We start from the raw sequence: 71,259 nt of genomic DNA, 5'->3' as shown, positions 1-71,259 counted from the left end.
GGTCCCTTAGCCTGGCTTGGCCGTGGGGGTGGAAGAAGCAGGCCTGTGTGTGATTTCCTGGGGCAGAACCACGCGGAGAAAGGCTGTGGTGGGCTCTCCGCTCCCACAGGGAAAGGCGCCGTGGACCACACTCCAGTAGCCATCACCGCTCACAGCGGAACCGCAGGCTCCTAACCATGGGCCCTCAGTGGTGGGGCCCAGTCTGGGGCACACAGTCACCCGGACACCAGCCCGCACCCGGTCCCTGGGTTCCAGGCCACAGGCCCGGCACTTCCCAAGAGGCTGGGCCATGGGGGGTTGGGGGGGGGCAGGGTGAGGAGGAGGAGGCAGCAGAAGCGGGGCTCCTGTGTTGATCATTCTCATGGGTGTTCTGATTTCCCCTTCCCTGAAGTGTGTTTTTCTGACAATTGTTAGGTTGTACGATCAATTAATGGGTTGGACTAGTATTTGTGTAATGAGATAAAAGAGAATAGAAAATATCAAAGAGCATAATCAGTAGTAAGGGAAAATGCTATTTTATTTTAAAGTTTTATTTCTTTGCGTCTGTGTGTATTTGCTGCCATTGTCGTCAGAAAATTTGAGAAGCATTGCTGTGAAATAGGATAGAAATTTGAAATACATGTTTATATTGATGACCATCCAAAAGCTGTTCTAACATTGTATTCTCTTCCGGTCTTTGATTCAAGATGACGAAGGCTTTTCATTGTTTCCAGAAATAATAGCACCTTTACAAAACGAGACCCGGGACGTGGAAGTCGGTAAGAAAACTCGGTAACTGTAGCCTGGAACCCCCCCACCCCCCACCCGCTGGCCTGAGACCCCCAGGTGGGCCGGCGCGCCCCGTCCTGAGGGTTACATGAGGTGTCGGTGGCAGCCCTGCCCCGGGCACTGGCTAGGAGAGGGGCCATGTGGTCACCGCCATTCATGGCACCTACTCTGGAGTCAACTTTGTAACTCCTGTGCCCTTGTCACTCCTGTCCGGGCGGAAACTGTCCCCCTTATGCTTGTAAAGGGGACCAATGATGTGCCCGAGGGTCTGAATATTCAGTGATAGGCCAGAACCAGGCTCTCCTTCTCCGCCTTTCCTGGTCCCCCCAGAGGTGGGAGAGAGGATGCAAAGGTTTTGCATGTAGACGTCCCGCCCGACTGGTCCTCACCCACAGGCTGGCTCATCTGCAGCCATTTTCCCATGCCAGTCCCATCGCCCCGACCACCCCTGGCTGTGACCCGGCCATGGCATTTCCACCTCGGTGCCTGCTTCTGCCCATTGTTTCACTTCTCACCTCTCAACACGAAGCTCAAATGCAAGCCTCTGCGAAGACCCATTTCCCTCCCCCCTCACTTCAGCAGGAGCACAGCTGCCAGGGGGCCCAGGGCCACGGCGACTGCAGCAGGCAGCCTCTCCCTTCAGGGACTTCTCCCTGGGTCCCACGTCCCGCAACCGCTAGGGAACACCTGTGTTCGCATTGTTCGCCTACGCCCTTGTCCCCGTGCAGAGACCGGAGCCCCTCTTCTCTCTTCAGACACCGAGTTCCAGAGGCCGCAGCCGGGAGGGGGCTGGAGCATGCCCTCAGGCCCGAGGGAGGGAGCCTCCACTGAAGGGTTGGAGGGAGAGGGCTCTTGGGCGATGACTACTGGGATGGCAGCCAGGTCGGGGAAAGCAGTTTCCGCGCCTGGAGCGAGATGAGGACTCAAACGGAAGAGAACTGCGTGGGGAGGCAGCTACGCAGAAAAGCCAGCTCCCAGTGAAGGGAAACACGGCAGGCAGCGTGGGGCCGAGGCTGGAGGCACTGTCCCTCCGGTTTCCTCTCCGGGCGAGTGGAGGGGCTGAGCTCGCAGCCTAATTGGGAGGGACGTGGGGACGCCGGGAGGGGGCGGCGGGCGGCGGGTGGGAACAGGCTCCAGCCATTTCTCTCACATGAAACAAACACTGTTTGCAGCAGTTAATGTCCCTGGCGACTTCCTTCTCCTGCAGGGAGAGCGGTGAACATCACTTGCTCCGCTTGCTTTGGGAAAGGCTCGCAGATCTTGACCGTCGTCGTGTGGCAGGTGAACGGGACCAACGTTAGGAACTTTGGAGAAGCAAGAATGTGGCAGGAGCAAGAGCAAAATCAAAGGTATTCTCACAGTGACGCTGAAACGCCCCTGGGCCTCCCGCACATGGCGACTGCCAAACAGCCTGGAGGTGACAGCGGCCTTCTCAGTTCCAGCGGCGCGCTGACCTGCCGGAGCGCCGTCCTGCGGATCGCGGAGGTGAGAGAGGAGGACCTGCTGCAGAGGTTCGACTGCAAGGCCATGAACCTCCACGGCGTGAGGCGGCGCTCGCTGCGACTCGGGAGGAAAAGGCCAAGTAAGGAGTGTTTCCGAGGCACTGGCCGCGCGCCCGCGGTGCCGCTGCGAGCTGAGAGCCGTCCTTAGGCGCAGGGCCCGCCGGACCGCGCCTCCCAGCCAGGCGCGTCTCCTCGGAGCACCTGACCCTGCGGGCGCCTCCCTCCCACTTCGCTTCCTTCTCCTACCTCCCCTCCCCTGCCCTCTTCTCCCCCTCCCCCTCCCCCCTCCGCCCCGCCCCCATTCCGCCTTCCCTGGGCCTCCCGCCTCCGCAGCCGCCCTGCGCACTGTGTGTGGAAGGAGACAGCAGTCTGTGAACATATATCATGCCATAAGCATCGTCCCTTTTATAATGTATTTTTGCCATAAAAAGCACACATTTTGTTAGTGAAGCTGGCAAAGTGAACGCAATGGTGAAGCATTTAATTTCTGTCCGTTCAGTGAGGAAACCTTATTCCTGTGCATTGCTTTTGTTGCCATTTTCGGAACGTTCTCTGGCACCTGGGCTGGGACCGCTTTCATGTTCCCTGTACCTGGTGTTTTGTTCCTTCTAGTTTATCTGTATTTGGTACCTTTCACCTGTTTTTCTTCAAATCAACGTGGTTATGTTCTGTCTCAACAACTGTGTAAATTAAACAAAAATGGTTGCTACTGTTGTACTGTCATGATGAATTTCTTTATTTCTAATCATAGAATAAAAGAAATTACAGCATTATCTTTAATTTTAAAAACAAAAACTTAAAAGGCCTATTTCCCCATATTATTAAATATTATTTGATAAATATGTGATACTCATAATAATAATATTATTACACATGTTTATTGTTTCCTCTGTACCAGGACCTAATTATTTTCCGTTTGATTTCCCCTTAGTTAAAAGTCAATATCCGTAAGAAGGGCTGCTACTACCCTCTAATTGTAAAGATGCGGAAACTGGGGCGCAGGGAGGCCAATAGCTTGCCCAGTTCTGGGGTTCCAGGGCCACGACCACACGCAGGCAGCGCTCCCTTTGTAAGCACTTTCAGTGTGCTCAGTCGTCTCATAAAAACAGGCCTTTACTCACTGACTAGAGGCCGGATGCAGGACATTCGTGCAAGAGCAGGCCTTCGCCCCTCACCCCCCATCCCCGCTGCTGGCACCGGCTTCCCTCTGGCACCTGGGACCCACCCCAGTGTCCCTCGCAGCCCCAGCTTCATCCGGAAGGACATCCGGTCTAATTAACATATTGCACTTTATTAACATTAACGGGTAGATGAGGCCCTGACACCTGGGAAGGCACAGAGCCACTTGCTCTGATGTCCTGGTTAACTTCTCTCCTTCCTTGGAAGTGGCAGCTGTGCCCAGGGTGGGAGCTGCAGGAGAGGGAGCTGGAGGCCTATGCCAGGCGCCTGTGCGAGGGAGCGCTGGCTTACACCGCTGGCGGCACAGTGAGCTCTCTGCCAGCGTCCTGGCCATTCTCTTATTTATTTATTTATTTATTTATTTATTTATTTATTTATTTGCCTATTTTAGGTGCCTCATGTAAGTGGACTCGTACAATATTTGCCCTTTTATATGTGGTTTATTTCACTCAGCATCATTCCTGCCACCTGAGCCAGGATTTCATTTCTTTCTAAGACTGACAGGCCCAGCCTTTAAAGTCAGGCTCAGATGGAAGTGTTTTAACCAGATACTTCACACATGGTGCTGTGGCTTTCATGTCACACGAAGGCACGAGGCGCAGGTCTGGCTGCCCTGGCGGTGCCCTCAGCCTGCCGGTCAGTCCTGTACACCGTCCTCCCTCCTCCCTCCTCCCTCCTCCCGCCGCGGCCGAGCTTTCCTGCCGGCGAAGCCGTCATTTTAGCGGGAGTTGCGGAAATGGTCAGTGTGTAACTCCGCTCACCTTCACACTCATTAGCTGGGACGCTGTGAAATGGAGCTTCCCCTCGTCCCCCGGCTGCTTGCTGACCCTAACTGGTCCAGTGCCTGCAGGAGAGGCAGGGTAAGCGCCAGTCCGCCTGTCTGCTGACTTGCAGAGTAAGGAGTGGGTGCCCTGCTTACTTCTAACAGAGTTCAAAGTGTCACTTCTTCCGTTGGTGGTGCAGGAAGGCTCTCTCTAGGATGCATCGCGATATACTTCTGGTGTGTTTTGGGGGCGGATGGCAATGGTTCACAAAACCATGCAGGTTGAAGGTGCATCATTCCCCAGCACATCTGTACACTGTGCAGTGTGTTCACCACCCCAGTCAAGTCTCCGTCCACCACCATTTATCCCCTTCACCCTCCTCCCCCTCCTCAGCCCCCTCCCCCGGCAATTGCCACACTGTTGTCCATGTCCATGAATTTTCTCTTCTTTTTTCCCTTTTGCTCAATCTCTCCCCTCCACACACTCTGTCCCACCCCATCCCAGCAGCTGTCACCTGCTCTCCATGAGTCTGTCTCTATTTTGCTTGTTAGTTCATTTTGTTCATTAGATCCCACATCTGAGTGACGTCCACGGTGCTTGTCTTCCTCAGTCTGTCTTGGCCATTCCTGGTCTCATGGTGCTGGGCGCGCAGGAAGTGGTGGGCAAGTGGAGGGAATTTTGAATATGGGCCCGTGCTTTTCCATGTCAAACCTGGGAGCCCATGCTTTGAGGTTTAAGGTGAAAATCAAAGGAGAACTATATAACCAACTCTCATTTGAGATTCTTCTCATGCGCATCACTAAGTGGGGTTACTTGCAAAACATGGCAGTTAGCAGTTCCAAAGGGGGAAGTAAACCTGGAACAGCCACCAAGACCGTTAATGGTCACAGCTCTTATGTTCAGTTTGCACATACCTGTCACAAGTCCTTGAAGATGGGGACCATCAAGCAAATGTATTTTGTGGGGCAATGAGTGCAGGCTACAGTTCAGTGATGGCTATAATGCTCACCGTAAGAGAGGTAAGGGGTCTGTGTGGGACCTAGAGCCTGGAGCTTTGACTGCTCTACCAGAGAGCTTTAAGGCTTAAGTGGCTCTGGCTTCTTCCCCACTCCTCCAGCTACCAACTCCAGATTCAGAAATCTCCAGGACCTGTTGACGCGTTCTCCTTAGTGCCCCAACACTGGGCTCGTCCACTCCTTTCTCATTATTGCTCTCCTTTCTCTTACTCCAAGCTGCAGAAACTTGCCGCCCACTCTACTCCAAGTTTCTTTCCACAGAAACAAGCCTTCCACCGCCATCAAATTAATCCTGCTTGAAAGTCACGTTCATTGTTAACACTCACACAACGCTCTTCGTTGGCTCCCATGACCTTCAGAACAAAGGCGAAATGCCTTGGCGGTAGCCTTGATTCTTAACAGATCTTCATTCCCAAATTGAATTACTCGGTTCCTCAGAAAACATGCTCCCACCCCTGCCCTTGTGCTCACAGCGCTGTCTCCTGCCAGGAGTAACACAGTTCTCTCTGCAGCAATCTCAATTTGCCTTTTCAGGGACCGCCTCCTGTAGGAAGTCTTCATTCCCAGCCCAGCATGGAGTGAGCACTCCTTCTAAAAACCTGACATATGCTTTTATTTCCTACCTGAGTTAAGTTTACGTGTCTCTATGCCTCGTATGCTCGTTTTCACAGTAATAATTTTTGTCCTCCCACATCTTTTGAATAGTTGATCGTCAAAGCACCTACTACATGCTCGCTGGATTTGGCATATTGTTAATGCTAATTAATATCATGATGATAATGCTGAAGGTGTTCTGGATTGAGGTTATTCTTCTCTGGAGGGACGTAGCGAGGCCTTACAAAGCCAGGAACGGTAAGTGCACGTTTCGAGTTCTTCAAAAGAAAAGGTACCATAATACCTTTGTTACTTGTCGCCTTCTCCCTTAATGGCTATGCTACAAAACCCGGCTTCCTTTTGCTTACCAGCGTGTGCTCCGCAAACCTTTCTGGGTCCACTCAGAAGTCATGCTTCATCCTGCCTGTCGCTCCTTGTGACTCTAAGATGCAACTTAACAATTCGAACTTCCTCCCCGATAGATGGCTTTTCCTACTAAAGCCCCGGTAACAGACTCTGCCCAAGTCCCAGAAAGGTTTACACTTTTTGGAATTTAAACTTAACTAAATTGTTCCTGTTCCCAGACGTGCAGAGGTCAGACAGGTCCAGCAGCGCGCAGGGGCCCTGCTGCACAGTCTGACCCAGGCCTGGGGCGCGCACATGGAAGAAGACAGCTCTGCCTCCGCCTCCGCCTCCGCCTGCGGATACCTCGCTCAGAGGCAGATGGGCTTCAGCTGGTCCACAGGGTCCACTCCACTCGGGCCACTTGTTGGATCTTTTGGAAACTCAGTTCCCTGAAACATTTTACTGCCTTGCCACTGTCAGCCTTCAGCAATGTTACCTCCCCAGGGGAAGCATCAGGCAAACAAAAGACAAGCTCGAGATCTTACAGCACAGCGTACCTTATCCATCACTATGCATACCTGTTGATAGAGTATTGATGAAATGTGACAATATGGTCTGAACTAAACTGCCAGCCTCTTGCCCCTTCTCTCTCATTCCGTCTGGGACAGTAAAAAGGAGGAGGTTTTGGAATTAAGATTGATTTTCTGATGACATTTGTGGCAGCATACTATTGTCATCTGGAATCTACAATATTTTGGGGTGTTGGATACATTCATCAATAACCATAAAACTTGATGGCGAATACTGATTTCGTAGAATCAAATACTAAAGTTGTACTTTCTGCTCTCCCTTTCAGATGGGAAGATCTACGACGCTTATGTGATCTACCCACGGACCCACAAGGACAGTCCGGAGGGGACCTGTTCTGTGGAGTACTTTGTTCACCAGGTTCTGCCTGACGTTCTTGAAAATAAATGTGGCTACAGCTTATGCATTTATGGGCGAGACCTGCTACCTGGAGAAGGTAACACTATCAGCATACATCAAGGACAAAATACACTTCCTCAGAAGGCTCAGGGAGGGTGGTCTCATCGTTGTGATGGATAAAGTGTCATTATTCCAGGCCCAACAACGGTGACTTTCACTATTTCTCCAGAGGAAGGAGATGCTTATTCTCGCTCCTCCTGCCCCTCGGTCGCCCTGATCGAGAGGTCTGCACCAGGGAGGTGAGGACAGGGGAAGGCACCCTTAGCATGTGGACTTGGCAGGGCACTCTCCTACTTCCCATGTCCACCACTAAGATCACTCAACATCTCTTACTTCTCTCTAGAAGATGTGAAGGGGGACTCTAAAACCATGAAATTTTGTTCTACTATCCAGAGTCATTGCCTAAAATATTTATGATTTTCCTTATGATGGTGAAACATTTGCAAATTTATCTTCTCACAAGAACAACTAAGACTGTGTCTTTTGTTTCTTGATATTCCTAGTCGATTTCATGCACTTTGGGAAGCAGCGTCGCAGTCCCAGCAGCTCAGTAGTTGCTCTTATCTTTCTCTGTATTTGCATCACATGAGCCCTCCTTGCCCTTCCTGAATTCCTCAGAGGCCAGGAAGTATTTGAGAGCGATGAGGCAGGGACACAGTGAGCAGGAGTCCAATCAAATTGATGGCATTTCTACTGGAAAGAGGAGCTCACATGCTTACAGATTAAAGGACACACAGCAGGTGAATCTGGTGGCCCTGGCATGCTGGAGTGATGTTAACCGCCTAGGCAGGGCTTGGGAGACGTGTACGACGCACACCTGAGGAAACGGAAAGCGAAGCCTTCTCTTGGGGCGCTCTTCTTCCTCCAGCTCTCCCACTGGCTGTCCACGGAGGCAGGGAGCGCAGACGGTCTCTTCATATGACACGTCCGCCCAAGAAGGCAGGGACTGCAGCCGGCAGTGATGTCACACCATGTGCACATCTGGCCGCAAGCTCTTCATCTCTTCTTTCCCAGGCTCATCCACCTCACTTCTAGTTACAACTCTTCCCAGTCGAGTGTAAATGCCAGCTCACTGGTGCTCACTGTTTTTCATTTGGAAAAGTTTCCTACTTCCCCTTCAAGCATGTCCTCAGTCCTTACTGCAGCCAAAGCAAAATGAAATCCAACAAAATAACACCAAACTTGACTCTCTCCTTAGAAAATGGCAATGACTGACCGATGCAGTATATTTCTTCCCTGCTAGAGACCTTCCATTTGCTCCTGCAACCCCGTTCAGCGGCCCTGGGTGGCTGATCATTACAGACCCACCACTCCCTCACCCTCGGCTCCACGTTGGTTTTGGCCAAAGGGAGCTGCCCCTGGGTGATGTTGCCAGGGCAGCTGCCCTTCTCTCTGCTGGAGCAGGGCTCCTGTCGCCGGCCTTCCTCAGGCCTTTCCACTCCTTGGCTTCATAGCTGCTTCCTTCCTCGCACACTGGAGAGTGCATTTGCTCCCTGATATTGCCAGGGTTGGGGTCTGCCCCGCCTCTCATCGATTTCCCTGGCTCTGCCCACATAAACTCTCTTTCATCTGTCCTTCTGAGTGTGCCCTGTTTTCTGTTAGGATCCTGACTGGCCCAAGGTCTCTGTCCAGCTCTGTTTAACATTCCCTTTTATCTCAGGCTCAGCACATTGGCAGTCTTCAGCCCCTCTCGGGAATATGTGGGCTGTTCTGCCGCGCGCCCGCGCGGGGTTTTCTTAACCATGCGTCACTCTGCAGTGAGCACTGGGTTTTAATGTTTATCTAAGTCCACCCCGATGTTAGTTGAAATCTCTTTGGAGCTGATGCTTCATAAACATCGACTTGCCAAGGGGCTCTGTCTTCCTAAAGGTTTTTCTAGTCTGGGTCACATCCAGCTCTCAAACAGGGGTCCTGGGGTTGCAGGGGATCCAGGACTCCCTGGAGACTTAGTCCTTCAGAGGAACAAGGGTTCCCGGGTTTGCACTCTTTTTCTTTTAATCCTCACCAGAGGATGTTTCCACTGATTTTTTTTTTTTTTTTGAGAGAGAGAGAGAGAGAGAGAGAGAGAGAGAGAGAGAGAGAAACATTGACCGACTGATCAGTTGCCTCCCCTATATGCCCCGACTGGGTGTAGCACCAGCAGCCTAGGCATGCGCCCTGATGGGAAACCTCACCGCAGCCTCTTGGTGCAAGGATGGCACTCCAAGCCACTGAGCCAGGCCAGGACCTGAGTGTGCACTCCTTAATGAGAGTTAAAGTTCTAATCTCTTCTAAAACATGTAAATGGATACTCTAGAGCAGTGGTTCTCAACCTTCCTGATGCCGCGCCCCTTTAATACAGCTCCTCATGTGGTGGTGACCCCCAACCATACAATTATTTTCGTTGCTACTTCATAACTGTCATGTTGCTACTGTTATGATTCGTCATGTAAATACCTGATAGGCAGGATGTATTTTCATTGTTACAAATTGAACATAATGAAAGCATAGTGATTCATCACAAAAACAATATGTAATTACAGATGTGTTTCCGATGGTCTTAGGCGACCCCCAAAGGGGTTGGGAACCGCTGCTCTAGAAAGACACTGTGCAGCCAATGAGCCTGGATTCTGCCTGCGGGCTGACCTACCTGGCGGAGGGGGATGGAGGCTCAGTGGAAGGGGTAGACTCCCCGGGGCTCTGGATCCAAGCCTTTTCCGAACAGGGGAACTGATGGGGCCAGAACCTCACACCAGATAGCAATGTTTTAAGTTCAGAGCGTGGACGAAAGCATGAGACTGAACACGCAGCTCAGGCCACCTCCTCCGTGTCTTTCATTCCCAGACGTGGCCACGGCGGTGGAGACCAACATCCGGAAGAGCCGGCGGCACATTTTCGTCCTGGCGCCCGCGGCGGCGCACAGCGAGGAGCTGGCCTACGAGCAGGAGGTGGCGCTGCACAGCGCCCTGGTGCAGGGCGACGCCAAGGCCATCCTCATCGAGGTGCCGGCTCCCGGCGGCCTGCAGCTCGAGGGGCTCCCGCGGTCCCTGCAGCACCTGGTGCAAGTCCAGGGCACCATCAAGTGGCGGGAGGACCACGTGGCCAACAAGCGGTCCCTGAATTCCAAGTTCTGGAAGCGCGTGCGGTACCACATGCCTGTGCCCAGCAAGCCTCCCTGCAAGACGGCCCCCTCGGCTCCCTGAATGGCCGCCCGGATGTGCGCATGCGCCAGAGTTGCGCCTGGGACCGCCTAGGGCCGGCCCTAGGGAGTGGGGGTGGGGGTGGGAGTGGGGGTGGGGGTGGGGGGGAGAGGGTGGGGGGTGGGAGGGGAGAGAGGTAGGGGCTGAGGGTGGGGGATGAGGGAGAGGGGGTCGGGGGGAGGGCTGGGAGTGGGGCGTGGGGGCCCAGAGGGGAAGGGCAAAGGTGCTCAGCCCCAGCTCTTGTCTAGAATCCCGACCTCCTTCCCCTGACTCTGGGTGGTTACAAAATGCTTCCACATGTTATTCCCCCCACCCCACCTCCGCCCCTCCCTGCGGCCCTCGCTCCTTCCTTTGCTGGTCTTTCTCCGTCCAGGCCTGGGGTCTTCTCACTGTGCCCTTCCTCTTCATCTCTCTTTGTTTGCCCTCTCCTTCATCCTTGTCAGTTTCCTGCATTTGAACATCAAACTCAGTTTTAGAGTTAAATTTTTATAGAAGCTGGAAGAACACTCAGATTCCCTTGTGCAGAATGTTGGTAGTAAATCTTGTTCCCATATGCCAGAATTTATTATATTTTACTTGATCAAAGCTTAGTTTTATCATTGGCTAATGTATTGTAGTATCTTACCCAATTGCTATTATAATCAAATTATTTTCAGTTCTAAAATTTCTTTCATAGCCCTGGCTGATTTGTCTCAGTGGATAGAGCGTCTGCCTGTGGACTGAAGGGTCCCGGGTTCGATTCCAGTCAAGGGCACATGCCTGGGTTGTGGGCTCGATCCGCAGTAGGGGCCGTGCAGGAAGCAACCAATCAATGATTCTCTCTCATTGATGTTTCTATCTCTCTTGCCCTCTCCCTTCTTCTCTGAAATCAATAAAAATATATTAAATAAATAAATATAATTTCTTTCATATATTGCTGTTGTCTATAGAAATACTTTTCTCACTGTAAAAATTATAGAACAGTAAGTATAAAAGAAGAAAATAAATAAAAATAATCCATACATCTATCATCCTAAAATTATGTATTTGCTTTTAAAAATGAATTCATACTTAAACGTACCATTTATATAGCTAAGATTTCATAGTGTGAAGTTTTATCTGATGGGGTTTAGCACCCACTGTGGGAACTTGCGAGGGAGAGGGAAACACTTCAGAGAGGCCAGGCAGCCTGGTCTCAGGGAAACTGCACTCTTCTCCCCGTCGTTCCTTTCCCTGCACCTACACACCATCCCCAGGCCACCTGGGCGCTCTGGGCCCAGTGCCCGCGACGGAAGCCTGAGAGGGTGGAGAAGAGCCCGAGGGCTCTCTCGGCTCCAGCGGCTCGTGGTCAAGCTGCGCACACACACACACACACAGACGTCAGAGAACCTCATACCAGCACACAGCCCTGTCCTCACCTGCACTGCCAGGAGCAGGTGCTGCCCCGCCCACACCAGGGAGTGTGCATCCCGTGGATCCAGCCTCACCTGTGAGTGTCTCCCATAGGGTGAGGCTGAAAATTCCCGTGAATAGAAACAGAAGTATTTCTAATTCAGTTAAATTTGCATACAATGAAATGTAGATCCTAAGCTATATGAGTTTGACGATTACGCATACCTGTGTAGTTATCACCCAAAGCAAGAGAGAAATGTCTTCATTGCTGTACACACTCCCCTCCTGCCTCGGAGACAAGCACTGTTCTGATTCCTATCTCCATGGATTAGATTGGTCAGATCTTGATATTCACATCAATAAAGTCAGACACCATTGTGACTCCTGACTTCCACACAATGACCGTCATGTCTCCCGGGTTCCTCCATGCTTTGCATGTGTGTGCAGTTTGTTCCTTCGTGTGACTGAGTCGGTTTCCACTGTACGGCTGCACAGCAGTTTCCTAACCATTTCCCTGCTCACGGACATGCAGGCCTTTTCCCTTTATAGCTATTATAAATATGGTTACTGTGAACATTCTTGTGGACAAATTTTTTTGGTTCAATTCCTAAGAGAGATCATAGGTATATATTTAACATTTAAAAAAACTGACAAATTGTTTTGCAAACTAATTGTAAGTTTTCCATCCCCTGCAGTTACATCGGAGACTTCTGTGGCTCCACTCCTCACCAGTGACTGGCATTGTCCGGCTTCCGTTGTCTTATATAGTGGGTGCTAAGGAATCTCGTGGTTTAATTTGCAGTTCTCTGAGCCTTTTCCATGCTCCTGTTGGTCATTCATATGTCATTTTGGGAAGGTGGATATTTATTTTTTGAATTTATCTTTATTATCAAAGTATTACTGATGTCCCTCTCTTATTCCCCATTGACCCCCTCCACCCAGCACCTGCCCCTTCCAGGTCTTCACTACACTATTGTCAGTGTCCATGGGCCATGAATATACACATACTAGGGGCCCAGTGCACGAATTCATGTACCTTGAAAGGAACTGTGGGCCACGAGACTGCAGTGGGCACAGGGGCAAGTCTCAGCCCACCCTCCACACCCCACCTGGCCCCTCCCTCCACAGCCCTGAGTCCTCTGTCTGCCAGCAGCCCCACTCCCACTGCCACCGCTCCCATGCGTTGACAGCACTGACCCTGCTCGCATCTGCTGAACACGCAGCCATTAGGGGCAGTGCCACAGCGGGTGTGAGCCAGGCAGGTGCTGTCAGTGGGTGTGAGCAGTGGCTGCTGCCCTGATCACCCCTCAGGAGCAGAGGGAGGTGGAGAAGCCCTCAGGGGTGATCACAGCTGGCAGCCACGGCTCACATCCACTGATGGCACCAAGCGATTGGGGCTGGTGCCAGGCGCCAGCAGCAGATGCAAGCACAGGGTGGGACCACGGCGTGCAGGAGCAAAGAATTTTCAGTAACCACCAGAGGTTTTCCCCGAGGACAACGACTGTTGCCCCACGGCTGCCAATGCCTGTCATATTCAGTGCACACCCCCTGGTGGCCAGCGCATGTCATAGTGACCCATTGTTGGGTTGTTTGGTTGTTCTGCCATTTGGTCTATTTGCATAGTAGCCTTTTATTATCTACACTAATAAAAGAGAAAAATGGTAATTGGAGTACGGCGATACCGTTTTCATTGGCTAATCAGGGCTATATGCAAATTAACTGCCAACTAAGATTGGCAGTTAACTGCCAACAAGATGGCGGCTAATTTGCATATGTAGGCACAATGCAGGGAGGCGAAAGGGAAAGCAGGAAGAAGCCCCCTGCCACTGACAGTGATCTGAAACCCAGGGGGGAGCTAAGAGCTGGGGGGCAGGGCAAAGGCGGCCCTGGGGCCGCCTTTGCCCTGCCCCCCAGCCATGATCGGAGAATCAGGTGCCTTTGCCACCCTGGCCAGTGATAGCAGGAAGTAGGGGTGGAGCCAGCGATGGGAGCTGGGCAAGGTCGAAGCTGGCAGTCCCAGGAGCTAGGGGTCCCTTGCCTGGGCCTAAAGCGAAGCCCAGGATCGCGGCGCCCCCCGCTGCCACTGCAGGTCCCCGCTGTCCGGGCCAGACGCCTAGGCCAGAGGCGTTAGGCCTGGGCAGGGGCGGAGCCTGCAACCGCAGGGAGCTGGGGGTCCCCTGCCCAGGCCTGACACCTCTGCTGGAGGCCTCAGGCCTGGTCAAGGGGCCTATCCGGTGATTGGTGATCGGAGGGTGATGAGGGTCAACTCCTCTGGCTGAGGCATCAGGCCTGGGTGGGGGGCGGAGCCAGGGATTGGGGGGATATGATGGTCCCCTTGCCCAGGCCTGAAGCCTGGGTCAGACGCGTCAGGCTTGGGCGGGGGGTGGAGCAAGCGATCAGAGGGAGATGGGGGTCCCCTGCCCAGGCATGATTCCTGGGCCAGAGGCCTCAGGCCTGGGCGGGGGCCAGAGCCAGTGATTGGGGGGAGATGGGGGTCCCCTGTCCAAGCCTGACACCTCTGGCGGAGGCATCAGGCCTGGGCAAGGGTCCGATCAGGCGATCGGAGGGTGATGGGGGTCAACGCCTGAGGGCTCCCAGTATGTGAGAGGGGGCAGGCTGGGCTGAGGGACACTCTTCGCCCCCCCTAACACCCAGTGCACGAATTTCGTGCACCGGGCCCCTAGTATAGGATAAATCCCAGGTTAAAATTGTCCCATCACCCCCCCCTTTCCCTTTGAGATTCATCAGTCTATTCCATGTTTCTATGTCTTTGCGTCTATTTTGTTCAACAATTTATTTTGTTCATTAGATTCAGATTATGAGTGAGATCATGTGGTACTTGTCTTTCTCTGACTGGTTTATTTTGCTTAGCATAATCCTCTCCAGTTCCATCCATGCTGTCTCAAAGGGTAAGAGATCCCTCTTTTTTACAGCTGCATAGTATTCCATGGTGTAGCTGTGCCACAGCTTCTTTATCCACTCATCTGCTGATGGGCACTTAGGCTGTTTCCAGATCTTAGCTATTGTAAATTGTGCTGCTATGAACATAGGGATGCATACATTCTTTCTGATTGGTGCTTCAGATTTCTTAGGATATATTCCTAGAAGTGGGATCACTGGGTCAAATGGCAGTTCCATTTTTAAAATTTTGAGAAAAATATAATGTTTTCCAAAATGGCTGCCCCAGTCTGCATTCCCACCAGCAGTGTACTAGGTTCCCTTTTCTCCACATCCTCACCAGCACTTGTCATTTGTTGATGGTAGCCATTCTGACAGGTGTGAGGTGATACCTCGCTGTCATTTTAATCTGCATCTCTCTGATGACTTAGTGACTGAACATTTTTTGATATGTCATTTGGCCATCTGTATGTCCACTTTAGAGAACTGTCAATTTAGGTCCTTTGCCCAATTTTTAATTGGATTGTTTGTCTTCCTTTGTTAAGTTGTATAAATTCCTTATATATTTTGGAAATTAACCCATTATGAGATGTATCATTGCCAAATATGTTCTTCCATGCCGTGGACTCTCTTCATTTTATTGATTTTTTTTTTTCTTTCTGTGAAGATGCTTTTTATTTTGATACTAGTGGCCCGGTGCACAAAATTCATGCACGGGGGGGCAGAGGGAATGTCCCTCAGCCTGATCTGCACCCTCTCCAATCTTGGACCCCTCGGGGGATGTCTGACTGCTGTTTTAGGCCTGATCCAGGGCAGTCAGACATCCCTCTCACAATCCGGGACTGCTGGCTCCTAACCGCTTGCCTGCCTGCCAGCTTGATCTCCCCCAACCACTCCCCTGTCAGCCCAATCACCCCAACTGCCCTCCCCTGCTAGCCTGATTGCCTCCAACTGCCCTCTCCTGCTGGCCCGGTTGCCCCCAACTACACTCCCCTGACACAATCTGCCTCCTACACAGGGACCTGCCTCCTCTGCACAAGGCAACAGAGACACTGGGACCGGCCTACTCGATGCTGTGTGGAGCTGCGGGACCCCGGGCCTCATCGCATGGAGTGGCCACTGGGCCCCGCCTTCACTGTGTGCATGGCCATCTTGTGGTGGCCATCTCGTGGCAGCCATCTTGTGGTGATGTCGTGTGCAAGGGCTACCTAGGCTTTTATTAATATAGATAACCCCATTAATTTCTCTTTAGGTTCCCTTGTCCTAGGAGAAGTATAGTCAAACATATTGCTACAAGAGATGTCTGAGATTTAGCTGCCTATAGTTTCTTCCAAAATTTTTATAGTTTCATGGCTTACATTTAAATCTTTTACTCATTTTGAGTTTATTCTTGTGTATCATGTAAGTTGGTGGTCTAGTTTCATTTTTTTGCATGTATCTATCCAATTTTTCCAACACCATTTATTGAAGAGACTGTCTGAACTCCATTGTATGCTCTTGCCTCCTTTGTCAAATATTAATTGAGTGTAATGGCTTGGGTGGATTTCTGGGTTCTCTGTTCTGTTCCATTGTCTATATGTCTGTTCTTGTGCCCGTACCAGTCTGTTTTGATTACAGTGGCTTTGTAGTATAACCTGATATCTGGTATTATGATCCCTCCAACTTTGTTCTTCCTTCTCAAGATTGCTTCAGCTATTCAGGGTCTTTTTGGGTTCCATATAAATTTTTGGAATGTTTTCTCTAGGTCTGTGAAATATGCCATTGGTATTGAAACAGGGATTGCATCAAATCTGTAGATTGCATTGGGTAGTATGGACATTTTAATGATGTTGATTTTACCAATCCAATGATACGGTTTATTCTTCCATTTATTTATATCTTCCTCTATCTTTTTTTTCAACATCCTGTAGTTTTCTGAGTACAGGTGTTTTACCTCCTGGGTTAAGTTTTTCCTAAGTATCTTAATTTTGTTGTTGCAATGGTAAATGGGATTATTTTTATTTTAGTTTCTCTTTCTCAGAGCTCATTATTGGTGCATAAAAATGCCATCGATTTCTGGGTGTTAATTTTGTATCCTGCAACATTACTGAGTTCATTTATTGAATCTAGTAGTTTTTTGGTGGGGTCTTTAGGGTTTTCTATGTACAGTATCATGTCATCTGTGAATAATAAGAGTTTCACTTCCTTCTTTCCAATTTGAATGCCTTTTTTTCTTGTCTGATGGTTGTGGCTAAGACTTCTAGCACTATGTTGAAGAAGAGGGGTGAAACAGAGATTCCTGTCTTGTTCCTATTCTTAGGGAAAATGGTTTTAGCATTTGCCCATTGAGTATGATGTTGGCTATAGGATTGTCCTATATGGCCTTTATTATGTTGAATTATGATCTCTCTTTTCCCACTTTGCTGAGAGTTTTTATCAAAAAAGGGTGTTGGATTTTGTCAAATGTTTTTTCTGTATCAATTGATATGATCACTTGATGTTTGTCTTTCAATTTGTTTATGTGATTATCACATTTATAGATTTGTGAATATTGTACCAACCTGGCATCCATAGAATAAATCCCACTTTATCATTTTGTATGATCTTTGTAATATATTGCTGGATCTGATTTGCTAATATTTTGTCTTGGATTTTAGCATCTATTTTCATCAGGGATATTGGCCTGTAATTCTCTTTCTTTGTAGTGTTTTTATCTGGTTTTTGAATTAGGGTAATACTGACCTCATAGAAAGAGCTTGGGAGTGTCCCTGCCTCTTGGATTTTTTTTTTTTTTGGAATAATTTGAGGAGGATTGTTGTTAGTTTTTATTTGAATGTTTGGTGAAATTCCCCTGTGAAGCCGTCTGGACCAGGGCTTTTGATTGCTGTGAGTTTTTGAAAAATATATTTTTATTGATTTCAGAAAGGAAGGGAGAGGGAGAGAGAGATAGAAACATCAATATGAGAGAGAATCATTGATTGGCTGCCTCCTACATGGGTACCGGGGATCGAGCCTGCAACCCAGGATGTGCCCTTACTGGGAATTGAACTGTGACCTCCTGGTTCATAGGTCAACTCTCAACTACTGAGCCATGTAGGCCTGCTGCAAGTTTTGATTGCTGCTTCAATCTCATCAGTACATAGTTATAGGCCTATTCAGGTTTTTTGATTGTTTCCAATTTAATTTTGGAAGATTGTATTTTTTTAGGAATTTGTCCATTTTATCTTGGTTGTCCAGCTTGTTGGAATATAGTTGTTCATAGTACTTTCTTTATGATCTTTTGTATTTCTGTGGTGTCAGTTGTTACTTCACTTCTTTCATTTCTAATATTATTTATTTGGGTCCTCTCTCTTTGTTCCTTGGTGAATCTGGCTAAAGGTTTATCAACCTTGTTTATCTTTTCAACAAACCAGCTCTTGCTTTCCTTCATCTTTTGTATGTTTTTTTTTTTTTGTCTCTATGTCATTTACTTCCACTCTGGTCTTTATTATTTCCTTCCTTCTACTTTCTCTGGGCTTTTCCTGTTGTTGTTTTTTTTCTAATTCTTTAAGTTGTAGGTTAAGATAGTTTATCAGAAGTTTTTCTTGTCTTTTTTTTGTTTGTTTGTTTGTTTGTTTTGTTTTGTTTTTTGAGGTAGGCCTGCAATGCAATGACCTTCCCTCTTAGGACTGCTTTCACTGCATCCCATAGATTTGGGGTTGTTGTGTTTTCATTTTCATTTGTTTCCAGGAAGTTTTCTAGTTCTTCCTTGATCTCTTTAGTAACCCATTCATTGTTCATAAACATGTTATTTAGCCTTCATGTGTTTGAATTTTTTTGAGTATTTTTACTAAAGTTGATTTCTAATTTCATGCCAGTGTGATCTGAGAAGATGCTTGATATGATTTCAATCTTCTTGAACTTGTAGAGATTTAATTTGTCCTAATATGTGGTCTATCTTTGATAATGTCCCATGTGCACTTGAGAAGAATGCATATTCTGTAGCTTTGGGGTGAAATGTTCTGTAAATGTCAATTAATCTGATCCAGTGTGTCATTTAGAGTCCCTGTTTCCTTGTTAGGTTTTTTGTCTAGGAGATTTATCCAGTAATGTCAGTAGGGTGTTAATGTTCCCTACTATGTATGACTGTGTTGTTTTCGATCTCTTCCTTAAAATCCTCCAGAAGTGTTTTTATCTATTTGGGTGCTCCTGTATTGGGTGCATATATGTTTACCAGAGTTATATCCTCTTGCTGTATTGATCCTTTAAGTATTGTGAAGTGGCCTTCATTGTCTCTTGTTATGGCCTTCATTTTGAAATTTATTTTGTCAAATGTGTACTGCTACTTTTTCATTTCCATTTAAATGGAAAATTTTTTCCCAAACCTCACTTCATTCTGTGTGAGTCTTTTGTTCTGAGGTAGGTCTCTTGTAGACAGCATATATGTGGGTCATATTTTATTATCAATTCAGCTACCCTATGCCCTTTGATTGGATCATTTAAGCTATTAACATTTAAGGCTATTATTGATAGGTACTTGTTTGTTGCCATTTTTATTCTTTTATTTGTTGCCTGTGTTCTTCACTCTCTCTCTTTTTGCTTCTTACAACAGACTCTTTAAGATTTCTTGCAATGCTGGTTTTGTGGTAATAAAGTCCTTTAGCCTCTTTTGTCTTGGAAGGTCTTTTATTTTACCTTCAATTTTGAATGATAATCTTATTGGATAGAGTAATCTTGGATTCAGTCCCTTGTTTTTCATTACTTTGTATACTTCATGACACTCCCTCCTGGCATGAAGTATTTCTTTTCTTTTTTTTAAATATATTTTATTGATTTTTTACAGAGAGGAAAGGAGAGGGATAGAGAGTTAGAAACATCGATGAGAGAGAAACATTGATCAGCTGCCTCCTGCACACCCTCTACTGGGAATGTGCCTGCAACCAAGATACATGCCCTTGACCAGAATCGAACCTGGGACTCTTCAGTCCCCAGGCTGATGCTCTATCCAGTGAGCCAAACTGGCCAGGGCTGGCATGAAGTATTTCTATTTGAGCAATCAGCTGACAGACTAATGGGAGCTCCGTTGTAGGTAACTTTCTGTCTGTCTCTCTCTTGCAGCCTTAAGATTCTTTATTGGCCTTTAATGTTTGCCATTTTAATTATGATGTGTTAGGTGTGGGTCTTTTGGGATTCATCTTGATTGGGACTCTGTGTGTCTTGAACTTATATAGTGACTTTTTCCTACACCAGGTTAGGGAAATTTTCTGCCATTATTTCTTCAAACAGGTTTCCTATTCCTTGCCTGGATTCTTCTCCTTCTGGTTCCCCTATGATGGGAATGTTGCTGTGTTTCGTGTTGTCCTAAAGCTCCCCAAGACTCTCCTGCTTTTTAATTTTTTTTTTCCAAAAAATTAATGGGTGCTTTTTACTACCTTGTCTTCTGATTTGCTGATTCAGTCCTCTGCTTTTACTAGTCTATTTTGATTTCTTCCAGGGTATTTTTTTTATTTCAGCTATGTCATTCTTCATTTATGTTTGATTCTTATTGATGGTTTCTACCGCTTATTTATGCTTATTTATACCTTGAATTTTTTATCTGATAAATTGTTTGCCTCCATTTCATTTAATTCCTTTTCTGGTGATTCCTTCTTTTCTTTCATTTGGGAGTTGTTTCTTTGTCTCCCCATTTTTTCTGTCCCTTTGCATTTGTTTCTATGTATTAGATCAAACTGCTATACCTCCATGACTTTGTGGGGTGGTCTTATGTAGTAGGTGCTTTGTGGGACCCAGTGATGCAGTCTCTTAGATCACCTGAACTTGGCACTCCAGGAAAGCCCCTTGTTTGAATCATTTGGGTTTTCCTGTTTTAATTGGTCTTGAATGTTGTTGTCCCATTTATGGATGAAATCTCCTCTCGGACTGGCTGATTGTGAGCCTCACTCTGACCATGTTGTGCCAGCTGTTGTGCAGATACTGACAGAACAGAACAAAATACAACACAAGAAAACATGAAAGAAAAGAAACAAAACAAAAACGTTAACAAGAACCTTACTACAACAACAAAAGCACCATTATAAAATTAGGAGAGAGAAAAGAGAGTAAGACTGATAGAAGAAAAGAAAGAAAAAATATGAGGAGAAAAAAAAAGGGCTGGAATATGAGGTATGAAGGGGCAGAAATGAGATAACAATAAAGAATAGGGGGATAGGGGAAGGAAAATGGTTTAAAGTGAAAAAGAAGAAGAACATTTTAAAGGGAAATAGAGGAGAAAGTACATAGACCAAAATAAGAAAAAGATAAAAGATGAGAAAGCAGGATGAAAAGAAAAATAATTGAGTAGAAAAGGGGAAGAGAAAAAATGAATATATAAATGAATCAATAGAAACCAAAAGTATAACAAATCAATAAAGCATATAGATAAAAAAAGATATAAAGAAGAAAGAAAAAGAAGAGAAAAAAGAAAAGAAAAAATGAAGTGGCATTCATCTCAGCCAAGTGTAGTGCCCCCTGGGAGCTCTCTTTGGACCCTGCCCTTCTGGTGACTGAGGCTGACTGTCCTGTCTGCCAATTTGGGCTTCCCAGGAGGTACTTAGGTGCCAATCCCTGTCAGCAACTGCCCTTTTTTGGTTCTCAGCACCTGCTAGAAGCTCCAAGCGACCCACAGTTTGTGTCTGTCTCCACAGGACTTGGCTGCACGCAGGAGGGGCCAAGCTTCCCCCTAAGGCAGGTTTGTTAACAGCACGGGGCCCAGGGCTGGGGCAGTAAGCTTCTCCAGGCTCCCTGGGCCCTGCTTCTGCCAGCTTTCACTTGCCAGCCAGCTGTCAATCTTAATCACTCAAAAGTCTGTTTCTGAAAGGGCATTAGGTGGGATCCGGAGTCTGGACCTCTGGGTCTCCCATGAGGTGAGGTGCTGTTCAGATTTCTGGGAAAGTGGTGGTTGTGTTTCCCTGCCCCAGAGCTCCTCCTTTGCGAGTGGTCCAGAATATTATTCTGCCCTCGGCTGGGTGGAGGTCCTCGTATGCAGTCCAGTGGGATCAGCTGGAAACCTGGGGTTTCTATCAGCTGTCCTGTGGGGAGGAAGCACCACTCAGGTTCCCGGGAGAGCAGGGTGGATGGCCGCACCCCATCCCAGTCACAGACCTTTTCTGAGACTGTTCAAACCCCTAGGCTTGGCCTCCGTGGCTGTCTCCTCTGCAAAGGCTGAGATGCAGGTATGCCAGCAGGGCTCCTGAGGGTGGGGAGGGCTGCATCACCCAGGACAGGGCTGTGCGTTTGATCCCCAGAGTGGGGTGTGCAGTAGGCAGCTGGTCGATGGTTCCCTCTCATCTTTGATGTTTCTCTCTCTCCCTCCCCTTCCTCTCTGAAATCAATAAAAATATATTTAAAAAACAGAAACTGAGGCCTTGCCTCTGACCGGCTCTGGTCTACCAGCTCCCGACTCCCCTGCGGGCAGCCCCGCCGCCTCTCCGGGCAGGTGCTCCGTGGCCACAGGTGGGCTCTGGCGCGCAGGGCTGTGAGCTCAGCCTGGTCCCTGGCCTCGACCTTCTGAGGGAACAGCTCCTTCACTAGCCAGGCTTCCTCCTCTCCCTCCCGGCCCCCTGCTGCCCCTGGGAGCTGGGTCCGCTCCACCCTGACCTCCCCCTTCCTGCACATCTGCAGGGCTTTCTGTCCTCCTGGACACGCCTCCTCAGCTGGACCGCTGTTGGTAATTCTGGGTGACTGTTCCCCACTTTAGGTTTATTTCCAGCCTGGCCCTGGGAGGAGGTGCATGACAGGTCGGCCTATTCCGCCACCATTTTTTCTCCCTTTTGCACATTTTAAAATTGTGTAGTTTCTCTTCATATTGTGGATGTGTAGAAATTATTTTATATTCTGGATACAAGTTCCTTTACAGATAAGAATTTTTCTAGACTTACCTATTAATTTTTTTGATGGTGTCATTGATTAGCAGACATTTTCAATGTTGACGGCATCTAATTTATCCATTTTTCCATCATGGCTATTGCTTTCTGCATCACAGCAAAGAATGTTTTTCATTTACCTATCCCAAGATCACAGAGATAGTCTCTTATGTATTTTTTTATTTATTTTTTAAAATTAATCTTTATTGTTCAGATTATTACAGAGGTCTCTCTTTTTTCCCCCCTTGGTTCCCCTCCACCCGGTTCCCACCCCACCCCAGGCCTTTGCACCCTATTGTCTGTCCATAGGTAATACATACATGCATATAAGATCTTTGTCTAATCTCTTCCTGCATTCCCCACACCTGCTTTCCTCTGAGAATTGTCAGTCTGTCCCATTTCCATGCCCCTCATTCTATTCTATTCATCAGTTTATTCTGTTCATCAGACTTTTTATTTATTTGATTTTTAGATTCAATTGTTTTTTTAATTTAATTTAATTTTATTTTTTATTTATTTTTTTTTTAATATATTTTATTGATTTTCTACAGAGAGGAAGGGAGAGAGATAGAGAGTCAGAAACATCGATGAGAGAGAAACATCGATCAGCTGCCTCCTGCACATCTCCCACTGGGGATGTGCCCACAACCCAGGTACATGCCCTTGACTGGAATCGAACCTGGGACCCTCCAGTCCGCAGGCTGACGCTCTATCCACTGAGACAAACCGGTTTCGGCTAATTTTATTTTTTTAATTAAATCTTTATTGTTCAGATTATTACATTTGTTCCTCTTTTTTCCTCCCATAACTCCCCTCCACCCAGTTCCCACCCTACCCTCTGCCCTCACTCCCCACCTACTGTCCTCATCCATAGATGCACGATTTTAGTCCAGTCTCTACCTGCATCCCCCACACCCTTTTTCCCTCCAAGAATAGTCAGTCCATTCCCATTCTATGCCCCTGATTCTATTATAATCACCAGTTCATTCTGTTCATCATATTATTTATTCACTTGATTTTTAGATTCACTTGTTGATAGATGTGTATTTGTTGTTCGTAATTTGTATCTTTACCTTTTTTCTTCTTCCTCTTCTTAAAGGATACCTTTCAGCATGTCATATAATACTGGTTTGGTGGTAATGAACTCCTTTAGCTTTTTCTTATCTGTGAAGCTCTTTATCTGATCTTCAATTCTGAATGATAGCTTTGCTGGATAAAGTAATCTTGGTTGTAGGTTCTTGGCATTCATCACTTGGAATATTTCTTGCCACTCCCTTCTGGCCTGCAAAGTTTCTGTTGAGAAATCAGCTGACAGTCGTATGGGTACTCCCTTGTAGGTAACTGACTGTTTTTCTCTTGCTGCTTTTAAGATTCTCTCTTTGTCTTTTGCTCTTGGCATTTTAATTATGGGGTGTCTTGGTGTGGTCCTCTTTGGGTTCCTTTTGTTTGGGGTTCTCTGCGCTTCCTGGACTTGCAAGTCTATTTCTTTCACCAGGTAGGGGAAGTTTTCTGTCATTATTTCTTCAAATAGGTTTTCAATATCTTGCTCTCTCTCTTCTTCTGGCATCCCTATAATTCGGATGTTGGTACGCTTGAAGCTGTCCCAGAGGCTCCTTACACTATCTTCGTATTTTTGGAATCTTTTTTCATTTTGCTTTTCTGGTTTGGTGTTTTTTGCTTCTTCATATTTCAAATCTTTGACTTGATTGTTGTGATCCTCTGGTCTGCTGTTGGGAGTCTGTATAATGTTCTTTATTTCAGTCAGTGTATGCTTAATTTCCAGTTGGTCCTTTATCATAACCTCGAGGGTCTGACTAGATTTCTTGAGGATCTCACTACATTTATTAGTGGTCTCACCAGTCTTTTCAAGGGTCTTAATAAATTTATCGCCGGCTTCTAAAAAGTTCTTGAAAAAGCTTAATAGTGTGGTTTTGAACTCTATATCCAGCAGTTTGCTTTCCTCCATTTCTGTCATTTGTGTCCAGTTTCTTTGTCTCCACATTTTTTATGCTTCCCTGTGTTGATAAAGTGGTTTTCTGTGCTAAGTGTCCTCTAAGGCCCAGTGGTTCAGCCTCCCCAATTACCTGAGGAGGACACTCTTGGTGCACCCCCTTGTGGTCTTTGTGCACAGTCTTGTTGTAGTTAAGCCTTGATTGTTGTAGGTATCTGTCGAGTAAGACTCCCTCCACGTTCTGCGTGGAGTAGGGTTCGGTATCTGAAAGAGGAGCCGCACAACAAATGAGAGAAAAAGACACGAGATAATTTTGCAATATTGGGGGACCAGGCGGCAAGTCCCGAAGGACTTCCTCTGTGCTCAGGCCTCACCAAGCTTTTATTGATCTGGGATGCACCCATAGCATAGCCCTTAGGCAGGTGACCCCCTAGTAACAAGCAGACTAGCCCATCAGCAAGGATTTACATAATAATAAATGAGGGAGTAGTTTCAGCTACCACTGTCTGGACAAACAGAGGTGGCGCCTAGCTCCAACCTTTGCTAGGGCTTCAAAGGCACCCAGCCTTCGGGGAGTTCTCTGTCTATGCTTATCAGATAGTGAAGGCAATAAACAGTTTCCCACAGGTATCACTGGGAGGAATTGACCTCCAGGCCAATTGGCTGTGAGAATCAGCTCTGTCTGCAGTGGGAGAACTTCTGTGCTGGACACACCCCTCCAGGGCAAGACTTGCTTCAATGGGGTTTTGGTGCTCACTGAGTCCGCACCCTGAGTGTGTCCTTAAAGGGTCCCAGGAGGTGCAAACTGGATGGTCCCACTCTGACCACTGTGCACACTCGCTCCTGGTTCTCTAGGGAGGTGCTAATCTAGCCTTTGCCTGAGGCTACCCAGCAAAAGCCTCCCTGCAGGGCTTGGGAGGGGTGGGTCTCATGGGATCAACAGGGTGGGGCTAGCAGTTATGGTTGCTCTCAGTCCTGCCCTCAGACGCTCCGCTTCTCAATGTCCCAGTAATCGCTGCAAGCACCTCTGAGAGAAAGCTGCCCTCCAGTTCTGACCAATGCCAGAGAGTCCTGCTTCTCCCATATGAGTCTGGGTCCCCAAAGACTCATCCAGAACTGGAGCTCAGAGCCTGAGACTCCCTCCCGATTGAAAAAGACAACCGCGTCCTCAGCCGCCAGCCCGCTCCACGTGCGCCTCTGTACCTTAGTATTTTACTTCCGCACCACTCCTCCTCTGAGTCTCGGTAAGCTTTTTTCTTTCCTTCTAGTTGTAGACTTTCCACTCAGCCAGCCTTCCTGTGGTTCTGGATGATGTCTGTTCCATCTTTTAGTTGTATTTTTGAAGTTGTTGTGCGAGGCAGCAAACTCTGGTGTTTACCTATGCTGCCATCTTGGTTTCTCCCCTCAATTGTTGATAGATATGTATTTGTTGCCACTTTGTTTTTCAAATTTTTTATCTTTACCTTTTTCTTCTTCCTCCTCTTCTTAAAGAATATCCTTCAGCATTTCATGTAATACTGGTTTGGTGGTGACAAACTCCTTTAGCTTTTCCTTGTCTGGGAAGCTCTTTATCTGACCTTCAATTCTAAATGATAGCTTTGCTGGGCAGAGTAATCTTGGTTGTAGGTTCTTGCTATTCATCATTACTTTTAATATTTCTTGCCACTCTCTTCTGGCCTGCATACTTTCTGTTGAAAATCAGCTGACAGTCATATGGGCACTCCCTTGTAGGTAACTAACTGCTTTTCTCTTACTGTTTTTAAGATTCTCTCTTTGTCCTTAGCCCTTGGCACTTTAATTATGATGTGTCTTGTGGTCCTCTTTGGGTTCCTCTTGTTTGGGGTTCTCTGTGCTTCCTGAACTTGTAAGTCTATTTCTTTCACCAGGTAGGGGAAGTTTTCTGGCATTATTTCTTCAATTATGTTTTCAATATCTTGCTCTCTCTCTCTTCTTCTGGCACCCCCATAATTCGGATGTTGGTACACTCAAAGTTGTCCCAGAGGCTCCTTACACTATCTTCATATTTTTGGATTCTTTTTCTTTTTGCTCTTCTGGTCAGGTGTTTTTTGATTCCTAATATTTCAAATCATTGATTTGATTCTTCAGATCCTCTACTCTACTGTTGTATCCCTGTATATTATTCTTTATTTCAGTCAGTGTATGCTTAATTTCTGACTGGTCCTTTTCCATTTTTTTTTTTTTTTGGCATTTTTACTAAGATCTTTGAAAGTCTCACTAAGTCCCTTGGAGGTTTCTAGAAGATTCTTGAGTAACCTTATAACCTTGGTTTTGAACTCTATATCCAGTAGTTTGCTTGCTTCTTCCATTTCTTTCTTTTGTGACATGTTTCTTTGTCTCTGCATTTTGGCTGATTCCCTGTGTTTGTTTCTATATGTTGGGGTAGAGCTGCTAAGTCTCCTTGAGTTGATAGAGTGGCCTTGTGTAGTAGGTGTCCTATAGGGCCCAGTGGCTCAGCCTGCCCAGTCACCTGAGCTGGGAGCTCTAGGTGTACCCATTTGTGGGCTATGAGCACAGTCTTGTTGTAGTTGAGCCTTAATTGTCATCAGTGGGAGAATTAGCCTCACTGTGAGGATTTGACCTCTAGGCCAATTGGCTTTGAGGACCAGCTGCATCTATAATGGAAGAGCTGCTGTGCAGGAGACACCCCTATGGAGCAGGCCTCACTTCAGTGGGGCTTTGGTGCTCACTGAATCTTCCCCTTGAATGTGTCACTTATGGATGTGTAGGGTTGTAATCTGGTATGGTCTGACACTGATCACTGGGTACACTGGCTCTTGGGTCTCCAGGGAGGTGCAAAGTCAGCCACTGCCTGGGGCCACCCAGCAGGAGCTACAGAGAAATCTGCAGATTCCTCCTCTTAGAAGTGCCCAGACAAGGCCCAGCTGTGAAGTAAGGCAGGTTGGTGCTGGTGCCAGGTCTTGGGCCTTTTATTGATAGTTTGGGGCTCCCTGACCCAGCTGCAGCTTGTTTGACAGGTTGTTAGCCTGAGCAAGGACAGGCCATTTATATGCAAAAGCCGCTGCCCACAGCTTGGGTGGGGTTGTAAATTGGGTGGAGTGGTGTCTCAGGGAATCACCAGAATGGAGCAAACAGAAATGGCTGCCAGTCAGCCCTGTGACTGGGGAGGTCCTAGCACAGGAACAATGACCACTGTGAGCACCACCATTTGGAAGAAAGCAGCCCCCGAGTTCCTGCCCTGATGCCAGACAGTCCAGTTCATCCTCATATGTGTCTGGGTCCCCCAGAGCCTCACCTGGCACTGGAGCTCAGAGGAAGAGGTAGCTTGTAAGTTCAGTTTATGCACAGGCCTTTTAAGAGGAGCAGCTGGGTCTCCAGCAGCCTCTATGTCACTGAGCCCCAATCTGCACTTGTTTTTACAGCCCGTAGTTCTTACTGCCCATAGGGACTTCTTTTCCCAGCCCTGGGACCCTGGAATAGGCGTCTGGTGTGGGGATGGGATCCCTGCTCCTCCTGGCAGCCTCTGCAGAGGCGATCTCCCTCCTGATTAAAGAAGTGGCTGACACAGTTGCTGGACCAGCCCATTCCACGCCTCCGCACCTCCTTCCAGTCTCAGTGTGCTTTCTTCTTCAATTCTCTAGTTGTGGTACTTCCATTCAGCCAGATTTCCAGTGGTTCTGGGTGATGGTTGCTCTGTATTTTAGTTGTAATTTTGATGTGGTTGTGGGAGGCAGCAAGTACAGGCATTTGCCTATGCCGCCATCTTGGTTCTCCTTCTCCTATGTATTTTTTTCCCTATGTATGTTTTCTTAAAATATATTGGATTGATTTTTTACAGAGAGGAAGGGAGAGGGATAGAGAGTTAGAAACATTGATGAGAGAGAAACATCAACCAGCTGCCTCCTGTACACTCCCTACTGGGGATGTGCCTGCAACTAAGGTACATGCCCTTGACCAGAATCAAACCTGGGACCTTTCAGTCCACAGGCCGATGCACTATCCACTGAGCCAAACCAGTTAGGGCTCTCCAATGTATTTTTATGAAATATATATTTTTTTGATTAATCCTCACCTGAGGTTATTCCTTCCATTGCTTCTGAGAAGAAGGGAGGGAGGAAGAGGGAGAGAAAGAGAGGGAAATGTCAATGTAAGAGAATAAACCCCCAACCCAGGTACACACCCTTGACTGGGAATTGAACCTGAAACCCTTCAGTGTGCAGGCCATAGCTCTATCCACTGAACAACACTGGCCAGGGCTATGAAATATTTCTGATTCCAACTTTTCTGTTTAGGTCTATTATCCCTGGTGAATTAATATTTGTATATAGAATGAGATAAGGGTGAAGGTTCTTTTCTCTCTCTCTCTCCCTCTAGAGAGATATCCAGTGGTTCCAAGAACATATGTCAAAGACTTTTCTTTCTCCATTGAATTGAAATAGTGTTTTGGTAAAAAAATCAAGGGACTACATATGTGTGGATTTATTATTCTAGTCTATTATTTTCCATTTATATGCTCATGCAAAAGAGCATATAAATGGAAATAGGAATCCTCACACGGAAAGATTTCTATTGCTTTATTGTAAAACTTCAAGTCACTTTGTTTTCTTTTCTCAAGATTGCTCTGACTATTCTAGATTGTTTGTGTTTTTACATTAATTTTAGAAATAGCTTCTCAAATTATTTGAAAATCCCTAATGAAACTTGGATTGGGATTACATGAAATATATGAACTCTATAACCTATTGAGTCTAAAAATATATAGACTATAAACTCTATAGTTTGTGGAGAATAGATATCAATCAATGAGTCTTCCAATCCATAAACATAGTATATCCCTTTGTTTATTTAACAGTGTTTTGTAGATTTTGTAGTAGATATCTTGTACATTTTTCAAAGAATTTATACTTTGGTATTTGATTTTATGCTATTGCAAATCATATTTCTAACAAATTTTATTTTCCAAATTTCCATTAGGACTGTGTAGAATTACAATTGATTTTTGTATGTTGACATTGTATCCCATGATCTTGTTAAACTCATTTATTATTTCCAGTAGATTTTTGTAGATTTCAAAGGGTGATTTAATAAAAATATGCTCTCTGTCAAAAAGAGGAGTTTTTTCCTTCCTTCTTTAGACCTCTTATTTTCATTATTTTATCTGATACAAATCGATTGTCCTAGTTGAGAGCTGTCTTTATATTGTTTCTCATCTTAGCAAAAGCAAAGCGTTTCCCTATTAACTATAAAACTGCCTCCTGCCGAAACCGGTTTGGCTCAGTGGATAGAGCGTCAGCCTGCGGACTGAGAGGTCCCGGGTTCGATTCCGGTCAAGGGCATGTACCTGGGTTGCGGGCACATCCCCGGTGGGGGATGTGCAGGAGGCAGCTGATCAATGTTTCTCTCTCATCGATGTTTCTAACTCTCTCTATCTCTCTCCCTTCCTCTCTGTGAAAAATCAATAAAATATATTTTTAAAAACAAACAAACAAAAAAAACAAACAAAAAAAAACTGCCTCTAGGTTTCTTACAGATGTTCCCTCCTGGTTGCAGTTTTCTGAGCATTAGTAATCAAGAAAGGGTGTTGACTTTTGTCAGCTCTTTAAATTGTATTTATCAAGTTAATCATATGATTTTCCTTTTATTATATTTATCATATATAATGTTATATTGGCACTATGTGTTATATTTATCATATGATGACTTATTATCCTATATATTATCCTAATATGCTAAGTGTCCGGTCATCCGTTCAACCAATCAAAGCGTAATATGTTAATGATATGCTAAGGCTGCTCAACAGCTCGCTATGATGTGCACTGACCACCGGGGGGCAGATGCTTGGACCAGTAAGTTAGCTTGCTACTGGGGTCTGTCAGATTAGTACTGAGCGAGTGGGGCCAGACATGCCCTGGAGCCCTCCCGGCTGGCCAACCTCCTGCGTCCCTCCCCAGCCGCGATCATGCACCGGGGGTCCCTTGGCCTGGCCTGTGCCCTCTCACAATCCAGGACCCTTTGGGGGATGTCAGACAACCGGTTTTGACGCGATCCCGTTCAATGCAGGAGCTGCCCCCTGGTGGTCAATGAGCTCCCACAACCGGGAATGCCGCTCAGCCAGAAGCCAGGCTCACAGCTGGCTAGCATAGCTGCCATGGTGGGGGCCTCTCCCAACGCGTGGCAACTGAGAATGTCCAACTGACGACTTAGGCCCGCTCCCCTAAACCATCAGTCGGACATACCCCAAGGGCTCCTGGACTGGGAGAGGGCGCAGGTTGGGCTAAGTGGACCCCTCTCCCCAGTGCGTGAATTTTGTATACCAGGCCTCTAATCTCTCTCTCTATATATAAAAGCCTAAGTGATCATTACGACAGGTCGACCAAACACTATGATGCGCACTGACCACCAGGGGGCAGACGCTCAATGCAGGAGCTGCCCCCTGGTGGTCGGTGGGCTCCCAAAGACAACCTCCCACAGCTGGCTAACTTCCCACAGTCCCTCACCCCCGACAGCCCCAGTTGGGTCCTATGGGGTCTGGGCCAGGCTGAGGGACCCCACCCGTGCATGAATTCGTGGACCAGGCCTCTAGTAATTGTATATAAAAAAAAATGAAAATCAGTCTCATTAAATCCTTTCCCTGTAAGCCAGGGTTTCATTCTTCATTTTTGCTTGAGAGATTCAACCGCAGACCCGTCTGAAACATGCCCCTCAGTGCCGCCATGCAGCTCTCCTGCAGCCTGACCTCTAAGCAGTTTCACCTCATTTCCACACGCGGGCCTCTCCATGGCTTCCCAACTGCAAGCCCCCCGCCCGCCGCCCCCCGCCAGGCTAAGCAGGGAACGTGGGTGCTGGACACGGACCTCCTCTGACCTTTGGCTCACCTCAGGACCCTGCCCCAGCCCGCTCCCCGCCCCTGCCATCCGTGCAGATGCCCGCACCCCCGGGCTGGGCACAGGTGGCTCCCTCATCTAGGTGCTCCCAGCCCTGCGGCCGGAGGATGCGCAACAGCTGCCCGGCTCTCCCAGCCCCACAGCCACTCGGCTCCACCCACACCCAGAGCTCCAGGGACCCGCCACCTGTCGCCGCCCCGGAGCTCCCCGCCGGCACCGGCCAGCGCTGGACCCGGAGCAGCACCGCCGCCCGCCTGCGCCCCCACCCCGCGCCGCCGCCCGCCCACTCAGCGGCGGCTTTTCTTTCTTCCAGTTTTCTGTCCCTTCTCTCCGCTGGACTCTCCAGTTGCCTCTCCCCTTTCCCCGCACTCGGGGCTCCGCTGCCCTGCTCCTTGCTTCTGGAGCTGGGGCAGCCGCGCTCCCCGCTGCCGCCTGAGCCCGCCCCCTGCCCGCGTGGAGGGGACGCTGCCCCGCCGCCTCCAGCTCCTGGAGGTAAGGACGCGCCCGCGGCTGTGCCCTCCCCAGCGCCCTCCGTCCCCGCTGGGCAGGTTTTCTGAAAACAAAATTCCCTTTAAGAAGGGATCGGGGAAGCGTGTCCCTCTGCGGCGGCTGCCAACCCTGGCCTTTCTGATAACCGGGGTGCGGCCTGCGGGAGGTCTCCTCCCGGACCGGACCGGCGATGGAAGGGAAGGGTGGGAAGCGGGAATCGGATGCGGACCTGGGTCTGTAGCTGACGCCCTGGGGTGAGCCGCGCCCCGCTCTGTGCCTTGGGCAGCGCCTCCTGCCTTCGGCCTGTGGGAGAGCGGGTAAGAGAACCACCTGCATGTTTTCACGCGGCGGACACAAATGAGCGCTTAATGAACGGAAACTCTCACCTACTTTAGCTGTTTTCACTTTTCAGAAAAAAAGTGGGAATGCTTTAACCTCGAAAACAATACTGTTACATAATATGCATTATAGTATATAGTAACTCTATACATTACATGTGAAGATTCGGATATAAGCATATGTGTATGTGTGTATGCACACACTCACACACGCATGAATGGTAAGTGGTGGAGCCGGGAGCATAGGGTAGTAATGGGCATGCATGTGGAGCCCAGGCATATTTTTTTCTCACTCTGAGTGAGAGTGAGAGCGCTAGATCTCATGCAAAACACACGTTTCAAGGTGTCAGGGTTAAGAAGCATTTCACAGGCAGCTGCAACCATGGGTCAGATGCTCAGCTATGGGTAGACTCCCCAAAGCGATATTCTGCCTTCATTAATTCAATGCCTTCATTAATTCAGCAAACAAGCGAGCAGACATAAGATGATGATATGTCAGTTAGTGAACAGTGCTATAAATAAAAAAACAGGCGAGGTGGGAGGGGGGAGGGAGGCCCAGGGAGCAGAGTGCCGAGCTGGCTGTGCATGGGTGTCTGGGGGAGCCTGCGCAGCCCGGCGGCCGCTTTAAGGGACGACTGGACTGCGAATCCCAGACAGAAGTCCTGAGTAGATACTTGGGAAAAATAAGTGAAGTTGACCCCATCTGCATACCAAATAAAGAAAATACAGGTAAGTACATATTTGACCCCTGAGGGGAAAGGAATGTTCTAAATGGTAAAGTAGCAATGGAAAACTCACAAAGCAAAGGCAGGACAGGTGGGCTGCACAAATATAAACGCTTCCAGATGTTAAAGCATCGAAAGCGGCATTAAAAGGTAAACCGAACAACAGGTTGTAGAAAACACTAAACATCTAAAAATGGACAAAAGGCATAAAAAGACAGTTCAAAAACATAGAAAACTAGCTACAAAAGGCATGACTAATATTTTACTTTCTTTATACCAATAGAAATGCATATAAAAAACATGAGATACTTTGTACTAATTTGAGTACCTAATTGAAGATGAGAATGTTCAGTGCTTACTTGGGTGTGGTAGGCGAATAATGAATTATTACTGCATTTCTGGAATGCTGTATGCATTTACCATGTTTAAAATGTATTCTTTGTACTGCCATACAGTGACACCAAGAAAGTAAGAACTGTAGATAAATAATAATAGCTAACCTGTAGGTGATATTTATTATTCACCAGATATTTTGTAATAGCAATTTATGTAACCTTCTCACCAGCCCTAGGCAGTGGTATTGCTGTTCCCTTTCATGGCTAGATAAGTGAAGAGCCGAGAGGGTAACTTGTTCGGCACCATTCAGCTAAAAACGAGGAGAGCGAGGATGTAAAGCCAGCCCGTCTGGCAGCACAGGCCATGCTTCAGAACCTGGTCCAGCTGCCTTACATGGGAACATGGCTCTGGGCCACTTTGTCATAGAACACAGGCTGTGAAGCATAACTCATCCATATGAAAGACTACGGTGTGCCAATTAAAACGGTGCTGGCGAAGATTTCTGCACGCAGGAAAATGCAAGATAGGAAATTACTTAAAGGTCATCTTAATTATGTGAAAATATATAAAGCACAAGAAAACATGCTAAATACAGTATTAGACATGTTGATATTATTTTCTGCTTTTCAATCTTCATTTTATACATGTACTTTTATTGGCATATATTACTTTAGAAATTAGAAACATTTTTAAAAAGAAAGAAAAGAAGGAAGAAATTTTAAAATTATGTAAAGGCAATAAATAATATCAATATCAAACATAGCACTAAAAAAACTCCAGAATTTCCACATGCAAGAAATTTAATACTTATATCCTCTTACATATATTTTATAACTTTTATCTATGATATTTTTCAGAATAACTTTTCTTTTAGAAGTTAAATTTTATAATTTAATATCTTAATCTTTTAAATCCGCAATAAGTACATTAGTAATTTTATATATACACAGACATAGAGCAGGGAAAATACCAACTAATTTATATACTGGAATCTTAACATGTTTCAAATCGAAACTGAGCGAAGTCATCAGAATGATGAGTTATCTCATAATAACTTCATCTCTTAGTAGACCTTGAAAATTTAAAAAACCACAAACCAAGAAAACAGCAGTGCTCTTCATAGGCAGTGTCAACCTTAACCAGAGGAAACAGCACTTTTCATTCTACCCTAGATAAGAGAATAGATAATGACAAAACATGTGCGTGTGTGGGGGGAGGGGCTTATTTCAAGCCATAGAAATATTCTAATTTCATTATGAACAGTTGGTACTTTCCATACATCCTTATCCCTTTTGTCTTTACATTATTGATTATTATCTCTTGGAAATGACATCAAATGCTTGGTGATTTATTCATAAAGATTGATGTAAATGGTTTGGCAGCTTAGCCATTACATTTTATACAGGATTTGGGCATTAGCGGGTGTTGTTGTTGGTGGTGGTGGTGTGTGTTTTAGTTTTGTGTTGTTTAGTGTGCGAGGCGAGTTGTAGCTGGTGAGAGAATTACTTTGGGCTGAGAGGCTTCATGCACCCAACCCAGGAAGTCTTCGTAAACATTAGCTCTTTGATTGCTCAGTAATTTTGGAGATAGGCATTCTTACCATCTCCATTTTGGAATGAGCAAACAGACTCAGAATTTTAAGTAACTTGCCCAAGGTTGCACTGTTTGTCATATGCCCAGAGACCAAGCCCTTTCCAGGATGCTGCGCTTCCTCAATGAGTAAAGCAAGGTGTCTGGTATAAAGGAAACATGGGATTGCTGGCTGGTGTGGCTCAGTGGTTGAGCATCAACCTATGAACCAGGAGGTCATGGTTCGATGCCCAGTCAGGGCACATGCTGGGGTTGTGGGCTTGATCCCATTAGGGGGTGTGGAGGAGACAGCAAATCAATGATTCCCATCATTGATGTTTCTATCTCTCTTTCCTTCCCCCTTTCTCTCTGAAATCAATAAAAAATACATTTTTTAAAATAAAAGAAACATGGGATTGTTTATGAAAAACTCAGACCTGGTATAGGAGCCCCAACGCACCCTTCCTACCTATTCTACCTCTAAATTTGTAGTTAGTAGGACAAAACTTGGGTTAGAGTAAGAGCAAAAGTCAACTCAGATTTGAGTTCTTTGAGTCTGTTTCTGTCTGGAATGTATGCAGTTCCCACTTTGTCTCTCCATTTCCCTAAAATAAACACATATGGGCATATGAGTGCAGAAACAGGCTCATACATCCATACACCTATTTCTCATTAATGACTATTGATGAGCGCTTACTATGTGCTAAGCATTGTGCTGGACTTCAGGGAGACAGTTATGTAAAGTAGACTTAGTTCCTAACTTCTGCAACTTGTGTTCTGAAGCAAGAAGATAGATGAGAGAGAAAAACAACTGGAACACACACACACACACACACACACACACACTCCTACAGGGGCAGGATGTCAAACGTATTTCAGTAATCACAGACTGCGTTCATAGAATAGCAGATTTTCCCATAAATACAGTTGTTCTCAACTTTGTTCTTGGGGGCAGGATTTAGCAGACCAAGCCCAAAACACACGAGGCTTTCTGTATTAGAAAATTGTATTACCAGGGCTTTCTTCAGGATGCCAAACATCATTGCACTAAAATTTCATTAATTCTACTTCCTGAAAGTTCCAAGAAGACTTGGTGACTAGATGAAGGTCTATGAAAATTTTCTGGATCCATTTTTAAAATTTTGTGTGCCAGAAGGTGTTTTAAAACCTTCTTCGTAAGACAGGTACGTTTCTATGTGAAAGTTCTAACTGAACCTGACTTACTGTTTTCCAGGAAAACTTTTTGAAGCAGAACCCTGAAACATGCATCTGGGACAACTGCCCTTGACGATTTTGGTGCTTATGCTTAGGGGCACGTCAGGTAAGTCATAGCAAAGTTTTGCTGCTGGTTTTAGGAGGCGGCTATAGAAGATGCTGAATTTATTAAAATTAGCCAGTGATTTTAAATTTAGATAGTTGCCTAATGTTTTGGTGTCTCTGGCACAGAAACTAAAAAGCCACAGGAGTGGGATCAAATAAAGAACTATATGGGTTTATTGGAAAGAGGAAAAGGTGGTCCCCGAGTTTATGTAGAGAGAGCAGGTGTGGAACCTTGCATCCTGAAATAAATTCCATTTGTCTGGATGAAAATCTGCTTCATGTTGTTTGAAACTGAATGTCACAGACGACTTTCTTACTGATTTTTAGAACATTTTACACAAGTTATCTCCTTCCCAAAATGAAGGCAAAGATCCATATCATAATTAGAGAACACAGGATGTTTATGGGAATACCTTACAAATGTTAAGGAAAATATTCGAGTCAGAGCAACTACTAGTATATATGAAAGACACATCTTAGCCCAGGGAACTCAAGGAAGCATTATGGCAGGTGTCGAATACCAATTTTAATTTATTAGCAGTGACTGCTTATTGACTTTAAAAAAAGATTTTAAATTGATTTTTAGAAAGAGAGGAAAGGAGAGGGAGAGAGAATCATCCACATGAGAAGGAAACTTCTATGGGCTGCCTCCTTCACGCCCCCTACTGGGAATTGAGCCTGCAACCTGGGCATGTGCCTGACCAGGAATCAAACCAGCCACCTCTCAGGATGTGGGATGCAGCATCTGTACCCACCTCCGCGCCTACCGGGCAGTGGCTGGCTGAGTGGACTGGCTGCGTGCAGAAGCCCCTCTGAAGCCTGGTTTCTGGCGTCTTCTCCATGGAGGCCCCTCACTAAGATGTTTTCGGGAAGGTGTGGCAACCCTGTGTCTTCTGTGGCTTCCGTGTGAGAAAGCTGTCCTGTGCAACACCTTCTTTTACAAGATTGCTCTGCATGTGCCTGCCTCCGGGGGTGGGGGCCAGGCGCTGCCCTCCTCTTTGGGAGGACCCATTGGAAGTTCTGCCCTCACTTATGTTCTGGAAATGCCTCTGTGTTGGGAAATTAGCTATGTCATCATGTGTTTGATTTTTTCCTTTTATTTTGCTAATTTTTTGAAGAAACCTGTACTTCACGTCCTCATATTAATGCCGTTGAAGGAGAACCTTTCTTTTTGAAATATTGCCCACTTTCTCCTGTACATGAACCAAGCACCACAAAATGGTTCAAAACCAATGAGTCAGATGAAAAGGTTGAGCTACGCTCGAGCAGTTCACCCAGAATTACTTTGCACGATTATGTCCTGGAGTTTTGGCCAGTTGAGCTGGATGACAGTGGATCTTACGTTTTCCAGAGGGGGTGAGTATCCTTTCTCTCTGTTAGTGTGTACGCGGCGCTCCAGGACTTGGTTCAGCAAATCAAATGCACTGTAATCTGAAAGGTCAGGCAAGCCAAGCATTTAGTCTCCCCTGCTCTTCCTACAATAAGAAACAAATGCTTCATTATTGAAAAAGTAAACTAAATGTTGCCCCTGGTTTATGTTCCTAGTGGTCTTAATGAAATGAAGACGATGAAAGATTCCCTTAGAATGGTTCCCTTTTAGGGTATTCTTGCCAACAGTAAGTGAAGGCTGGGTGGCATTTGTTCTCAGATTCAGCCGGGCTGCTGGCTAGAGCTGCTGGTCAGGGGAACGCGTGGCTGGGCGCGGATGTTGTGAGAGGGAACAGGGGCAGTGCCCGCTCCTGGCAGTGTGCGCAGGCTGCGGGGTGACAGGCGTAGATGCACCCTGGTCTAGTTCTCAGGTGTTTGCTGAGGGCTGGCGGCGGCAGTGCGTGGAGGAGGTGTGCATGGCAGCCGATGGCACAGCTCTGCCCAGGGCCAGGGGAGGGGCGCACCGAAGGGCCCGGCACAGCCTTCTCCTGGCACCAAGTGCGGACGCCCTGAGTCAGAACGTGTCTAGGAAAGGAGGGAACCGGCTGAGCGTGCCAACTGCTGAGCTCGCTCTCTTTGTCCTTTGTTTGGTGAGGTGGGAGGGCTGGGCCTGGAGAAGGCATGCTCTGTGGTGGGCGCTGGTGAGGACATGGAGGTGCGTGGGTCTCAGTTGCGGTGGCGACCTTATGCGTGTACTGAGGAATCTATGTGTGCATGTACCTTATAGAGCTCTGAGACCGGCCTAGAGGAGACAGCTCAGCCTGGGGTGGGGAGGGTGCCACTGCCACCAGCACCGGAGTGAGTCCTGATCGCAAGCGCATGGTGAAGGCAGAGTGAGATGTCCCAGTGCAACCTAGCGCCACGCCTGCGGTTTTCTGGAAGTGAGGTCATTGGGTTTGTTTTTACTTACAGAGTCAGAAAGAAGTTCAAGAACTCTTGTTTTTTAACCAGTGAATTGTATGTGACCTTTTAGGAGAGATGATTCCAGAAATGAGTCACAGCTGGTCTTTTCACAGTAACTAGAGTGAACACTGGCCATCAGGGTGAGAAGCACTGCTCCTGAGCCTGGGGAATGAAGGCAGCATGGAAATGAACAGGGCAGAGACAGCACGCGGAGGGGCCCGCCTCCCCCAGCGCCACTCGCAGACAGACAGGGACAGAGGGCATGACCTGTCCCCGGCACGGAAGGTGGAACACAGCCTGCATTAGGGAGGGAAGTGGGATCATCAGAGGTCGGATGGCAGAGAGGGGACCAGGAGGCCAGGCGACGGGAGCCCAGGCAGGCGCTCCACGGGCGTGGAGCCTGGTGAGTGAGATGAGACTAAGCGATGGTGGAAAGAGCAGGCTTGACAATGGCTTTGAAAGTCAGTGGGAACCTTGAAGATACAGACTTTCTGAAGGTGGTACAACTGACGTGTGTGCACACGGGCAGTGGGCGCCTTGTAGTGAGTGAGGCCTTGGGTCTCCTGTGGGACTTGTCCGAGCAGACCTTACTCCTGGATTGTCCCCTTAGAACTGCAGCCCTGGAATTTTCAGGAAACGATGGCTAGTGATCACATTCCTTTGGAGATGGATACTCCACTCCTGCAGCGACAATCACTGGGTCAGATCAGGTTTTAAGGAGGAAATCCACTGAGAAGGGAGGGATGCAGGAGCGTCCTTGATCTTAGAGGTGAAGGCGTGAAGGCGGAGGGAACAGCACCTGCAGGTCAGGTGCAGGCCGAGCAGCGGGGGCTGGTCTCTCCCGGGGCTTCTGTGTCGCCAGGGGTGGTTCTCGCACCAGGATGGCCAGCCCTGACAGGGCTCAGCTCCACGCCCCCCTGGGAGCTCCTTGAGGCGCAGGGCGCCCCTTGTTTCAGCACTGGGCACCAGGGCGCGGGGCAGCGGTTAGGGGGTGGTGCTTGCTGAGTGATAGCGACCAAGGCTGCAGAGCAGGAAACAGCCTGACCGGAGAGCGTGGGGAGGCGTCATCAGCTTCCCAGAGAGATCCTTTAAACAGGCCTGCCCAGGGCCAGCCCAGCAGGGAGCACGCGGCCATGCCTGGGGAGAGGCGCAGCTGCTCCACACTGTGTCATGGCCGCTGACCCCCCTGTACCCCGAGGGTGAGGAAGGCCTGCCCCGCGCCCTGGCTCCCAGCCCAGCCAATCCTGTATAAATTCACACTGATTGTCATAACATAGTCTTTTCCAAAACACCCCTGGCCGTTAGGACCACAATAGATGGGTGTGCATCCTGGCGATGGCTCCCAGGCCTGTGACCCGGGAGTTGTTTATCTTCCCCTGAAGGTCAGCTTTCTCACTCACCTAAGGCAACAGTCATCCCGCCGGTGCCAGTGCAGCCGCTGGACCCAGGGGTGCCAGTGGTTCCGTTCATGGAGACTTCCGTTCATGGGAGCTGGGAGCGCCTCCTCGGGCAGACTGTCTGTGTTCACACACACAGGGCACCTGCTGGGTCTGGTATAGGACTGTACATACTGCTTGCGCAGTTTAAGCAAACATTACATTGCAAACCTTTGTCTTTTAAAAACATTGCAAAATTTCTTTCTTTTAGATTTCTAATTTCTAATCAGAAGGAACAACAATATCTATTCAAATAAACTCTGCTCAGTGAGGCAAAAAAGTGCTAATAGGACACGCAAGGGCAACTGACAGTAAGAGAAAAGCATTGGCTAAGCGGCCCGAGAAATGCAGACATTCAGGAAGCACGTCCGGCCCCGTGAGGCCAGCGCCGCCCTCCTGCCTTGGGTTAAGAATTTCTGAACTTGTTTATCGCCAAAATCCTTGATGTTTTAAACATTTCTGGTCTGCAGTGGGCTTTGTGTGTGTGTGTCTGTGTGTGTGCATGTGTGTGTGTGCACGCATGTGTGTGCACACGTGTGTGTGCTTTAGGGCCTGCTCAGGTTTATCTTTTCCCCACCGTCGACCCCCATCCCATGGCAGTTAAATTTCTTGCTACGCTGAACCTGAAAGAGGCAGAGCAGAGTTTGGGCAATAGTAAATGAGTCTCTTTATACAAAAATAGGGAAAAAATGTTGTTGCATTGATTACTCAATGATGGTATTTGCAAAGTCCCTGTACTAATTATAAAATATCTTTAAACCTTTATTTCATAGAAATCATACTTATGATTGGAAACTGAATGTCATCAGAAGAAGTAAACACAGCTGTTTCACTGAAAAACAAGTAACTAGTCAAACTGTGGAAGTTGGAAAGGCTTTGCAGGTGGACTGTAGCCATAGTTACTATCAAGACCTGGTCCGCAGAACGGCGCTGTATAAGGTAACGCATTCAGCATGTTCTAACTTCAGGCTTGTTAGGAAAGACAGAGCTCCAAAAGGAGGGTCTGGCGGCTGTGGAGCACGCTGTCTCAGGACATGTGAGCCGTGTGACCACAGGCCCCAGGGTGGGGGGCCCAGGGCTGCTGTGATGAGTGCCTACACATGAGGCAGGGGCACCGCTCCTGCCTGCGACTAAGGGTCAGTAAATGACGAGGCTTCCTCTCTCTTGTCCTTTACCAGTTGGTCTTCTTTTTCAATAAATTACTTTTTAGAAATATTAGTTTAAAGATTTTTATTTTCCTCTGCCACATATACTTAAAATTTTAAATTCTATTATATACACATTTTTCTGATTATATAATTTCATTTTATAAAATTGAAAGGTAGAGAAATGAATAGGAAGGTAGCAGAAATAACTCATAATCCCATCAGCCAGAGACATATTTTCCTGTGTAAACATCTTTTTTTAAAATTGGTATTTTTAATGGCTTGTATTTTTTCTTTATTCACTAAAAATTATATTATGATTATTCTTCCATGTCTTTAAACATTCTTCCAACGTGAGATTCCATATGCATGTCCTTGTACCTGACTAATCCCCTGTTATGGACATTTGCTAGTTTCTACTTTGCACTATTATTACTAAGACTAAAACAAATATTATTCCTATAAGTCTCCGAGTGTCTATATGACTTTATCCTCTGGCCGAAAACCGTGGAGTTTTTGGATCAGAGGCTAAGAGCAGGTGTGTGCCTTTCGACACATCAAACTCCGCGCCAGGGGCCAGGCCGCCACCCTGATGGGCTGCTCAGGGATCTTTAAACCCTGGCATGCCAGCCTTCTGCAGCTCTGAGTAGCCCCCCACTCTTCTTAATGACAAATTAAATTTGTGTATTAAATGCATCTATGTATTATTTCTTTTGTGGATTGTCTACTTTCTTTGTCTATTTTCTTCAGTTAGTGTACCTTTTACCTGTTAAGTTATAAGAGCTCTTTTAGACAATACTATAGAGATTACTATATAGAGAGATTTGTATACACTCACATGTATATTACATATACACGTGCACTTGTACACTCACATGTATGCAAATACAACATGCACACATACATAAATAACATGCATGCACACACACAACACAAATTATATCATTTCTGTAGAAGCACAAGCCTGAAGGCCGCGGTTGCGTAGCAGAGCTGAGAGAGGGTGGTCTGAACAGAGGACCCTGGGAAAGATGAAACCGATTTCCTAGGAACGTTTGTTTGTTCCTTTTGCGTGAACACTGTTTACTTGTGTTTTTCAAGGGCAGCTCTTATGCAAAGTGTTTTCTAAATGTCGGAGCCATTTCCTGTCAAACGTGCAGATGTTTGCAGCCCATGACACGTGAGGCTCGGCATGCGGGCCTAAGCAAGCCCCACACGCAGACAGTCCACTTAGAGGGTGGAGCTGGAGGGTGCTCTTAGCTGGACGCTGACCTCAGGCTCAGTTCACAGCCTGTTTACAGATCCTGACCTACTTGAGGGAGGGGAGCGAGGACGCTGAATCAGTAAACAACTGATTGGGAAAATGAGGAGTCTGATTGTTCAACATGGCTGGGGTAAATCAGTCTGAGTTTAAGCATTCGGTGTCTATAGAAGCAACCCCTGCAGTGAGGCCATGGGGGTGCCGCCCAAGCCCATGCTGAGCCCTCTGCCAGGTGCCACCAGCTTGGCCGCTTTGAGAGAGGAGCGTGCGGGGACGGGCACACAGTCGGAATTAGCAGTTTAGTTCCTGTTTTCCCATCTGGTTCTGAGATCGCTTCATAACCTACCTATGAGTGAAGAGGACTGCAAAGGCGGCGTTCTAGTTAATCCCTCTGCCGCAGATGGAAGTGTGCGATGCAGAGGTGTGCGTGTGCGTGTGTGCGTGTGCGTGTGTGTGTGTGTGTGTCCTTGGACTTGAATACTCTCCATGCATTTCTAATCAGGCCACTGTCTCCTGGCGCAGGACCTCAAAGGGGTCCCTGCTGGGTGCTCAGCCCTCAGAGTCACCCGCTCCCGTGCCCCTCCCCCTGTCGTGAAATAGAATTAGGTAAAATTTTGAATTCTTATAATATAACGTTGCTTTTACCTAAAATATTTTAACTTGCTTTTTAAAAACAGAACTGTGAAAAGATAGAGAACAATAAAAACCCATCTTTAAAGAAGAATGCAGAGTTTAAAGACCAGGGATATTACACCTGCATGTTTTTCCTTCATCACAATGGAAAACTATTTAATGTCACCAGCACCTACAATATAACAATAGTTGAAGGTAAGAGAAATTTTAGATTGGGGAGAAACAAGTGTATCTTAGCAAAATAAAATATTTTTTCTTCTGAAGCAGTACAGGAATCCAGAAGCAACCTAGTGGGCGTGGGGGCCACACCACTCATTCAAATAGAAGGCCCGCAGCCCCAGGGCTTTGCTCACTGTGTCTGAGATTCTGGGGGTGGTAGTTAAAGTTCATTAAGGCGACCCTCCCTGAGTCAGCTCCCTTATTTGGTATTTGAATAAATTGTGGGGTCTTTTATTGTTAAGCACATGTTTTCCCTTAACAAATGTTTATTGAGGATGCTGGATTTAGTAACCGCTGAGCACTGGGAGGGGCGGGGGCAGGGAAATAGGAAATGAAGTAACATACTCTCCTCAAGAAACCGATTGCCATCAGGAAAGGTGATGAGCCACACAGAGCTGCGCGCAGGGGTGAAGGGTGCCGATCCGCCCGACAGTCAGAAACCTGGGTAGAACCTTTGATTTCCCCAAAACTCAACTACTCACAGGTCTTGGTGAGAAGCCTTACTTATCACACACATTTTGTTTGTTATGTGCATTATGTTCTGTGTTCTTACACCTAATTAAGCTAGAGGAAAATGTTATTAAGAAAGTCTTAAGGAGGAGGAAGTACATTTGCTGTATTCAGTGAAAAGGTCTGCATATAAGTGACTTTTCCATGCAGTTCAGACCTGCATTGCTCAGGGCCACCTGCTCATGGGCCTGGAGTCACCTGGGAGGTGGGGGGAGTGCAGAGTGGAGACAGGCGAAGGGGACTGTGTCCTGTCCAGGCGCTGGCGACGGGCGGCAGGAGGCATGTGGGCCAGGAGCTTGAGGAGAGGATGCCAGGAGCCAGGCCTGGGGCGGGAGGGGCACTTCTGCTTTACCATGGACCCGGATTGTATATCCTGGAAAAACTAAGGCCTGGGTTTTGAGGGATGGAGGCCTCAGAGGTAACTTCACTGAACCTTCCCCAGGGGAGCTATCCTCCCCGTGGCCCGGGTCGGCTCATCCAGTTGTATCTGGGGAATGACCATGGGCATCTCCAGGTCACAGAGGCCCAGGTTTTACTCTTTGGTTGTTGAGAGTCATTTTCCCCCCTGAGTCCAACATGCCTCCTGAAGCCTCTCCTCAGTGACACAGATGCTCTGGCCCCTACCGTGTTTCCCCGGCGCTCTTCCCGCGTCTGCAGACTCCTGTGACGCCCGCTCAGCAGACAGGGCTCACTCCACCCAGAGCTGCAGGGCTCCTGCCACATTTTCCTCGTCCTGTTAACTATCCACTGACATAGCGGGACTCCCTACGTTGCTCACCGCTAAACTGCCACACGCTCACTGTCCTCTAACAACAGAGATTACTTACCTAATGGTTCTGAAGGTCAGGAGTCTACCATGGTTTGACTGGGATAAAATCAAGGTCTGAGCAGGACCTCGCTCCTGCTGGAGGTCCTGGGAGAAGTAGGTTTCCTTGCATTTTCCAGTTTATAAAAGCACCTGTGCCCTCACCTCCTGCCTCCTCCATCTCCCACCTGTGCCCTCACCTCCTGCCTCCTCCATCTTCCACCTGTGCCCTCACCTCCTGCCTCCTCCATCTCCCACCTGTGCCCTCACCTCCTGCCTCCTCCATCTCCCACCTGTGCCCTCACCTCCTGCCTCCTCCATCTCCCATCTGTGCCCTCACCTCCTGCCTCCTCCATCGCCCACCTGTGCCCTCACCTCCTGCCTCCTCCATCGCCCACCTGTGCCCTCACCTCCTGCCTCCTCCATCTCCCATCTGTGCCCTCACCTCCTGCCCTTCTCCATCTCCCACCTGTGCCCTCACCTCCTGCATCTCCCACCTGTGCCCTCACCTCCTGCCTCCTCCATCTCCCACCTGTGCCCTCACCTCCTGCATCTCCCACCTGTGCCCTCACCTCCTGCCTCCTCCATCGCCCACCTGTGCCCTCACCTCCTGCCTCCTCCATCTCCCACCTGTGCCCTCACCTCCTGCCTCCTCCATCTCCCACCTGTGCCCTCACCTCCTGCATCTCCCACCTGTGCCCTCACCTCCTGCCTCCTCCATCTCCCACCTGTGCCCTCACCTCCTGTCCTCTCTCCATCTTCAAAGCCAAAAATGGACCATCTTCAAATCTCTCCCTAACCTTTGCTCCCAACTATCACACTTCCTTTCCTGACACACTTCTTTGTTATGAGGCCCCTGTAATAACACCGGGCTCACCTGGAGGACCCAGGACACTGTCCTCAGGTGAAATTCCTCAATTTAGTCACAGTGCAGGTCACTTTGCCATGTGAGGTCTAATATTCACAGGATCTGGGGAGTAGGGTGTGAACAGCTCTTTGGAGGGGCATTATTCTGCCTGCCACACCCTATAACTGGGAATCCCATAACTAAATTCTGAAACTCAGATATCTTAAATTCTCTATGTGTCCCCTAAATCCTTCAGTTTTGCTTTCCCATATATATTCTTTAATCTCATATACATCTCTGGTACTTTGACACTTCCACCACCAACACTCTCACCCACACATCCCGCGTCTCACCCACCAGCTCCTCTCTTATTCTGCCCTGGGAGGACTAAGGCTATTCATGATCAAAAGAGCACTTACTGCCGGCCAGACACTGTACCGGATGCTTTAATGGAGTCATCCCACGGACGCCTCCCAGCAGCCCTGCGAGCTGTGGCCTTGGTGAATTAAATTAGTAGTTTGTGCCTCAGATGCCTCATAGTCAACAGGGTGGTGCGGGTCCCTCCCTCTGGGCTGCTCCGAGGACGGAGGGATGGGAGTGGGGCAGTGAGAATGGTGCCACGCACAGGGGACGCTGTTGTCATTACCACCTCCGGCGCCCCACTCCCCACCCACCACTGCACATGCTGCTCTCCTGCCTGAACTACCCTTGGCATTGACTGTGTCTCTTGGGGCTGCCGCTGTGTCTCTCAGGACTCAATGCCTCCCGCCTCTGTGTCCCTGTGGCCTCTTATTCATATTTCGGGTTGCTGCCAGAGTTGGGGTCATGTGTCTGTCCCTGAGAAGGTCTTGGAAAGAAGGGATCAAACTGAGTTCTCTCCTCATCTTGCATCTCCCACACGGACGCCTGGCACTTGGTGCGTAGTAGGTGCTCAGTACGTGCCTGCGGGGTGAATTATTGAGCCTCATTTCACAAGTCTAGACTCTTATCCATCCTGGCCATTTTTCTTTGGATCGGTGAGGTGTGCCATCATTCTTCTAAAAAGCAGAGCTTAGAGCTGAACAGCTGGGAGGTGTCTTGACCTCCACGGAGGACACTGGGAGGCTGAGCTCCGGCCTGGTCTCTGATGCCGCGACTGCGCTGCACCCGGTTACTCTGAGGCTCTCTCAGCGACCATGTGCTGAGCACAGTTGTCTTGAATCAGTTCTCTCGACTCCCACCCGGCATCTATGTCTTTGTCTGCTGCCTGGTTGAGCGGTGATGTGCCCTCCTGCTGGCAGCCTTGCCATTTTGATTACAGTCAGACTGGGCTTCCAGGGCAAGTCCCAGGCTGTTTTCTTCCTTCTGCACCTTAAAGAGGGCCTCGCCCTTCACTTGACACCAGTCCCACTAACCCAGTGCTGCTCTGGCTCCCAGTCACTCACTTCATGTGTTAGAGACTGGTCCAGAGGAAGAGAATCCGTAGCGTTTTCCCACAGCCCAGAGCTGCCCGCCCTGTGTCCTTGCGTGGACTCCTGCTCCTCACACTCCCAGCCCAGGCAGCAGTTCTTTGGAGCCATTTCGGCTCCCCGTGCCCACGGAGATTCCAGACCTGCCCAGCGAGCCCGAATCTCAGAGGAGCCAGACCTGCTGGGGTTTCCCTGCCCTAGTTTCACTCTCCAGTTCCTGCCCACATACTGCTCCACCCCTTCTTCACCTCCGCCCTGCCCTGCCCCTGTGAGGGCCATGCTGCGGGAGCCTCCACAGCATTGGGCGCCTGGAGGCCGGGAAGGCTGCCCTGACTTGGTGTAAATGCCCCCAAACACCAGAGGGGCACCAGGGTCCAGCCTGGCGAGGCAGGCAGTGCTGTCACAGGAGCAGCAAGGACTTGACCCTGTAGCCGGTCAGCGTGTGACAGTGGCTCTCAGGGCTCTGCAGTGACTGGCAGCTTCAGGTTGTCCCAGGCATGCTTATCAGGCTGCCGGTGTCCTTCCTGAGGATAGCTAGATGGGAGCACCTGGAGGGTGGGGGCAGAGGTCACTGAGGGGGAGAAGTAGAGCTGAGCCTGGGGGAGGCACCCTAACAGGGCTGGGGCCCTGGGCGAGGCACCGGGCACGAGGCTGAGGGAGTGCCTGCTGCCCCCCCTCTCCCAGTGGACCTGGCCCCAAGTGGAGGAGGCCCCTGGGCGGGGGGAGGGGGAGGCGGAGCAGTGGCCTGGCCTCTCTGCCTGCAGCTCCATCTCCCCAATGAGCTGCTTCCTCCCGCACTGAGCGCAGCGGCAGAGGCCGGGACCTGACTTGAGGGGAAGCTAAAGCCTGTGTGCTGCCTCCAGCCCAGTGAGCTCTGGAGCCTGAGGAAGTGAAGAGACAGGCCGCAGTCACTGCCCATCACGTCATGCGAACATGGCTGGAATGGAAGTCCGCGGTCGGTGACTGAGAGTCTGCTGCGTGGAAGACGCAGGTGATAACCATCGTTGGCGGCAGAGAGCGCGGCAGCAGCACTAACACACTTTTCTTTTCTTCACCTTTAGATCGCAGTACTATAATCCCAGCTATTCTTGGACCAAAGATTAACCATGTTGAAGTGGAATTAGGTATATTTTCACGTACTTATCTACTCTGCATTTATGAATGGGGCAAGTGGAGTCTTCCAAGGCTACACCTGATGCGTTACTGATCGATGCTATGTGCATAACACATTGCGTATCTGGGGAAGAGCATTACGAAAGCAGCAAAGCCTGTCATGGCTTGAGTGTTGCCATTGTTAGCGGATTGAAATGAACAGCCTGGGAAGGCCTGTGGTTTCCAAATGAGGGCTTTGGCCACCATGTTTGTGGCTGTTCTCTAATAGTCTCTATGGCCGTTTTTAAGTATGAAAACTCCGTAAGAATGCTCAGAGACATTATTCAGACTCGTATGATTAGCATATTTGATTCATGAATTTGAACCCTGAATTGACTGCACAATCAGAAACTGTCTAGAGAAGGCTGGAGGAATCAACATCTCCCTCCAAAAGAAAAGAAAGGAAGGAAGGGAGATATTTACAGTGTAAACCAAGTTTTCTGTGAGGTGATTGAAATACCTTAATGAGTTAAGTTCTCCAGCAACTCCGAGAGTCTTTCCATTTCAGGAAGAAAGGACTGAAGCTCTGAAAGGTTAAGTGTTTGTCCCGGGGAAGCCAGTGGACAGTGGTGCAGGCGGTTCCGGGCTGCTGGCTGCTTCTGCAGCCCACACCTCTGGCCACAGCTGGTCCTGGCTGTTTACCACACACACAGTCTATGTTGCTCGGATACTTGGCCATTTATATTTGTGGTTTTCCTGCTTTCTGTTTTTTACAACTTTTTTGAACTTGTCTATTATTTTTCTCCTTATTTTGGGCTTTATTTGCACCTCTTTTTTCGTTTGTCTGCATGGAGAGTTAGGGAGTTATTTCCAGTTACTTTCTCTTGCACTGTGTGCAATTTCAGCTCTAAATTCCCTTATCATGCCTTTAACTGCTTGTTCCATACCAGATTTTCATTGCTGTTCCTTCAAAACATTTTAAAAGCTTTCTCTTACGATTTCTTCTTTCATCTATGGATTATTTGTGTTTTTTACTGTCCAAATATTTGGACAATTTTGTACTTATTTTTCTGTAATTGATGTCCAATTTAGTTCTATTATGATCCAAGATTATATACCATATTATTTCAGTCTTTTAAAACTTGTAGTAACCTACTTAAGGACCAGAATATAGTGTATTTTTAAATATTTTTAAAATTGATTTCAGAGAGAACGGGAGGGGGAGAGAGAGAGAAAAAAAAAATCAGTGATGAGAGAGAATCATTGATGGCTGCCTCCGGCATACCCTCTACTGGGGATTGAGCCCACAGCCCAGGCAGGTGCCCCGACCAGAATTGAACTGTGACCTCCTGGTTTTTGGCTTGACGTTCAATCACTGAGCCACACCAGCTGGGCAGAATATAGTGTATTTTGATGTATGTTCAAGTGCATTTGAAATAAATGTGCATCTGCAAGTTTTGGTTTTACCATTCTGTTAATGTCAAGTAAGTGAAGTTGGAAGTCATTTATATTCTTATTAATCTTTTGTGTGCTTTCTTTAACTATTGCTGAGAGAGATGTTAATGTCTCTATGAGAGCCAATTTTTCTATATATCCTTTAGTTATGTTAATTTTGGCTTTATGTATATAATTTTTTAATCCTTGCCCGAGGATATGCTTATTGACTTTTAGAGAGAGGGGGAAGAAGAGAGGGAGAGAGGGGAACATTGATATGAAAGAGAAACATTGATCAGTTGCCTTCTGTACATGCCCCAACCAGGAATCGAACACACAACCTTTCAGTGCACGGGATGATGCTCCAACCAACGGAGCCATCCGGCCAGGGCTGTGCTGTGCATGTGTTGAGGTTATCTTATGGCAGGGGTGGGAAACTGTATTTCTGCCGAGGGCCACCTATGTTTTAATCATTTATTTAACATAACTTTGAAGAGAAGCCAATTCGTATTTTGGTGATGAGTTATAACTGATACCTAATGTCTATGCTTTATATACTTTTTCATATTTAAAACAAAGCATGTCTGTTTTCTTTCTGGAAGTAGCACTATATTAGCATTATATATCCATTAGCATATATTGATTATCCTAAGTTAAAACTGGGAAATCCGAGTCTCTAAAATCAGAACGTGGGCCCTGTCCAGTGTTGCTCAGTGGCCAGAGCACGAGCCCACACATGGAAGGGTCGCGGGTTCCATTACCGGTTGCAGGTTCGATCCCCAGCCCCGGGCAGGGTGCTTATGGGAGGCAACTGATAAATATTGCTCTCTCACATGGATCTCTCTCTCTCTCTTCCTTCCTCTCTCGAAAATCAATAAAAAACATATGAAAAATAAAATAAAATCAGAACTTTGTCAACTTCTCCTAGGAACAGATGTGCAGCTCAACTGCTCTGCTTGGCTGAATGAAAAGGATTACATCTATTGGAACTTGCAGAGAAAAGATGGGCAGGACCCAAATGAGCATCAAGGGGAGGAAATAAGGATCAGGTATGCTGATGTGATGTGCGATGGACAGCATCGTATATGTCAGTGTTCCTGTATCATGTAGGCCTGATTTAAAGACTCCAGACTCCTGAAGAGCTACTGGAACGTTTGGCATAAGTTATAATTTATGTATTATAATTCCCACACTCTGTGCTGGTAGATTGTTCAGAAACTCATTGCTGAGATCTAAACTGAAGAAAGAAAGTCAAGGAGGCCTTTTAGCATCGCCTCGCAAAGGCAGCCCCAGTCCGCCAGGTTCTGATAGGGATAGAGGTTGTACCTGCGCCTCTTATAAAGGAGTGGCAACCGAGCCCACAGGTGTTCGGATTTTGAAAATTCTGTTAGGTGCTTTGTTTTTACGAATGTGCCCGAGTAAAGGCCAGGTCCAGAGCCTGCGACATGTGTAAGTTAACGTGGGCCCTGTGAACAGTGGGTGTGAACAGCGGGTGTGAACAGCGGGTGTGAACAGCGGGTGTGCCCTGCGTGTCCCCGTGCCACCATGCGAGCAGCAGGTCTGCATGCACAGCGGCTCTGAGTCCAGTCCCGCAGGCCGGCCTCCAGCCTGTCCTTACACGCAGGCCTTTCTTTTGTCTGGTGGTTGAAAATTATCCGTTATGAGAAACTTGAGAAATCCTGAGCATCACCAAGAAGGCGATGGCCACGCACACGCAGTGACGTGTGTGCGGGGAATTACTTTACGGGCAAGAGATACGCCCACATAGCCGCCGGCTCCGGCCCTTTGGGGACGGTTGTCGCTTCTACCAGAACGCCCCTTGCAGGGGTCGCCTCCTTAAAGCAGTGAACAGAGCAGTGAGGGTGGCACCAAGTATGGAAGGTTCCAGAGATTGTCTCAGCAAACACGAATGTAAACCACCATCACCTGGATCCACATTGAACATACTAATTATTTTCTAGTCAGAGTCCATTCACGGAAATTGGAAACACAGTAAGAACGGGAAGAAGAAGCAGACAGGACAGTGATGAGATATAAATATTAGGAGGCACTGTGGGTGCAAAACGTTCCAAGTGCCATGTATTGATCCCTGAATCACCTATATTCCTTCCTTAAGGAATGGCCAGACCTCGGAAAACAAAGCCAGCTGAGTGTGGTCATTCCCGCGTTTATGAGAGACTGGGTCCCTGTGGTCATTCCTGGTGCACAGATGCCCTCGGTGCTGGCCAGCAGTGACCCTACGATGCCCACAGCTCAGCTGCCGGAGCCACAGCCTGTCTGGGGCTCGCAGGCTGCGCGCCGGGAGCGCTGGCTCAGTGGCTGCTGCTCCGGCCACTGCGCTCCTCAGCCTGGGCCACGGAGCCGGGTTGCCCCAGGGCCCATCCCCAGTGCCCATCGGTAATCCTCGGAGAGCAGCAGGCACTTGGCAGGCTATTAAAAGTGAAGCTGACTCCAGCCAAGAAGTGAGGAGGTCTCTTTCACTGTCGGTGTACGAGCTTCGTAGGTCATGGTTTTGGCCTCTCCGTGGCCTGCAGACCCCACTTCAGGTTGTTCAGTGTGTCAGAGAGTGGGCATTCTGTGCTGGTGACTCCGCTCCACATGCTGGGGCCACAGCGGGTCCAGACCCAGGTGGCGGGGACACCTGCTGTGAGGGACGGCTGGGTGGCCACGCTGGGAGTGGCTGGGAGTGCTGCTGCCTGCCCGCCTGCTCCAGCCGCGCGGGGTGAGGGGTATGGGGGCGCTTCCCCTGCACCCAGTGCGGACCTGAGGCCCTAGGACAAGAGAGGACACTTGCTGAGCAGCCTGCTTGGTCCTCATCTTCCCAGGGTGGTGCCTGGGAATAGTGTCGTGTTAAATGCTGAACAAAATACAAGGGACCGTCAGCATTGCACGGTCAGTGCTGACGTGAGTGGTCTGTGCTGGCACCTTGCAGTCTGGCCACAGCTATTAGTGGCCTCACTGTAGAAGGAACACGGAGCAGTTAGGAGAGGAGAAATAGGAAACAGATTTAAGAAAAGGAATATCTTCCTGTATTTTTAATTTAGCACCATTTCCTGCCACGTGTTTTAATTCAGGTAGCTGCTCACCATCCCCAGGTGGCTGTGGAGCTGGCTTTTTTGGCCCCTGGCTTCCTGAAGAGCCGGAGGCCCCTGGGGGCAGGCGCTCCACCCCCCCCACCCCCCCCACACACATACTCCTCCCACACACATCCCCCACTCCCCCACCCCCCTACCCCCAGGGAATGCCCTGGGTCAGCAGGGCTGCTGCCTGGGAGCTTGGCGCCTGCGCCCCACCCTCGTCAGTAATGCCCTGCAGTGAAGGAAGCTTCTGCTAACTTCCTTTCCTCCCTTACAGGACTTCAGAAGGCAAATGGCACGCTTCAAGAATATTGAGAATTGAGAATATTAATGAGAAAAATCTAAACTTTTCATATAGTTGCACTGTGTCCAGCGTCAAAGGCCCAGACACCAAACACTTCATCTTATTGACAAAAGGTTTGAGAAAATGTTGGTTTTGGAAGTCTGGGAATTTTGAGCTTTTGCTGAGGGACTCCTCAAAGATCACCCCTTTCTCACTGTGCATGCGGAGAGCGGGCCGCGAGGTGTGCACAGTGGGGTCAGCCGCGCCGGAACTCCGGACCCAATGCCAAGCAGAGCAGGACGCACACAAGTTATGCTTTTGCCCTCAGTGCCAATCCTATGTAGAAGCCAGGGGCCCGGAGCAGGGAGGCAGGTGGGCCATGAGGAGAGAGTCCAGTCCCCACAGGACACGGTGCGGAGGGGTGGGGGGGGGGAGCGCAGCTCAGCGTGGGTTGCAGCCAGCGGCACTGGAGGGGGTGCAGCCTCCTGCAGCTGGGTGGGCAGGGCCCTGGGAGTGTTCATTCCTCCATAACAGCCAGAGGAGGCCTCCCTGCCTCGGGCCAGACCCCGAACTTGGCAAGTGGACAATGGACAGCCCTGGTCAGAGGACCCTTCGAGTTTTTCCAGAGCTGCCTCTGTCTTCCACTAGTAGCCCACCCAGAGCCTCCGGCTGCAGCTTCCCAGCAACAGCTGTGCCCAGTGGACAGCTGTTCTCCAGTGACTACTCACTCACACTCGCTCCCAGGCTGGCCACCACCCCATATGCAGGGAAAGGCTGGGATCTGAGAGACAGTGAGGGGGTGGGGAGAGAGAAAGAGAGAGAGAGAGAGAGAGAGAGAGAGAGAGAGAGAGAGAGAGAGGTGTATGTTGTGTCTTGCTTTGTTGAGAAATTGAAGGAGTGAGGGGCACAGAAGCTAAGACCTAAAGCCCCCCCTCCCCCGCCACGTGTGGGGTCCTGGTTCCCATCTGCGACTCACCTGGAGCACCTCTTCGATTTGCAGGGATGGCTGACACTCTTCATGCTCATTCACACAGGCTGTGCTAGGCTCTGACCACCGCTCACCCTGAGTACAACACACATTACACAAGTAGACAGCAAAGCTAGACCCCACGGGCTGTGAGACCCAATGGGCTGTGAGACCCGATGGGCTGTGAGACCCCCATGGGCTGTGAGACCCGATGGGCTGTGAGACCCCCATGGGCTGTGAGACCCCCATGGGCTGTGAGACCTGATGGGCTGTGAGACCCCCATGGGCTGTGAGACCTGATGGGCTGTGAGACCCCATGGGCTGTGAGACCCCCATGGGCTGTGAGACCCCACGGGCTGTGAGACTAACTGCTGAGCTCGGGCCCTTGCCTTCTGTAGGATCGTCACGATGCCCTTTCGCCTCACGGGGCACACATACCATGGCCCACAGGCATGTGCAGGGAGGGTTTCCGGCATTGCTTCTGCGTGCTCATCACATGCCTGGGTTTGTGATGATCGTCACCAGCTCCTCCCCCCTTATCAGTGCTGAATGTCCTGTCCCTGCCACAGAGGGTTCCGCCCGGCCATTCTCCTTCTGCTCTGCTCACAGATGTCAGCCAGCACAGGGCCTCCCACTGCACTGTCACCCCGCGGGAGTGCGCCCGTGTGAACGTGTGTGCGCGCGCATGTGCACGTGGCACAGTCACAGACAGGCAGGCCTTTTACAGACCAGGATCCCCAGGGACTGGCTTTATTCGGAGTTCACTTAGTTAGCAAATGTGGCCGCTTACTTACATCCTAGTAGTCAATTTTACTGGAAAGATCATCCCTAACATTTGTGCCAAGATGTCAAGAGCTTTATGCATTTCTGCTCTTCGATCTGGAAATCCTCAGCGTTCAGAACCTGCTCTAGCAGAATCATCAAGCACAAGCATAAAGGTTTGTGCATCTGTTCATTGACGCATTGGTATATTTATAAACATTGCAATCAATCTAAATACTGGCATATTATGAATTATAACTATAAAGACCTAGCAAACTGCTCATAATATAGTGTAATACAAGAAAGAGTGATTACCCTATGACCCCAATTAAGTCAATATTTTTAGGGAAAATAAAAATCTAAAACAAAATATACTAGCATGTGAGCATGCCCATCACCACATTGCGGGATGGTTGTTAAAAATTGATTTATAGTTTTTACTCTTTTGTACTATTTCGCATTTTCCATATTGAGCATGAACTGAATCAATCTAAGAAATGTACTTTTCCCCAAAGGGGGTTTTTATAGAAAGTGCGCTAACATCCGCAGGGCTGTGTGCCAGGTGCGGTCTCCGCTCCTGAGGTGCAAGGCCTCACCGCACCTGCCCCTCAGGGGCAGCCCCGTGAGTGAAGCACCGTGTCCTTAGCTCCGATTGCAGCTTAAGGGACGAAGCGTTAAGGGCACCAGTGACACTTCCTAGGACACAAAACCGGTGACAGCCCAGATCGTCTAGCTGGTGTTTGCTCGCCCAGGACTCTCGCCTCCATCTGTGTCCACAGCCTCGGCCGGAGATCTGTGTGCTCCACCCAGCATCTTAGACCCCGAGAGGCCCGCCTTCCACCGACAGGGATAGACGACATTACACGCTTTCAGTTCAGGTCTCTGAATACCTTGCACACGTTTTAATTTGTTAAAAATGGGAGCAGGAAAATCACCGCTCCAAACGAAAGGCAGGGATGTGGAGCAGCTCGGCGGGCCGCGCTGGGCAGGCAGCTGGTCAGTATTCATGGTGAACACTGACATCCCAGGGTGCCTGTGGGGAGCAGCGGCACCGCGTCCCTGACTGATCACTCCCGTTCTCTCCTTCTTTCCAGGTCGGGGCGACATCCCACGCCATGTCTTCACAAGGGGGATGGTCACAGCTCTCGTGATCTCAGGGGGAATCGTGTGCCTCGTGATTGCGGGCGTTATTTATAGAATTGACTTGGCTCTATTTTATAGACATTTCATGGGAAGAGATGAAACATTAACAGGTAACGAATACCAGGATGCTGGGATTTCTTATCCTATGGTTTTATTAGGAAACCTGATAAAGAAACATTAACTTCATCTTATTTACATTACGCTGGTGACTTAATGTGTGGCAGGGGTTTCCAGAAGGAAAATTGCTCTGAATGTATCATTATTATGCATCTTGTCTGTGCCACCTTCTTTTGTACTTAGATGTTGCCCAAGATTGCCCTCTAACTGTTTCCTGTATGTGTGTATGCGTGTCCTCCTAAGAGCCCTTTGAGATGCTTGCTCCTAGGGACTCAACGTCATTGTTTGCACACCATCTAGGCACCTTATGCAGAGCAGTCACTCAATAAAGATCATTTACGTTGATTTGAATTGGATAATGGTGTCTGTGTCCATTGGTTATATTTCTATGTAAAAGTCTTAATTTTTGCACTCATTTCTTCATTTTTACTTTTTCATGACTTCTCTCTGTCCATGGACCACACTCTTAGCAGAGCTGCACAGACACTTTTTTAAATTCATGTTGCTGAGCACGGAGAACTCACACTTCTTAGCTGGGTGGCAGTGCCTGGAGACAGAGATGTCTCCACAGCAGCTCTGCTAAGAGTGTGGTCCATGGACAGAGAGAAGTCATGAAAAAGTAAAAATGAAGAAATGAGTGCAAAAATTAAGACTTTTACACACAGCAGTTTAATATTGCTGCACCATCCAAGACTGTGTTCAGTAATTGGTTTATGAATAGTTGGAAATAAAAGAAACCAATCAATAATAACAAAAACTAAACTTGAGTTAAAACATGGCCACTTGCCACACAGAGATTGTCTAAGAAGCATGTTCTGACTCTTTGTAGTCCCAAATATCCATTCACATGTTGGTTTCATTTATGCAGAACAAAATTATCAGCTTTAAATTACTTAGCTTGGGCACTTCACGTTATTTCCGGTTATTACAGCCACCAAAACTTTCATTCCTTGGGTTGAAAATAAATTATAATATAGATTAGTAATTTGCTAAACCAAGAAAAGAGGTGCCTAAAAATGAGTTTGAAAGCTATGTCACATGTATATCACTATGTAAATTCGACTGATTTACCTTTCCAATTTATTGCAATTAGTTACATTCTGATTATGAGAAAAATACACGTTGGCAAAGGTGTACTCATTCATTTCTTGCATCTTGGTGCCTGTTTCACTCACTGGCATGATGACTGTTCTGATGGGAGCACTAGCTCTTATCCTAACACCAGTAACAGCTATATTTCATGACAAGCTGACAAGACGATCCAGGACCACGTACTTATATTAACAACTGGCTTTATTGTTACCAACTTTTAACCTGTCTTTGATAAGCATGATCATTTTGCAGTTTTGATGAAAATGTCCTGTCATTCACATGCACGTAATTATGAAGAGCAATTGCTTTATGATACACCCACGGTGGGTTCTGACTCAGACTGCAGGACAAGAGGCTGTAGGTGGGACTGAAGCAGCTTTTGCCAGAAACTGTTTCTTTGTGAACCTGGATGCTGTGAAAGAATGGGGCCCGGCTGTTGAGCACAGGTGATGTGGTGCCACAAAGAATGTGGGACCAGATGGTTTCATCCTATTCAATTTTAATAAAGGAGCCAATAATATTTAGTCTTCAACTCAGAAGCTAATTCATCAATCCCAATCCTAGACCCAAACATACATCTAACTGCTCCATCAGCTAACCAGTTGCCCTGGGATAAGGATGGAGTAACCCCTCGCATGCATATGTTATTTAGAACACATGTCCTTTCAGAACACATGCCCACGGTGACTCCGCGTTCTCTGACCAGATTATTTTTTGTTTGTGCTACACTTTGTTGTGTCTGCCAATGTGTTATTTGTAAACTTTTCAAGTTGTTGCATTTGTCTGGGAACTTGTCTCTAGCAGAATGGATAAAGGTAGAAGAAAGAAACGTAAATAAATTTTTAGTAAAGCAGTTAGTAGAATGGTCTTAGTTTTTAGGTAACACATTCCTCTCGAATGTGTCTTTAGTCATCTGAATACGCAATATTGCTTCATTGTTAGGAATAAAACAGGAGCAGTTGTATCAGTGCAAACCTTTCCACCTCCTGGCCTTTAGCATTATATAAAATCTCACCATGCCATAGCATGGTTTCCACGGCACACTGTTTCAATTGCCTCTGCTGTTCCCTCCCACTCTCCCGGGTAAACACTCAGCACTGTATTTTTTAATTTAAATTTCATTTTTCAATCACAGTTTACATTCAGTATTAGATTATATTGGTTTCATGTGCACAGCATCGTGGTGAGACGATCACATGCGTTACAAAGTGACCCCCTGGCATTTCAGGTGCCCACCTGGCACCACACTCAGTGGACACAGTGTTGTTGCCTCCATTCCCCAGGCTGTACCTCACATCCCAGGACTATTTGTGACAACCAAGTGCATCACCGCTTCCCGGGGGCTGTCCTGAAGGTGGACATGGGATGGTTATGGGATCAGATGACTGAGGGGGAATGAGCAGAGGTGACATGTACTTTCTAATCCTGGGCCCAGGACATACGAGCATTTGGGCTCCTTGGTCCTCTGCTACCTTTAAACTCTGTGATTTGTCTGACCTGTGACATGCGTTTCTCTCTATGCCTCAGTGATGTCAAACAGCGGGAGTCTTAATGCACATGCTTAAAAGTAAGAACACTTGCTAATTGATTGCTCGATTATCATATGAGCTTTGAGGATGCTATTTTTTAAATGATAATTGAATATAATCATTGTTTATTGACATTTAAAAATTCAGAGATAAAGAATAATGCATAAAAAAGAATAATAAAACCAAAGACTATGTAGGGACTTTAGGGATTAACCCAAACAGTCTTATTTTGTTTTTTCAATTTGTTTTCTATCAAAAGTATTTTCTTATTTTTTTAGCAGCTTCATTGAGGCATAATTAACATACAAAGACCTGCACATGTTTAATCTCTACAGTTTGATGTGTGTGGACACAAGGATGCCATATTTAACTTTTCTTTTTCAATAATTCCATGTTCGTTTTTAGTGACTTTCATTCAAATTTGAACTTAAACTTTTATTTCCGCACGAATTAAAGGAACAAACCTTACCTCCTAGATGGGAAGACATACGACGCCTTTGTGTCCTACCTGAAGGGATGCGGACCTGCGCACGGGGAGGAGCGCGCCTTCGCCGTGGAGGTCTTGCCCAGGGTGCTGGAGGAGCACTTTGGGTATAAGCTATGCATATTTGAGAGGGATGTGGCACCTGGAGGAGGTGAGAAAGGGAAGGGCAGGTAGAAAACTAGTGGAGACGCTTTCTCTTTATAAGATGAACAGCTTAGGCTAACCCTGTTTTGCTTAAAATCGAGCAATTTACCCTGGTCCTCTTGCCAGAAATAACCAGCAAAGTCAACATAGTGAGCAGTGAGGGCAGCTGAGTGGCCGCTCCTGTGGGGCCTCCAGGACCTGCCACTCCGCACCTCCCAGCTCCCTGCGATGGGGGGCGTGGGGGGTGGAACCTGGGGGGGGGGGGCGGGCAGCATCTTTAGAAGCGGCCCAGAGTGGCACCCTCGGGAGGCGGTTCTCCAGCAGCCACTGAGGAGGCCTCTTCGCCAGCAGATCCTGTGAGCACAGACAGGCGGGGCTTGTCCTTTGTGTGGACACTGGTGAGAGAGCTGCGGCGGGAAGAGGGACGCTGGGAAAATGCAGTAAATCAGAGGACATTGGTGGTTCACATCATATCTGAGTTATAAAATGCAACTTTTAAATTTATATGTGAATACAAATGGCCATCATACATATCTTGAAGCAAAGCACAGTGAGAATCAAAGCTATTGAGAAGCAGTTCCATGTTTTCTCTGAAGTCTGCAGAGCAAACATTTAGAAGTGGGGGCCGTGGGGGCCGCTGTGTCGCCAACAATGGGACACGGGTCACCGTCCCTCCCTCATCTCTCGACACTTCTGGGCGCCCCCCTTGCGCCAGGTCTGAACTGGGCGTTGCAGACGAGGCAATAAACAAGGACCGAGCGTGCCTTCCTCCTCCTCAGTTAGGAGGAGAAGCTGTGTGCTGCTTAATGATGAGCAGCTTCCCGAAGGAACGACACGCCACCTGCTCAGACGCACGGAGCCTGTGATATTTGTGTGCGTGAGTGCTTTCTCAGAACTCAGAGAGCATCACTCTGGCCTTTACAGCCCTTTTCTTATTTTGTCATTATTTTCTAGGAGCCATTTTGAAAAATTGATTTTTTTTTTCTTATTTCCTAAATACTGTAAAAATAAAAAATGTTTGTCCTCAGTGGTGGTGAGTTTCGGTTAAAAGCCTCTAGTTGGAAAGGGATGGCGGTCTAGAGCGGAGGGTGACCATCTACCCCCCGGGCGCCAGGCCTGCCACCCGCCCTGCAGCACGGCCATGGCAGGTGCCGTTTAAGTCACCACAGCAGAGTGAGTTGTGACAAAAGCTCTATGACCTGCAAAGCCTGAAATATTTACTACCAGGCCCCAAAAAGATTGTCCACCGCTGGTCTAAAATAATGGCAGGTTTTGGTTTTATTTTTAAATTCTGATTTTAGCATGCTCCTCCAGGTGTGCGAAAGGAAGGCAGTGTAACAGTTAGAAACCGGTGTTCCAGACGAGAGCAAGTGGGCTCAGGTTCTGTTTCTGCCATTTACTGGCTGTGTGACTCTGGGCAAGTTACTAAACCACTCTGTGCTTTAGCTTCTTCACCTGTAAATGGGGATGATGCTTTCCTTATGGGGTCATTATGATGATTAGATGAGTTAATATACAGAAAACGGGTAGTAAAGGGTGTGGCACAGAGTAAGTGACAAGTAAGTACTCATTATTCTTGTTACCTTGATAATTGATAATTGCTTTTAATCGGCATATAACATTGAGAACACATGGTTTATCTTAAAGAAAGACTTATTTGTGAACTTCAGAGGTTAATACAGTTAGGCTGCACAGAATGGTTTTTATTTCACGTTCACCCTCTCAGTTCTCTTAAATCAATATCCATGCCTTGCATTTCCAGCTGCTGTTGATGAAATCCATTCACTGATAGAGCAAAGCCGAAGACTGATCATTGTCCTAAGTACAAGCTACATGCTTAACGAAGTGAGGTATGAACTCGAGAGTGGACTCCATGAGGCGCTGGTGGAGAGGAAAGTTAAAATCATCTTAATTGAGTTTACACCCGTCGGTGACCTCACATTCTTGCCCCAGTCACTCCAGCTTCTGAAATCTCACCGAGTTCTGAAGTGGAAGGCTGACAAATCTCTCCCATACAACTCAAGGTTCTGGAAACACCTTCTTTACCTGATGCCTGCGAAAACGGTCCAGCCACGCAGAGGGGAAGGCGAAGCCGAGCCCGTGCTGGCCGGGTCCTGCCCTTAGGGAGCCGAGCGGGAGGGCCGCGAGCGCTGGGGGCTGAGGCCGGCGCCTGCTGCCACCGCGGGCAGGGGTGGCGCCTCCGTTTCACTCCAAGGAAATCCCGCTCCCAGCTCCCCATGAAGCTTCGCCGGCGGCCTGCCCGGAGAGGAGAGGCCGTGGGAGCAAGCTGCCGAGGTCCCAGAACAGAAGACCCTGGGACCCACAGAAGGGCTCTCCTGTCTCCTCCGCCACAGCCGGGCGTGCGGCTGGGCTGGGGATTATGCAAACGCCGCACGCCATTCAAAAGGCACTGCAAGAGTTTTGAATGTGAACCATGGAACTAAAGGATTTTCAGTTTTTTACTGGCATTTCTACGAGCCAGTAGGTGACACTGGACGGGCACAGTGCCGACACCGACACTCTCGCACATGAGCCACCGCCTCTCGACACGGGGATGGTGCTGGCGGGAGCTGGCGTGGGGAGCCGGGGCTGGCGAGGCCCGGCCGTGCTCGTGTGGCCCCGCCGCCGCTGCAGCCCGGTTGTTGGAGCAGGGCCGCGGCCCTGCGCTGGGCGTGCTTAACTGGGCCTATTTGTAGGAACTTCTTAAAGGCAACCCAAAACAACTTTGTATCTTTCAGGATAAACACAGGTTTTAATTAAAATAGTTCTCCTGATCTTTCCAAATTGGTCACAAACATTTGTTGATTCTACATAAATATTTATGTGCAGGATGGGTGCCAGATCATATTAGCCATTAGGCAACAAAGAATGGTAGTTCCTTGCTTGAGTTTTTAAAAGGTTGCGTATCAGATGCCGGAAGGTGGGAGCAGCATGGCATGGTGGTTTGGTGTGAGCTGTGCAGCCAGGAGGCGTGAGCTCAAGTCCTGGCTTTGCTGCTTCCTTCTGTGAACCCTGGAGCCTTTCCTAGGATCTGTGCCTCAGTTTGCCCATCTGTAAAATGAGAATACATGAGAACTATACCTACTTCAGGGGCACTAAATGAATAAAGTCAGACAACATTCTGTTAGTGTTGTTATTACTATTATTGTTATTATTATTGATTAGTACTTAGATCAATTTTTTAATCATCACTCAAGGATATGTTTTTATTGACTGTTTTAGAGAGGGAGGAAGGGAGAAAGAGAGAAACACTGATGTGAGAAATACCTATTGGTTGCCTCCTGTACATGCCCTGACCAGGAATAGAGCCCGCAGCCTGTGCTGTACAGGATGGCGCTCCCTACGAGCCACCCAGTCAGGGCTAGGGCTGCGTTTTAGCTGTGGGGTCCACTGGGAGCCAAGAGCGGAGGGAAAGAGACTGGAAAGGCAGCTACCCTGGGCGACAGCTGTGCACACAGGGAATGTACAAAAGTACCGGAGACCAAAGGTGGCTCTTCACTGCACGTGTGCAAGTTGTGTCATTGGAAGACATACCTGTCTCCCTAACGAGCTGAGCTGGGCCTTTGTGATGCCTCACAGCAAGTCTGTCCGGGGAAGCACAGAGTGAGGGACAAACAGCGTAAAGAGAAAGGACCACGCGGGTGGGTGGGGAGCCTGGGCTGCCGTGCGAATGCGCCAGAGCCGCGCGGGCAGGGCCTCGCACAGCTGAGCGCATGTCACTGAAAGCTAAGGTGACATTTTCATTAGATTTCCAGTGTCAGCAAGTGATTTGACTTTCGTAGAGCTTACAGTGTCGTGTCCTCGCTGTACTGACTAAAAAAAGTAAAAAATTGTATTACATGTTTTAGATGTGAAAATATATGGTCAGGAGAAATTTTATTGCTGTCATCATTGTCTCTAATTCATAGAATAATTGTGCTTTTCTCTTTTATTATGTATGCTTTAAAATATATTGAATTATTTTTTAGTAAGTGTATTAAATATATACATTCAATATATCTTATCTAATAAAGAGGGAATATGCAAATTGACTGTCATACCATACCAGTCAAGATGGCTGTGCCCACAGCAGAGGCCAAGTTCCCCAAATAAGCCTTAACGATCAATCAGCAGGGGCCTGAGGCTGAACCCCCCCACCTGGTGGGGCTTGACACAGGACCTCAGGGCATGCCCCCAGCCCCAGCGCCGGGCCGTGGAACTTGAGGCCATGCCCCTGCCCAGCAGGGCTTGACTGGGGACCTCAGGCCATGCCCCCCACCTCGGCACCAGGCCGGGGGACCTGAGGCTGCACCCCCCACCAGGTGGGGCTTGATAGGGTACCTCAGGTCACACCTCCTGCCCACGAGGCTTGACAAGAGACCTCAGGCCATACCTCCGCCCATGGGGCTTGACGGGGACCTCAGGCCGCACCCTCCACCCAGCGGGGCTTGATGGGATGGCACCGGCCGGGTCTGGATCTCGCCCAGTGGGGCTGGGGCTGGCTGGGGCTGGGTCTTGTGTGATTTTGAGGTGCCACACACTTGGGTGGGGAATTGACTCTGGGTCCCATAGCACACCCCAGACTCTGACAGGAAGATTTTCATATACATTTTACTAATTTTCTTTCATCTCTGACACTTCTATTGTAGAGAAAGGGCAAATAGGAATATTAAAATATTTCCTCTAATTAATTCCCTTTTAATGTGCACAAATTTTGTCCACCGGGCCACTAGTGCTTTAATATATACCAGTATTGATGAACCATGGGCCTAGTGACTTCAGTTTGAAAAGTCTCAATGTCTGTGTCATTAAGATTCCAGTCCTCATTCTCTGTGTAGATACTGCCTGTGTGACTGGATGTGGGTCGCCTTGCAGCACCTTTCTCGGCCAATGGACTGCTTTGTACTTGCCTCTGCATTTCACATTCCACCTGGAGCAAAACGAGAATGCCTCCCTCTCACAAGGCTGCGTGACCCCAGCGTGTGCGGCTAGTTAGTGTGCAATGCAGTTACATTTAAGTGTGACACTGTCCATTGGGGACCAAGGAATGACTTTTACTGATGGAATAAAGTCATTCTCTTCTGTGACTCAGATGCCCTTAAATGGTGGCTTCTGTTCCCGAGAGCCAGTCACTATCCAGCTCCCCGAGATGCAGAAAGAAAGACAGGCATGCTTAGTATGTACTGGAAGCATGTGCGAAGTTAGAGTTACACGCTCTTTAAGCAGAGAGGGTCCTTATCACCCACATGCCCACACCCAGGAACTGGAGGCAGGGTGAGTGCAGGACCTGCCCAGGGCACCCTGCCGGCCGGCCGGTGTGAGGCTGGGACAGAGCTGCTCTGCTCTCTCTTTGGAATTACCTGTTGGACAGTGAGGGGCTGGGAGGAGGGAAGTTTTTGGAGGCTGAGGGCCCTTTCCTGGGGGGCACCAACTCAGACTGCCCAAGACAGAGTCCTGCAGAGAGGAAGCAGGCTGCTTAGGACTGGCTCCGAGGAGACAAGATGAGCACCAAGAGCCTTCAGCTTTCTTCTAGGCTCCCTGGGTGAGGATGCCAGGACAGCACCAGAGACCCCTGCTGGTCTGTGACCACCTGGCTGGGCATGCCCACTGTGGCACCCACCAGGAGAGGGGACGCAGGACTGACAGCCAGGAGCTCACCTCTGCTGATGCTGAATGGTCGGGCAGGGGCTGACCAGGACTGTCCGCAAGGGGCCAGGAGAACCGAGCTCCCCTGCATGTGTCAGCCCACATGCTTGTCTGGGACAGGGACACTGGCAAGATGGGTCCGAGGCTGAATTGAAACATAGTTTTAAAGACTCAGATAAAGGAATTTGCCATTTTGGCCTGAAGCACAGCTCCTGGGGGGAGACCCTGGGTGGGGGAAGCCATCATTTGAGTAGAAGCTTCTCTGAGAGATCGGCTGCTCGAGCAACAAGTTCTGTTTCAAGAGCAAGCCACAAGCCTAACAGGAAGCAGTGTGTGTGTGCAGTGAGGGTGGAGCAGGGCCAGCCGCACTGGCGCCCCCCTGGGAGTGGCCCCAATGCTGGCGGGAAGCTCCGGGCCAGTGCCCACGATTCTGTGTGGGGCTTGGGAGACCTGCTTTCACCTCCGTATGGACTATTCTGTGGGTGCACCCAGGGGGATACCCCATTCAGACAATTGCTACAACTTGATGTGTGTGTTTAATAATTAACGGGGTGAGCATGTTAAAAAATTGTGTTTTCAGGGTCGTTGGTTCCTCAGAGATGCCTGTACTTGCTTTTTCTAGTTTAGTCACATCCGTAATTAAACCCCTGATAGCAGGTTAAACAATCATCAGTGCAGACAGCCTCGTCTTGTCCCCTCTTCAGTGGGGGGCCCGAGTGTTTCCTCAGGGAGTACCGTCCTCTTACATGTCAGCACCACGTGTGCGTATGGAGCTCATTGAATTAAGTACATCTCCAGTAGTTCCAATTTCATTACATAATTTTTTAACACAAATTGGTGTTGACTTTTGTCCAATGACTTTTCTACAACTACAGATATTATCAAATAATTTTTCTCCTTAGAGAATATTAATGTTTTCATAACATCTAACCAGTCTTGCATTTTTGGAATAAATTCCTCTTCATCCTAATATAGTAAAAAAATCTATGTATTTAATTCACTAATATTTTATTTAGAAATTTGCATATTTGTTTCTAAGCAAGTTCAAAAAAATCAATCGACTTTTTTTTACGTGTGTATGTGCAACCCTTAAATACTCAATTGAGAAAGTTCCTGACCATGAAAGGTCAAGGTGAACAACAAATGGAGCTTGGAGGAAATGGAGACAAGCCCAAGGAAAACACACTCAAAAGCTAACTTTAATATTCTCAGACAAGCACGAAATGATGTCACATTAGAGCATAATAGATTTGGACATTAAAAGATAAAAGAGCTGAGATGGAAAAAAAAAAAAAACCCCAACTATCAGGGTTGGAGGTTGTGAGGTGTCTCCCAGAATGTAAAACCAAAAGCCAAATAATTTGCAAAAGTGGGGTGAGGGAGTGTTAGAACATTCGCCTAAATCAAAGTAATAGAGTATCTATACAATGAGAATAAGCAGGCACCTTATAAAATTAGAATAGAGAAATAAAAAGAATTATTCTAGAAGTAATTAAAGGAACTATCTCAAAATTGAAGGACATGAGTTTCTAGATAGTTTCTAGATATTACCCACCAAAATGAATAAAGAAATTGTCCTTAAAATTGCAGGTAAAAATCATGTTCTCCCGAGAGTTCTATATCCAACCAAACAATTATTCAAAACTGAGGGAAAAACAGAGATGTTTTTAGATGTACAGGGCAGGGCAAAAGTAGGTTTACAATTGTTTGTATGAAAAATAATATAATAATTAATAAGTAATCTACACTAATAAAAGACAAACATGCAAATTGACTGTAACTTTGCTATGTGTTAAGCCATGCCCACCAGCCAATCAGAACAACTGTATGTAAATTAACCCAACCCAAATGGCGGGCGGCAGCCACGGAGCTAGAGCAAGCAAGAGTCTTGGTTGCCCCAATGATGGAGGAAGCCAAGCTTCCCACCCACCGCGGCTGAGCTCCACTCAAAGCAACAAAGTTTCAATTATCAATTATAGAAGATAAATAAACCCCAGATACCTGCTTTCAGCTGGCCGTGGCCACAGAGTTGGAGCAAGCAGGAGGCATGGGTTGCCCCTGGCGATGGAGGACGTCAAGCTTCCCTCCCTCCTGCCCTGGATGGCTCTGAGCTCCTCTCAATGCTACAAAGTTTCAATTATAGAAAGTAAATAAATCCCAGAATAAAAAAAAATAGGAGAGGCTGGGAGCTTCCATTGCTGGAGGGGCTTGGCCAGCCTGAAAATGGCCCTCAGCCCCTCACCCAGGCTGGCCAAACCTCCATGGGGTGAGGGTCCCCAGTGGGGGTGTCTTGACCAGCCTGCAAACAGCCATCAGCCCCTCACCCAGATTGGCCAGGCACCCCAGTGGGGACCCCCACTCTGCAGGGGGTGTGACCAGCTGCAAACAGTCATCAGCCCCTCACCCAGGCTGACCAGGCACCCCAGTGGGGAGCCCCACCCTGAAGGGGGTGTGACTAGCCTGCAAACACGCATCAACCCCTCACCCAGGCTGGCCAGGCACCCCAGTGGGGACCCCCACCCTGATCCAGGACACCCTTCAGGGAAAACCAGCCGGCCCCCACCCATGCACCAGGCCTCTATCCTATATAATAAAAGGGTAATATGCAAATTGACCCTAACAGCAGAAAGACTGGGAATGACTGATCACTATGACACACACTGACCACCTGGGGTCAGACGCTCAATGCAGGAGCTGCCCTCTGGTGGTCAGTGTGCTCCCACATGGGAGAGCTCTGCTCAGCCACAAGCCAGGCTGATGGCTGCCAGCGCAGTGGTGGTGGCGGGAGCCTCTCCCGCTTCCTCAGCAGCACTAAGGATGTCCGACTGCAGGTTAGGTCTGCTTCCTGCTTGTAAGTGGACATCCCCTGAGGGCTGCTGGGCTGCCAGAGGGATGTATGACTGTCAGCTTGGGCTCAATCCCCCAGGGAGTGGGCCTAAGCCAGCAAGTGGACATCCTCCGAGGGGTCCCAGACTGCAAGAGGGCATAGGCCGGTCTGAGGGACCCCCCCAAGTGCACAAATCTTTGTGCACTGGGCCTCTAATAATACAATAATAAAATTTGTGCTTCACATACTTCACATACTTGCTTTTGTCCCACCTTGTGTAAGGCCTCAAGGTATTTGCCTCCCACGCTGGTGTCTATGGAAGAGGCACTCCTCCAACAAGAGCGTTTTCTAAGAAAACAGCTTAGGTTCCACGTAGGGTCCCCCTGAGAGCGGGGTGACAGCATCTCCAGGCGGATGGTCAGAGGAACCCATGGTGGGAGAACAAGCTCCAGGCAGACTGTTTCAGGGAGAGAGATTTCCTCAGGTGTTGAATGCACTGAGCAGCGACTTCCATTTCTGGTGGAGAGCTCAGAAGTCAACAAAGGATCGGTATAGAGAAATGTAATCAAATGAGAAAAAATAGGTATTAGCTTCAAGTGAAGCAAAAGTGGGGACATGCAAAGAAAACCATAAATAGTAGTTACGTGGTCAAAATGGGGTAAACATTAAATCTTTAACTAAAATTATGATTTAATTATATTTGGAGTCTAAAGGGGGAGAATGTGTTTGTGGTGGCGGAGGGTGGGGTAAGGCATACCTTTCATTATTAGGAAGTCAACAGATTATATTCGAAACTTTGTTCAAAGTCAAGGTTCTTACAAAAACAGGCTATCCTTTGCCTCCTGATCAGTCCTGCTCCAGGTGCTGCAGTATCGTCCACACCCATGTCCACTGGGCACCGTCTCTGGAAGGGCAAATCTACTGGAAGCTTCTCTATCCTGTTTGTGGTCTCTGCTGTGTTCAACCTGTTCGCCCTCTTTTCTTCTTGAAACCACCCTTGGATTTGTGAAATCACTCCCTCCTGGTTCTTGTAGCACTATTTTCACATTTCCCATTGCTTTCATGGTTTCTATTTCTCTCTCCCAGGCCCCTCCTTTCTTCAAATTTCCAGGTACTTTTCTGGACTCTTCATTTCTTCTTGTGCTGCATATTCCCCTTGCCCATCACCTCAGCTAACCTATCAATAAATCTCTGACTAGCTGAGATTTGTTTACTGAGTCTAGAGTCATATCTCGGTTGCACATTGGGTAGGATTATCTAGAAATATTTATAGTGTCTAATACTCAACCATTTACACTGATCTCATTCTAGAGGTAAAGGCTCGGTGCATGGACTTTGTGCAAGAGTAGGCCTACATTCTCCCAGCTGCCGGCACTGGCTTCCCTCTGGCACCTGGAATCCAGGTTTCCTTTTGTCACCCTAGACCTGGGCTTCCCTCCAGCTGCTGGCAGGCACCGGGGACCCGGGCTTCCCTTTCAGCCCTGGCTTCATCCAGAAGGTCGTCTGGAAGGACGTCTGGTCTAATTAGCATATTATGCTTTTATTATTATAGACTAGAGGCCTGGTGCATGAAATTTGTGCACGGGGTGGCGGGCGGGGGGGGGGCGGGGGGGGGGAGAGGGGCTCAGCCCAGCCTGCACCCTCTCCAATCCGGGACTCGTTGGGGGATGTCCGACTGATGGTTTAGTCCCAATGAGCATCTGGCCTAAACTGGCAGTTGAACATCCCTCTCACAATCCGGAACCATTGGCTCCTAACTGCTCACTTGTCTGCTTGCCTGATCGCCCCTAACTGCCCCCCCCCCACTGGCCTGGTAGCCCCTTACTGCCCCCCCTGCTAGCCTGGTCACCACCAACTGCCCCCCACTGGCCTGGCTGCCCCTTACAGCCCCCCATGCCAGCCTGGTCACCCCCAACTGCCCCGCCTGCAGACCTAGTCGCCCCATGCAGCCTGCTGCTTGGTTCTTTGGTTGCCCCTCACTAACCTCCCTGTGGGTCTGGTCGCCCACACAGCCTGCTGTTCAGTCACTTGGTTGCCCCTTACTAACCCCCCTGCCAGCCTGGTCACCTCATGCAGACTTCTGTGTGTCGCCCCTCACTAACCCCAGGGCCGGCCTAGTTGCCCCACGCAGCCTGTTTGATCGTCTGTTCGGTTGCAATGCTCGTTTAGGCTTTTATATATATAGATAGTGTCTCTGAGCCTACTCTTCCTACCACACCCTCTGTCTTGAATAATAAAACCATTCTCTACCTGACGATTAAACAAGAGGCTGAGAGTCATCTGTAATAGTTTCCCCTTATCCATGGTGTTCCTTTCCATGGTTTCAGTTACCCAGGGCCAACCACAGTTCAAATATAAAGTAGAAAATTCCAGAAATGAATAATTGATAAGTTTTATTTATTTTGAGGGTTTTTTATTTTTGTTTTGTTTTTGTTTTTTTATTAAAGTATTACATATGTCTCCTTTTTTCCCCATTGACCTCTCCCAGGCCACTCCCCCTTCCTCGCCCTTCCCCTCGCCCCCGGTGTCTGTGTCCATTGGTTATATTTACATGCATGCATACAAGTCCTTTGGTTGATCTCTACCACCCTCCCCTGCCTTCCCTCTCAGGTTTGATGCTTCCCTCTCTGTTCAATGCTTCTGTCTCTGGATCTATTTTTGTTCATCAGTTTATGTTGTTCATTAGATTCCACAAATGAGTGAGATCATGTAATATTTATCTTTCTCAGACTGACTTCTTTCACTTAGCACGATGCTCTCCAGTTTCATCCATGATGTTGCAAATGGTAGGAGTAACCTTCTTTTTTACAGCAGCTTAGTATTCCATTGTGTAGATGTACCACTGTTTTTTAATCCACTCATCTACTGATGGGCACTTAGGTTGTTTCCAAATTTTAGCTATTGTAATTTGTGCTGCTATGAACATAGGGGTCTATATATCCTTTCTTTCTAATGGGTGTTTCTGATTTCTTGGGATATATTCCTAGTAGTGGGATTATTGGGTCAAGTGGGACTTCCATTTTTAATTTTTCGAGGAAACTCCAAACTGTTCTCCACAGTGGCTGCACCAGTCTGCATTCCCACCAGCAGTGCACAAGGGTTCCTTTTCTCCACATCCTTACCAGCACTTGTTTGCTGATTTGTTGATGATAGCCATTCTGACAGGTGTGAGATGGAACCACATTGTCATTTTGATTTGCATCTCTCAGATGGTTAGTGACTTTGAACATGTTTTCATATATCTTGTGGCCTTGTGTATGTCCACTTTTGAAAAGTATCTAGGTCCTTTGCCTATTTTTTGATTGGATTGTTTATCTTCCTTCTGTTAAGTTGTATGAGTTCCCTATAAATGTTGGAGATTAAAACCTTATCGGAGAGAACATTGGCAAATATGTTCTCCCATGCAGTAGGCTTTCTTGTTGTTTTGTTGATGGTTCCTTTTGCTGTGAAGAAGCTTTTTATTTTGATGCAGTCTCATTTGTTTATTTTTCCCTTAGTTTCCATTACCCACCCTCGGAGCTGTATCGGTAAAGATATTGCTACGACTTGTGTCTGATATTTTGCTACCTGTGAATTCCTCTAAGATTTCTATGGTTTCCCATTTTACCTTTAAGTCCTTTATCCATTTTGAGTATATTTTTGTGTATGGTATAAGTTGGTGGTCTAGGTTCCTTTTTTTTTGCATGTATCTGTCCAATTTCCCAACACCATTTATTGAAGAGACTGTCTTGACTCCATTGTATGCTCTTGTCTCCTTTGTCAAATGTTAATTGAGCATAATGGCTTGGGTCGATTTCTGGGTTCTCTGTTCTGTTCCACTGGTCTATATGTCTGTTCTTGTGCCAGGACCAGTCAGTTCTGAGAACCGTGGCTTTGTAATATAGCTTGATATTTGGTATTAAGATCTCTCCTACTTTTTTCTTCTTTCTCGGGATTGCTGTGGCTATTTGGGGTCTTTTTTGGTTCCATATGAATTTTTGGAGAGTTTGTTCTAGGTC

At 47.9% G+C, this 71,259-nt stretch overlaps 2 protein-coding genes across 2 annotated transcripts in view; both read left to right on the top strand.

Moving 5' to 3' along the window:
* The window catches only part of IL1RL1 (interleukin 1 receptor like 1), a gene marked incomplete at its 3' end in the record, with an annotated part of 13,234 nt that extends 2,897 nt beyond the window's left edge, over positions 1 to 10,337 (top strand). The window contains exons 5-10 of the mRNA XM_081101504.1: positions 687 to 758; positions 1,976 to 2,117; positions 2,205 to 2,350; positions 5,935 to 6,081; positions 7,025 to 7,192; positions 9,979 to 10,337. Coding sequence (XP_080957630.1) covers positions 687 to 758; positions 1,976 to 2,117; positions 2,205 to 2,350; positions 5,935 to 6,081; positions 7,025 to 7,192; positions 9,979 to 10,337 — 1,034 coding nt within the window. The remainder of the gene's footprint in view (positions 1 to 686; positions 759 to 1,975; positions 2,118 to 2,204; positions 2,351 to 5,934; positions 6,082 to 7,024; positions 7,193 to 9,978) is intronic.
* Positions 10,338 to 35,996: 25,659 nt separating this feature from the next.
* IL18R1 (interleukin 18 receptor 1) lies at positions 35,997 to 62,688 on the top strand (the record flags this gene model as incomplete). Its single annotated transcript, XM_081101583.1, has 10 exons — positions 35,997 to 36,054; positions 37,172 to 37,409; positions 40,594 to 40,759; positions 42,901 to 43,051; positions 47,747 to 47,809; positions 50,140 to 50,260; positions 52,566 to 52,705; positions 55,395 to 55,553; positions 58,658 to 58,816; positions 60,572 to 62,688. The coding sequence occupies 10 exons, from the start codon at positions 35,997 to 35,999 to the stop codon at positions 60,931 to 60,933; spliced, it is 1,617 nt and encodes a 538-aa protein (XP_080957709.1). The 3' UTR covers positions 60,934 to 62,688.
* Positions 62,689 to 71,259: the final 8,571 nt, after the last annotated feature.

Source organism: Myotis nattereri, assembly GCF_964212035.1.
Source record: "Myotis nattereri genome assembly, chromosome: 10".
NCBI classification, from domain to species: domain Eukaryota; kingdom Metazoa; phylum Chordata; class Mammalia; order Chiroptera; family Vespertilionidae; genus Myotis; species Myotis nattereri.
This window is presented reverse-complemented; position numbering and strand designations above follow the sequence as displayed.